This window comes from Triticum urartu, chromosome 5, assembly GCF_003073215.2.
Source record: "Triticum urartu cultivar G1812 chromosome 5, Tu2.1, whole genome shotgun sequence".
Taxonomy (NCBI): Eukaryota; Viridiplantae; Streptophyta; class Magnoliopsida; order Poales; family Poaceae; genus Triticum; species Triticum urartu.
Genome location: NC_053026.1, coordinates 380,548,884 through 380,620,972, shown reverse-complemented (window position 1 = coordinate 380,620,972; position 72,089 = coordinate 380,548,884). Strand labels below are relative to the sequence as shown.

The 72,089-nt window shown below is 49.9% G+C and overlaps 1 long non-coding RNA gene across 1 annotated transcript; it reads left to right on the top strand.

Moving 5' to 3' along the window:
- Positions 1-33,276: 33,276 nt before the first annotated feature.
- Positions 33,277-44,312, top strand: LOC125556043. Its single transcript, XR_007304984.1, has 3 exons — positions 33,277-33,374; positions 44,143-44,145; positions 44,301-44,312. It is a non-coding gene; the product is annotated as an uncharacterized LOC125556043 (long non-coding RNA).
- Positions 44,313-72,089: the final 27,777 nt, after the last annotated feature.

Genomic DNA, 72,089 nt, shown 5'->3' with positions numbered 1-72,089 from the left:
AGAGCCCCCGCGTGCCCGTGAGAGCTCGTTCGAGGGCTCCGCGGCGCGCCGGGACATCTCTGTTGCGGTTGCGGCTTCGCGGCGGGACCTCTCTAGTGCTTCCGCGGCCTTGGTCTTTGCTGCCTAGTTATATGTCCACCCTAAAATCCTCCTACCGGTCATGGCAGAATGACTTGACAGAAAAACAGTTTTGTGGGTGATGAGGAGAGGAACTGTGAAGTAATTTTCGAGTGGGTAGTTTTCATACCCCGGTGCTAAGTGTGAACACATATTAGTTTGATATGTGTGAACAGATTTGCAATTACTTATTGCATTGTAATCAGCAATGTGACGAGAAACAAGGTCAAACTTTATTGATGGCAGAAGGTTGGCCACATGGTTGCTCGCCATTGAGGCGGCCGCGGCGCGCTCCGCTCTGGCGTCCCTGTGCGCACTCTGCTCGCCATTGAGGCAAAGTTACGATGGCAACGGTTAATAATTCTTAATAATTGTCTTACATATTCAGGATAATTTAAAATGCCAAATGCGGCAAGGCCCAAAACACTCATGACCTACATATGCATACAATTATATTAAAATATAAGCTCTGAGTTGGCGGCCTAGCGACGATGGTCTTCTCGGACTCCAAGATCAGCATAGCACCCTTGCGTCCATTCACTCCGAGTGTCCTGACCCGCCTCCTCTTATGGAGCTGCTGGCACTGATGGGAGGCTCTTGGGGCTGCTGGGCCTCTTCTAGAAGAGCTTGACAGCGTGCAATCGTGCGCATGACAACTCCGCGGAACTGCTCCATTTCCATGGCTCTCGCCTGGTAGCAAATTCCCACCCGCATCCTCAAGATATCACATTGGCAATGTTCTACTTCGTCGGGGATGTCACCTCCTCCAAGGATGCGCTCGAGCCTGGCCACCACATCATCGGGATCGAGGTTGACACGGCTGCCGCGGGCAATGATGAAGTCGTAGGCTGCCTTTGTCTTGACTGAATCACAGAGGTCCTCTGCCCATTCCTTGCGGGGCATCAGACTCTCAATGAGCAGTGGTGACGACGGTTCTTTGGGTGGGTCGTATATCATGCCGCCGAGCTGCTCTGGATCTTTTGCACGATGGATGGCAAACTGCTCATCACACCTCCTCTGCAATATGTCGATTGTGCTCCCTAGGACTATGACGTCTATATCGCTGCCGATGGGCCATGGTGCCTGCACTGGCCGATGTAGCTCTTGCTCCCCGACCTGCTCGGGCTCGTTCTCCTCGCCGAAGATGTAACGCAGGTAGGCGTCGACGTAGAAGCTTTGGTCGTTGCCTGGCATGCTTGGAATAACTAATGGTAGATGGGTGCGGACTAGATCTTCGCAGAGTGTCGCGGCGGTGCGTTTCCACCTGGGTTATATGCAGTAAGCCGTTAGCTGGTGGTGGGAAACCGGTGAGGGAATAGGCGTGGATTGTATAATTCACCCATGTGGACCACGTGAAGCATTCGTTAGAGCATGGGAAGCATTCATTGGATCACGGGAAGACTAATTGGAGCACACACACAACCCGAATACCATATCCGGTGCCACGTGTTATTTATCACACAAGTGTTAACATAAGGAAATGCATGTGTAACTTACTAATCATCACACACGAGTACTCACAGACCCATCGTGTGCGATACTCCTAGCCACTGCACGCAACTAGTTTGCGTTTTTCAAAGTTTTTTGTACACACAGAATCACACATGAACTAACTGTATTAACCGTCTGTGTTGTAAATTCTCATCGCAAACAGCTCATCCGAGTCGGCTGTTTGCCACATATCACACGCATCTTGTTAAGTTGAACCGTTTCGGTTGTGTTCACTAATCGAAAACAGTTCGCCCGAGTGAACCGTATGCCCTATATCACACACACCTTGATCTGGCTAACCGTTTATGTTGCACTCCCTAATAGCAAACGGTTCATCAGAGCAAACTGTATGCCGTATATCACACACACATTGGTATGTCTGCCCGTTTCTGTTGTTCTGCCTCATCGCAAACAGTTCGAACGGGTTAGCCATGTGCCCTACATCGCACATGCAACTAAAATCTGAACCGTGTTTGATGCGTCCTCCATCGCAAACGTTTTGCACCTTTTTTACAGTTATTTTACACCAGCGTTTGTGATTATGGCATCGCACATAGTTTCGTCGAAGGGTCTCTGATCGTAGTGTCGCGTTAGCAGCATCCTACAGTAGTGTCACTTGTCATTGCACGAGAGTAAGGCAAAGGTATTAGGGATGCCCAGTCCCGAAATGCAAAAAAAGAAATGAATTTACTTTATGTTGTCAAATAATAAATTCCTTCGAAAGTGTTGGTATGGAGGGCACCCGTGGATACAGTTAGCCATGGAAAGTGAAAGTTAGGTGGAAAAAGGAATAAACTTTATTTTCTGTTTGGGAACCGCCTATGATATATCTATGCATGGAAATTATTGGGAACTCTAAGTCGTTTTTGTTGGTGGGATGGATACACCTCCCAAAATGTTTTTATCTAAAGTTTTTCTCTTTGAGCTCTAGCACCTCTAAAAACCCCTACTTCCCTCTACAAAGGGACTTTCTTTTACTTTATCCAATTTTTATTCTCAAATTTGAGTCTCCATCTTCTCTCATAAAAGCACCAACTAGAAGGCAATATGGTCGTGCTCAAGTATTGGGTGTAGTTAATATTCGAGTGTGTTTCATGAATGGATCAATGTTTGAGCATGATGGGCTAGGGATAACTTATTTTAGCATTGATATTTTGAAAGACATGGTTGCTTGTTGACATGCTTGAGTATCTGAATTATTATGTCAAAACTAGACTATTGCTTTGAATCACATAAAAGTCCAAATGTCCATGCTATAAAGAAAAGCATATGATATGACTTGATGAACAACACTCCACATCAAAAATTCTATTTTTATCACTTACTTACTCGAGGACGAGTAGGAGTTAAGATTGGGGATGCTGATACGTCTCCAACATATCTATAATTTTTGATTGTTCCATGCTGTTTTATTATCAATCTTGGATGTCTTATAATCACTTTATATCATTTTTGGTACTAACCTATTGACATAGTGCCAAGTGCCAGTTGCTCTTTTTTCCATGTTTTTTACATCACAGAAAATCAATATCAAATGGAGTCCAAATGCCACGAAACTTCACGGTGATTTTTTATGGGCTAGAAGGAAGGCAATTGGCCTTGGTTGCACCTAGGGGGTGCACCGAGGGGGGCACAACCCACCAGGGCGCGCCAGGAGGCCCAGGCGCGCCCTGGTGGGTTGTGCCCACCTCGGGTGTCCCCCGGACCGCCTCTTTGGTCTATAAATACCCCCAAAATACTAGAACCCTAGGGGAGTCGATGAAATATCCATCCAGCCGCCGCAGAGTCCAGAATCACCAGATCTAATCTAGACACCATCACGGAGGGGTTCACCACTTCCATTGGTGTCTCTCCGATGATGCATGAGTAGTTCTTTGTAGACCTTCGGGTCCGTAGTTAGTAGCTAGATGGCTTCATCTCTCTCTCTATCTCTTGATCCTCAATGCAATGGTCTCTTGGAGATCCATCTGATGTAACTCTTTTTGTGGGGTGTTTGTTGGGATCGATGAACTTCGAGTTTATGATCAGATCTATGTTTTTATCCATGAAAGAATTTTGATTTTCTTTGATCTCTTTTATGCATGATCTCTTATTGCCTCGTATTTATTCTCCGATATTTGGGTTTTGTCTGGCGAACTTGATCTATTTATCTTGCAATGTGCAGAGGTGCCCGGTAGTTGGTTCGATCTTAGGGAGCTTGATCCCAGTAACAAAAAGGGAACCGACACGTATGTATCGTTGCCACTAAGGATAAAAAGACGAGATATATATCTACCGCCATATAGATAAATGGATCTTGTCTACATCATGTCATCGTTCTTATTGCATTACTCCGTTTTTCCATGAACTTAATACACTAGATGCATGTTGTATAGCGGTCGATGTGTGGAGTAATAGTAGTAGATGCAGGCAGGAGTCAGTCTACTAATCTTGGACGTGATACCTATGTAATGATCATTGCCTAGATATCATCATAATTATTTGAAGTTCTATCAATTGCCCAACAGTAATTTGTTTACCCACCGTTTGCTATTTTTCTCGATAGAAGCCACTAGTGAAACCTATGGCCCCCGGGTCTTCTTTCTCATATATTTGCCTTACGATCTACTCTTCCTTTCCATTTTTATTCAGATCTATTAAAAAAATCCAGAAATACATTGTTGCAATTCATTTTATTTGGCATTCGATCTATCAATCTACTACAATTTACCTCACGTCTGTTTGCCTATCTTGAGGCGCCGTACCCCAGAAGGGATTGACAACCCCTTTAAGACGTCGGGTAGCGAGGTGTTGTTATTTGTGTGCAGGTGCTGCTTACGTTGTGTTGCTTGGTTCTCCTACTGGTTCGATACCTTGGTTTCATAACTGAGGGAAATACCTACCGTCGTTGTGATACATCATCCCTCCCTCTCTAAGGAAATACCAATGTAGTTCCAGCTACCGTCAGTATCCACTATGTTCTGAGATTGATGTTGCTATGACTTTGCTATGCTTAATGCTTGTCACTAGGGCCCGAGTGCCATGATTTTAGATCTAAACCTATTATGTTTACATGAATATATTTGTGTTCTTGATCCTATCTTGCAAGTTATAGTCACCTACTACGTGTTATGATCCGGCAACCCCGGAGTGACAATAGTCGGGACACTTCCCGGTGATGACCGTAGTTTGAGAAGTTCATGTATTCACTAAGTGCTAATGCTTTGGTCCATTTCTCTATTAAAAGGATGCCTTAATATCCCTTAGTTTCCATTAGGACCCTGCTGCCATGGGAGGGTAGGACAAAACATGTCACACATGTCCTTTTCCATAAGCACGTATGACTATATTCGGAATACATGCCTACATTATATTGATAAATTGCAGCTAGTTGATACGTCCATTTTGCATCATGTTTTCCTAGAGTTATTTATGTTGTTTTTATGCATAATAATGCTTTTTGTAGTAATTCTAATGCCTTTTCTCTCATAATTTGCAAGGTACACACAAAGAGGGAGAATTCCGGCAGTTGGAAATCTGGACCTGGAAAAGCTACGTCAGGCTACCTATTCTACACAACTCCAAACAGGCTAAAACTTCACAGAGAATTTTTATGGAATATATGATGAATGTTGGAGCAAATAATTACCAGAGGAGGCCCACCAGGTGGGCACAACCCACCTGGACGCGCCAGGGAGCCTAGGCGTGCCCTGGTGGGTCGTGCTCACCCAGGCCCACCTCCGGTGCCCATCTTCTGGTATATAGGTCATTTTGAGCTAGAAAAAATAAGGAGAGGACTTTCAGGACAGAGCACTGCCGTCTCGAGGCGGAAGTTGAGCAGGAGCACTTTTGCCCTTCGACAGAGCGATTCCGCCGGGGGAACTTCCCTCCTAGAGGGGGAAATCATCATCATCATCATCATCAACAATTCTCCCATCTTGGGGAGGGCAATTGTCAGTGTCAAAACCGGCGGATCTCGGGTAGGGGGTCCCGAACTGTGCATCTAAGGCGGATGGTAACAGGAGGCGAGGGACACGATGTTTACCCAGGTTCGGGCCCTCTCGATAGAGGTAATACCCTACGTCCTGCTTGATTGATATTGATGATATGAGTATTACAAGAGTTGATCTACCACGAGATCGTAGAGGCTAAACCCTAGAAGCTAGCCTATGGTATGATTGTTGTTGTCCTACGGACTAAACCCTCCGGTTTATATAGACAACGGAGGGGGCTAGGATTACACAGAGTCGGTTACAAGGGAGGAGATCTACATATCTGTATTGCCAAGCTTGCCTTCCACGCCAAGGAAAGTCCCATCCGGACACGAGACAAAGTCTTCAATCTTGTATCTTCATAATCCAACAGTCCGGCCAAAGGATATAGTTCGGCTGTCCGGAGACCCCCTAATCCAGGACTCCCTCATTAGCCCCCGAACCAGGCTTCAATGACTATGAGTCTGGCGCGCAGATTGTCTTCGGCATTGCAAGGCGGGTTCTTCTCCAAATTCTGAATATCTGCTGAGTAGTGTCCGGCTCCCCGTAAATGTTGCACTTCTTGGCTTCCGCGCCCAATAAGGGCTATCTTCCACGTGTCGAGCGAATGCGAGGAGGTAGGGCATTTTTACATTTGCCACCCTCGCCATGTAAGTAAAATGTCTATTAAAGAGACAGGGATTCTTAGATCCAGACCACACTATCCTCCCATGATGAGTATCCATCAGAGTGCGCTCGGAAAAATCCATTCCAACATGGCCGGCCATCGCAACTCCTCCTCTCGCTCCCATAGCCCTAAGCCCGGTGATTGGGAGAAGTGTTCCGTCCCGCACAGCCAATTAGTAGAGTTACAAACCCAGGGATTTCCCCCTCCAGCATATATGGTCCCCGTTCGAGCCGGGCTCGCCACCTATAATGGCGGGGAGCAAGCGGAGAGCTTCCCCAATCCCTCCAAGGGGGAGCGGGTATGCCTTGTCCCTTATTTACTAAGGGGACTTGGATTTACAATCCATCCGTTCCTCCGCGGGCTCCTGGAGTTTTATGGCCTCCAGCTGCATAATTTCACCCCCGCTTCCATATTACACATCGCTGGTTATGTTGCCCTTTGTGAGCTGTTTCTGGGCCACGAAGCTCATTTCAAGTTGTGGAAGAGGCTATTCTGCCTTGTGCCCCGTACGCAGAAGGGGTCAATATATCAAGTGGGCAGAGCCGAAATATGGCGCATCACCGGGACCGGATACATGTCCGGTACCCCGAAGAATACATCTGAAGACTGACCTTCGGAGTGGTTTTACATGGAGGACGTTCCCCTTCCAGATCCTGTTCGGATGGGTCTTCCCGAGTTCGACAATGCCCCTTTGAAGAAACGCCGAAGCTGGCGCCCACGGAGCCCTCAGGAGGAAGATAACGGGGAAGTCCTTTACCTGATGGGCCGAATAAAAGTGCTGGCTCAATCAGGGATGAAAATAATCGAGGTTATGTCAATATGTATAATGCGGGGGGTGCAGCCACTTCAACATCGAGGGCACCCCATGTGGCGCTTTAATGGGGAAGATGATGCCACCCGCTACGGGCGTAAGGGACCGGACTTTGTTGCTTCTCTAGCAAAAATTCTGTCCAATTTGTTTAAGGGAGAGGAAGAGGGGGCCATCCATATTAAGCCACGGGATGGATTCTCCATGTACAACCCTCCAAGCTGGGTGAGCTGTCACTTTTTACTCCCAACCTTCCCGCATTCTTCGTCATAAATACTCACCTTGCCGTTTCATGGCAGGAACTGCGAAAATCTATAAGGGAGGTTGATAGCCCATCTCCACAACCGGAGGACCCTGACCGGGCCCTTGATCCCGGACTCGAAGAGGATCCGGACATATTTGTGGAGTTGATCGACAGGACATTCTATCAATTGAGCTGCGATGATGCCATGGTGGCCATCATAGCCGACTATCTTGGGCTACTCCCTGCATCGCATGTAAGAAAAACTGGAGTCCCAACTTCCGAGAAGGATCCCCTTTTATGCACTTCACCTATCGCACACATATGGTGTCTTACAGGGAAGGCCCTCGGGACGCCATGCCGAACCCGCAGTGACTCGCCAACACGGGACACCGAAGCCGGGTAGGCTAAAAAGGAAGGCGGTCAGGAATAAGATGCCGGCGCAGAGGTATGATACAGAACCTCGCTCCGTGGTTGTCGTCTTTCTTAAAATATAATGACATCCATGTTTCCTAGTAGGAAAAACGCTCGCCGAACTATATCCGGAGAGGTTGCCGATCACGCCTCCACCAGTCGGGATACAGGGCCGGACATAGAGGCGGAAGCTAACACGGGGCGAACGCCGGATGCTCCTCGTACAGAGGATGCAGATAGACTATCCGCTACAAATTCCAAAGTGGAGAGTGCCATGAATTACAGGCGTCGCCAGGCCGTACTCCGTGACGCTTGTTTCTCCCAAGAGGCGTTCGACGCCTTCAACTCAAGAGACGCGTACATCCGTGCTGCTCAAAACGGTCTTGCCAGAGCCACGGACCAGTATGTAAAGGATATACGAGTAAGAAAACCTAACGATTATATATATCAGTAGCCCCTGAGGCTTGAAACAGTTGACACAACTGATTTAAGGATCATTATTTGTGCAGGTTCTTACAGAGAAGAATACCCAATTGTCTCAAGAGCTGGAAGAGTGCAAAGCCCAGCTACAGGTCGCGATTGCCGCGTTGAAGGAGTCAGAGAAGGCCCCCTCTGGTAACACTTGTTTCCATTGCAAAGAATGACAGGTATCAGATAGTATGCGGCATGCATGCAAATCTAACAATAGATGTTGCAGATGACTCGGAGTGAATCCGGAGGCCGTGCCAGAGAATGCGCAACGTGCTAGTCGACAACTAAATGCTGGCGAGTGCGTGCTTACGCGGGTCAGGCGGGAGAAAAATAATCTCTAGGACGTCAATATCCAGCTGGGCGTGGAACTTAAAGATGTCCGAGCCCAGCTTGCGGACTCCGTGAAGGAGAATAAGCGGCTTCGACGCGACATTTTCAGTAAGTGCTTGAACGAACTTTTGAAAGAGTTCGGCGAAGAAGCCGGCTAACAGAGTTATGTCTGCAGGTATGTTGACGGGTCGTCCCACGGAGGATATGCCCAGGTCTGCGGGTGATCTTCTACCAGAGCTCTCACAACTGCATGAACAAGTCCGGCAGGTGATGCAGGGTATTGCCCAAGCCTTGTGGTCATCCGCCTCCCCACCAGGAGGCATGGGGGAGCATGTAGAGAAGCTCAAGGGAGCGCGGTGGCGCTTCCGGTTATGGAAGATATCAGCCTGCCGACAAGGTGCAAGGGAAGCCTGGGCCATGGTGAAGACGCGATATACCAAAGCTGACCTAAACCACATGGCCGAGGTCGGACCTGTGGGGCCCGATGGGAATGAGATCCCCGTCAGTTTGGTATATGACCAAGTAGAATTAGCCGCAAAGTATTGCCAACAGGATTGTAGGCTAGACAGCCTGTTGGATGGTATAGAAGAAGAATTTAGTCAGTCTTAGTGACTTTGTACTTTAAGTGACATATATAATGTCCCTAGCCGGATTGTAAATCATTTGTCATGGCGGACCTTTTCGCTTCGACCTCTGGACCCGATAGTCCAGAGTGTATCCGAATACCCGCTCAGTTATGTAAAAACCGGGGTATGCATGGAAACCAAGCGTAGGGGTCATAAGTGCTTGAACAGACAAGTACGCAACTAGCTATGTTATATTACGTGCATAGTAAGAAACATCTTCCAGGGAGAATAGTTCCATTAAGGGTTCCTTTCCCTGGGTAAGCATGCCCTAATGTGCATGTCCAAACTGCGAAAAGAGACGCAGGCTATAAACATCTGGGGGCATGTATCAAAATAAATAAAAGTCATCTTTTGTTCACCAACCGAATATTCCCTTAAGAACGCTAGCTTTCGGCATCACCCAGTCTGAGGTACACATCCGGCTGACCCGGCAGTAACAATCGCAGAGGTGCTCCCCTTATGCCGTAGCCGAATTAACGGGAACGTAGGGCATAAATACAAGAGCCAGGCAATCCAGCTTGGCCAAAACTTAAGTCATATCGATGCATATAATGACGAAAAAGGTACATGCGGAAGAATAACACATGTGTGGGGCATAAAGCCCAGAAAAATAGTTATATTAAGCTTCTGTATAAGAAGCCCCCAGGTATAATGAGCGCCATTAGCGCGTCAAGATTGTGTAGTCAAGACACAAGTTAGCCTTTTAAGGCCTCGAGGAGAAGAAAAAAAGAAGAGAGAAAGAGAGAAAAGACAGATAATGGATATGCAAAAAATTGATGGGGGTAAGGAGACGAACATAGAGTCCGGCACTAGGCGTAGAATCTTCGGAGTCTGGCTGCGTTCCATGGGTTTGGCTTGAGTCGATTGTCTGATGCATCCCGCAGATGGTACGCTCCACTGGTCAAAACCTGGTCAATAATGAAGGGACCTTCCCATTTGGGCATGAGCTTGTTCTTTTCTTCTCCGGCAGGCGTAGAACTAGTTCGCCAACGTTATAGGTTTTGGCCCGTACTTCTCTGCTTTGATACCTTCGAGCCTGTTGCTGATAGAATGCGGAACGGGCTTTTGCCATGTCGCGCTCCTCCTCCAAGGCGTCCAAACTATCCTGCCGATCGAGCTCGGCCTCTTTTTCTTCGTACATGCACACTCGAGGTGAGTCATGAATTATGTCGCAAGGCAGAACTGCCTCTGCGCCGTACACCATAAAAAACGGTGAGTATCCGGTAGTGCGATTCGGCGTGGTCCGCAGCCCCCATAGTACGGAGTCGAGCTCCTCTACCCAGTGCGTGTTTGATTCCTTTAAGGACCGCACTAATCTGGGTTTGATGCCGCTCATGATAAGACCATTTGCTCGCTCGACTTGACCGTTAGTTTGCGGGTGATAGACAGAAGCATAATCGAGCTTGATGCCCATGTTGCTGCACCAAAGTTTTACCTCGTCGGCTGTAAAGTTCGTACCGTTGTCAGTGATGATGCTGTGGGGGATGCCATAACGGTGTACAACCCCAGATATGAATCCATCACCGGTCCGGATTCAGCCGTTTTAACGGGTTTGGCTTCTATCCATTTGGTGAATTTATCCACCATGACCAGTAAGTATTTTTTCTTATGGGTTCCCCCTTTGAGGGGTACGACCATATCAAGCCCCCAGACCGCAAAGGGCCAAGTAATGGGGATTGTTTGGAGAGCAGTAGGTAGCATATGGCTTTGGGTTGCAAAAAGCTGGCAACCGATGCAACGTTGGACCAGATCCTGTGCATCTGCTCGGGTCGTCGGCCAATAGAAACCTGTATGGAAGGCCTTGCTTACAAGGGCCCAGGCTGCGGCGTGGTGGCCGCCGAGTCCAGCATGGATTTCTGCCAAAAGCTTCCACCCTTCCTCTTCGGAGATGCACCTTTAAAGGACTCTGGTAGTGCTTTTCTTATAAAGCTCTCCCTCGTGGACCTTGTAGGCTTTAGATCGCCGCACTATGCAGCGTGCCTTGTTTTGGGCCTCGGGTAGTTCCTGCTTGGTTAGGTAGGCCAGGAATGATTCTGTCCACGGGGCGATGACGGCCATTATCACGTGGGCTGAAGGTGTTATTTCGATGGCAGAGCCTTCGATTGTGTCAGAGTGTTCGGTATCTGGTGTTGTGCCCGGGTCCGGACTATTGTTACCGGTGTCCCCATCCCATACCACGGATGGCTTAAACAACTTTTCCAAGAAGATGTTAGGTGGGACAGGGTCGCGCTTAGCGCCAATACGGGCGAGGATATCCGCCGCCTGATTGTTTTCTCGAGCCACATGGTGGAATTCAAGCCCCTCGAACTGAGCTGACATTTTGAGGACAGTGTTGCGATATGCCGCCATTTTCGGATCCTTGGCATCGAAGTCTCCATTTATTTGAGATATTGCACGGTTCGAGTCCCCACGCACCTCCAAGCATTGAATGCCCATGGAAACTGCCATCTGGAGACCATGTAATAGGGCCTGCTATTCGACCGCGTTGTTGGAGTCTGTGTATAGTATTTGGAGTACGTATTGGACTGTATCTCCGGTGGGGGACGTCAGGACGACGCCAGCCCCCAGACCAGCCAGCATTTTAGAGCCGTCAAAGTGCATGATCCAATTGGAGTACGGGCCGTACTCTTTAGGGAGTTCGGCTTCTGTCCACTCGGCGACGAAATCGACCAGTACTTGCGCCTTAATGGCTCACCGTGGTCTATATGTTATGTTGAATGGGGGGAGCTCGATACCCATTTGGCAATCCGGCCCGTGGCATCGCGGGTGTTTATTATGTCGTTGAGTGGTACTTCTGAGGCCACCATAATTGAACACTCTTGAAAGTAGTGTCGTAATTTCCGGGATGCCATGAATACCGCGTATGCTATCTTTTGATAATGTGGGTACCGTGATTTGCATGGAGTGAGGACAGTGGCTACATAATATACCGGCTTTTGAAGTGGGAATTTATGTCCGTCCGTCTCTCGTTCGACGACGAACACTGCGCTTACGACTTGGTGAGTTGCCGCTACATATAACAACATTGGTTCGCTGATATTTGGCGCGGCCAAGATTGGGTTAGTGGCCAGGATGGCTTTTATTTCTTCCAATCCGGCCGTGGCTGCGTTCGTCCACTCGAAGTATTCAGTGCGCCGAAGAAGGCGATAAAGGGGGAGTTCCTTTTCTCCTAATCGGGAGATAAAGCGGCTTAAGGCCGCCACACATCCAGTTAACTTCTGGATTTGCTTGAGGTCAGTTTGGATAGTCAACTGCGACAGAGCTCGGATTTTAGCCGGATTTGCTTCAATTCCTCTACTGGAGAAGATGAAGCCCAGGAGCTTTCCGGCGGGCACACCAAAAACGCATTTTTCTGGATTGAGCTTAATGTCGTATGTTTAGAGATTGTCGAACGTGAGCCTCAAGTCGTCTATTAAGGAGTCGACGTGTCTGGTTTTAACGACCACATCGTCTATGTATGCCTCCACTGTTTTGCTGATCTGCTTTTCCAGACATGTCTGAATCATGCGCTGATACGTTGTGCCGGTGTTTTTGAGCCCGAAGGGCATTGTGTTAAAACAGAAGGGACCGTATGGAGTGATAAATGTCGTTGCGGCTTGATCAGACTCCGCCATCTTAATTTGGTGGTAACCGGAGTATGCGTCGAGGAAGCACAATTTGTCATGTCCTGCGGTAGCGTCAATAATTTGATTGATGCGAGGGAGGGGGAAGGGATCCTTTGGGCAAGCCTTATTAAGGTCCTTGAAGTTGATGCATAGGCGCCAGGATTTGTCCTTCTTTGGTACCATCACCAGGTTTGCTAGCCAGTCCGGATGTTTTATTTCTCTAATGAATCCGGCCTCTAGTAACTTGGCTAGCTCCTCTCCCATGGCTTGTCGCTTAGGTTCAGAGAAACGCCGAAGAGTCTGCTTGACCGGCTTGAATCCTTTTAGAATTTTAAGGCTATGCTCGGCCAACCTGTGTGAGATTCCTGTCATGTCTGAAGGATGCCAGGCGAATATGTCCCAATTCTCGCACAGGAACTCCCATAGTGCGGCGTCTACAGCGGGGTTTAACTGTGCCCCGATGGATTCCGTTTTTGTGGGGTCCGTTGGATGGACTTGGAATTTGACTATTTCATCCGCTGGTTTAAAAGAGGTGGACTTGGATCTTTTTTCGAGTATCACATCGTCCCTGTCCACTGTGGAGCGCAACGCAGTTAATTCCTCCGCCACAAGGGCTTCGGATAATGCCTCGAGGGCTAGTGCGGCTGTTTTGCTTTCGGCGCGGAGTGCTATGTCCGGATCACTAGCTAGAGTGATGATTCCATTGGCCCCGGGCATTTTGAGCTTCATGTACCCGTAATGGGGTATGCTTTGGAAGATCGTGAATGCCTCCCTCCCTAGAAGGGCGTGGTAGCAGCTACTGAACGGGGCTACTTGGAATGTAATTTCTTCGGACCTGTAGTTCTCCGGAGTGCCGAATACCACATCTAGTGTGATTTTCCCAGCGCAACGTTCCTCCCGATGGGGATGATTCCTCCGAAGGTCGTGCTGCTTTGCTCAATACGGTTTCTGTCTATTTCCATTTTTTGAAGAGTCTCCTCATAAATGAGGTTTAGTCCGCTGTTATCGTCCATGAGCACTTTAGTAAGCCGAAAGCCGTCCACAATTGGATTGAGGACCAAGGCAGCTGGTGCTCGGGCTGTTGGAATTTAGGTTCGTCACTGGCATTGAACGTGATAGCCGTGTCGCTCCATGGATTTATTGCTGCCACATGGCAAACTTCGGCAAGGCTGCGGAGTGCTCGCTTATGCCTATTATTTGAGGTGAAGGTCTCGAAGACTATCAATATTGTATTGTTATCCATGGGATGGTGATCTGTGGTGTTTTGAATGAGGAGATCCTCACCGCTCTTGGCCACCTGCCGGAGTACCCAACATGCTCTAAGGCTGTGTGTTGGTATGGTATCTGTTGTACTATGAATTTTGCAGGGCCTGCTAAGCCATCCCTCCAATACGGTTCCACGCCCTGTAGTGGGCTTTTGCTTCCTCGCGACAGTCCTTGACCTTGTTCATTACAAGGAGGAATCTGGCCCAATAGTGATGTACCGTCTCTTGGGGCTCTTAACTAATGTGGGAAAGATCATTTATATCTGGGTGGGTGGGTGGATTTAAGTCCAGACCTTGACCCAATCTGAGACCCAGGATCGGGGGAGTTTCCAATCTTGGAAGTTCGGGTTCAGGGATGTTGCCCCGCAGGTTCGGCATGCTGCCTAATTCTAGGTTCAGGGTTAGGGCGATGTCCTCCCGTGGACGGGTATCCGGCTCGGAGAGCTCGGGAATCCAGACATAGTTCATCCTCAGGATAGAGGAAGAATCACCGCGTTGCTCCTCCACCACCGCTATCTGATGGGTGACCGGCGGAGAGTTCATCTCCCTTTGGTCGGGTATAAGACCAATCCGATCATAGTCCATAGTGACTCCCAGGGCGGCGATGCGATCCAAGAGCTCGTTCAAAGAGGAGAGCTCCATTGGATCCATCTGCTCAGTGAATTTCGAGCCGATGTGGAGGCTATTTTCGATGACCCGAGAAGTCATCGTCGGCGCTGCGGCCAAGCGGGCGGTCATGACGAAGCCGCCTAGTCGGAGAGTTTGGCCTACAGCCAGGGATCCCCCAGAGGTGATGTTGTTCTTGACAACAAGACGGGCCATCCCTCCTTATGATGACGACATAGTGGAACTCTCGATGAAAGCACCAATGTCGGTGTCAAAACCGGCGGATCTCGGGTAGGGGGTCCCGAACTGTGCGTCTAAGGCGGATGGTAACAGGCGGCGGGGGACACGATGTTTACCCAGGTTCGGGCCCTCTCGATAGAGGTAATACCCTACGTCCTGCTTGATTGATATTGATGATATGAGTATTACAAGAGTTGATCTACCACGAGATCGTAGAGGCTAAACCCTAGAAGCTAGCCTATGGTATGATTGTTGTTGTCCTACAGACTAAACCCTCCGGTTTATATAGATACCGGAGGGGGCTAGGGTTACACAGAGTCGGTTACAAGGGAGGAGATCTACATATGCCAAGCTTGCCTTCCATGCCAAGGAAAGTCCCATTTGGACATGAGACAAAGTCTTCAATCTTGTATCTTCATAATCCAATAGTCCGGCCAAAGGACGATATAGTCCAGCTGTCCGGAGACCCCCTAATCCAGGACTCCCTCAGCAATCTACATCAACATCTTCAACATCACCATCTCATCTCAAACCCTAGTTCATCTCTTGTGTTCAATCTTGTTACCGAAACTATATATTGGTGCTTGGGGGTGACTAGTAGTGCTGATTACATCTTGTAGTTGATTACTATATGGTTTATTTGGTGGAAGATTATATGTTCAGATCCAATATGCTATTTAATACCCCTCTGATCTTGAGCATGATTATCATTGATGAGTAGTTAGTTTTGTTCTTGAGGTCATGGGATAAATCATGTTGCAAGTAAGCATGTGAACTTGATATGTGTTTGATATTTTAAGAGTATGTATGTTGTGATTCCCTTCGTGGTGTCATGTGAACATCGACTACATGACACTTCACTATATTTGGGCCTAAGGGAATGCATTGTGGAGTAGCAATTAGATGATGGGTTGTGAGATTGAGAGAAGCTTAAACCCCAGTTTGTGCGCTATTCCGTAAGGGGCCGATTGGATCCAAAAGTTTAATGCTATGGTTAGAATTTATTCTTAATACTTTTCTCGTACTTGCAGATACTTGCGGGAGGGTTAATCATAAGTAGGAGGTTTGTTCAAGTAAGAACATCACCTAAGCACCGGTCCACCCACATACCAATTTATCAAAGTACCGAACACAAATCGAACCAACATGGTGAAAGTGACTAGATTAAATTCCCGTGTACTCCCAAGAACGCTTTGCTTATCATAAGAGACCGTTTGAGCCCGTCCTTTGCATCGAAAGGATTGGGCTACCTTGCTGCACTTTTGCTACTACTAGCGTTACTTGCTCGTTACAAATTATCTTGCTATCAAACTATTCTATTACTTACAATTTCATCACCTGCAGGCACTACCTTGCTAAAAACCACTTGTCATTTCCCTCTGCTCTTCGTTGGGTTCGACACTCTTTCTTATCGAAAAGAGCTGCAATTGGTCCCCTATACTTGTGGGTCATCACTAGTTCTATGTCACCTTATGTTATAGTTGTTGCATGGTGAATGCCATCCGACATAATTATCCATCATGGATCCATTCCCTTCGAGTTCGTGACATATTGATCTTTCTTCCGTTACTTTTCTGTTGCCACTGTTACAATTGCTACAAAACTGCTACTGTCACTTTTGCCACCGTTACTGTCGGCGTTCTGGGTTGTCTGCCTGCGGCCCATGGCGTGGCGCTGCAAGCGGGCCCGTATGGCCCATCTTCACCAACAAGCATTCAAGACCCTCGCGAGGGGCCAAGCCTCGCGAGGCGGACGACACAAGACCTCCTTAGGAGCGCCCTCACCAGGCTGGCTCGCGAGGGGCGGAGAGATCAAGGCAAGACAAACCTCGCGTGGTTCCAATGACGTGAGCCATGATGATCGGGACCAGGCGGGTGCCAGGCGGGCGCCAGCACGGATAGTGTCCTTGTTTCCTCTTTGGTGCTAAGGAGGCAAGCGCAGATGAAGAGTACCGAGGCGTCAAGCAAAGGTTTCCATATCGGTGCAACGAGACCAAGACCAGCAAGACGGCAAGACAGAGGTCACCGTGGAGCCCAAGACGGCGTCACCACCAGAGCCTTTGGCAGGCGAAGACTACTTTTGTCAGGATAAGCTGTACTAGCTGTCCACTTTCAAATTGGCCGTTGTTGGCTCCCTTCCCACTCAATATTTGGGGAGAGGACCAGGGCCTCTATAAATAGGACTAGCCATCACAGTAGGAGCGGAAACTAATCAGAGAGAGGGAGAGATCCATCCTCACAACCACAAGTTCACCAAGCACAAGAACACCTCCCCTCAGGAGGCTGTTCTTCCCCTTGTACTGTTCATCCTCAGCCCAAGAGGCAATCCACCACACCACACTAGAGTAGGGTATTACACCACAATGGTGGCCCGAACTAGTATAAATCTTGTGTCCCTTGTGTTGCAAGTTCGTCGAGTTAGCCTTAGAGATCGTGGCGAGGTTGTGGGCGTGAGTTTGTAGGGGGAGATCTTCGCGCACACCCCAGTGTTCGAACCTTAAGGGTTCTGCCGGAACCCGAAATCTGACATTTGGCGCGCCAGGTAGGGGTGCGCCGTAGCCTCTCCCCCGCCAGTCGATTCACAGATGCTCCACGGTTCCGATGTTCGGCGACTCAAGGACCAACGCCGACCAGTGGGCAGCCTGGCCAGCCCGGGCGGAGCCGCCTGCCCAGGAAGACCTCAACCTCGCGCTTCAGGCGGCACGAGCGCCACCTGACGCTGCTGGGTGCGGGGGGCGCGGCCAGGCGCCGTCCACCCACACCCCACGACAGGCGCGAGCTGATGCAAGGGTCGCAAGCCACGCCGCGGCAATGACGCCGCACACCCGGAGGGAGCAGGCAAACATGCGGGCAACACTCACGGTGGCACGGGAGCTGCTGCGGTGTCGGCTGATGGAGAGCGGCCGGGATGCACTGCTGGAACGCGTCGCCGAGCTACTGGACGCAGCAGCCACGGGAGCACCGCCCTTCTGCTAGCAGCTCGCGCCCGAGGTAGCGGCCGGATCCCACGGCGGGTCTCGCTGCACACGCGTGCCCCCGAGTGCGCCCGAGGGCCTCGCCGGCACCAGCACGATCCACGACGGACGGCGCCCCATCGCACCCACACCACCCTAGATGGGTGCGGGCACGAGCGCCACCGCGCACGGCCCCAGCGGGGTGCTACCCCACAATCCTCAGGACGGCGTCATGGGCCGGGCGACATGGAGCGTGGGGCACTTCGGCGAGGTCTTTGGGGCAACGGCCTCGGAGGCCTACGTGCCCCGCATGATGAACCATGAGTACACGCCGAAAGATGACCCCAGTTCGTTCCTCGAGCCAGGTTGGGAAGAGGAGGCGTTAGGAGTGGAGGCCTTCCAGGAGCCGCCCAAGAGACCCACAAACCACGCCATCGACAACAGCTACAGGGTACCACTAATCTCCCAGGGGCAGGCTTACGCTAACCATGAATGGCAAGTGAACCAGGTCACAGCACCAGGCAACGGTTCTGGTGCGGCGGTATCCGTCTCACGAGGAGAGGCTCACTGGGGGCTGCGTGGGAGGGGACAGGAGCAAGGCCCCTCCCCGCGTCGCACAAAGCAAGGCATCGCCCAGAGATAGGCCATCTATCGAGGAGGCGACGACGAGCCTTCCCCCGGCAAAGGACCCCTGGTCGCTGAGGGCGCCGCTGGCATCCCCTTTGCCCCTTGGTGTCGTCCTGGTCTCGGTCGCCCCCAACGGTGGTCGAGGGAGGCGCAAGGCGGGGCCATCGTCTGGCGATATGAAGTAAGGCTCACGCCTGTGAAGGTCTCCACTCGTGACACTCTCACATAATAACGAGTGGGGCTGTACACGCCCCGAAGTCTCAAGAGTGCCGCCCTTGGGCCTCGAGGGCTCCCTCTCATGTCCTAGTGGCATCACTTAGTTCCGCGCTGGTGAGAAGACAAGAAGACTATACTAGGCGCCGGACGCGGCCATTTGCTTTGGATCTCTTTTTTGTAACCCTGCCTTCTGGATTTGGATTTAAGTCGAAGTTGAATTTTCATTGATGCACGCGGGGGGTGCCTTTTCTCGTTCAAGCGATTTCTTGTTATCTAGTTCTTGCCTTATTTCAGAGTTCGCACTTGTTGCTTCCCCCACGCGGGCCCCTCGCAAGCAGGGCTGGGCATGGTGCACACGCGCCACACGCATGTCGAGCCACGGCTAGCGCTTGCTTTTCACGCGGCCCCCTCGGGCGTGTCGACGAGTTCCTCAGGAGCTTCCCAGAAACTCGCAACCTCACAAGCCAGTTTGGGGCTCGTCCAGGCTAAGGTAAACCGCAATAGCAACTTTGCCCCAGGATACATGAGTTTACGAAGACACATATTCAACTTGACCTAAAAAGATAGAGGCAATAGTATATTTACATGAGGGGCTTCCCCTCCAAAAATGCTCTTACAACCTCAAGGGCTGTGCCCGAGCTTCTGTGTGCAGGACAAACAACTGGGAAACATGGGATCAGTCAGACATGTCGCTCGCCGTGTCCCACGGATCGCCCTCAAACGCGTCGCTGGCATCACCATCACCTCCACCAGCACCGCCGTCACCATCGTCGACCACGTCGCCTGCGTCGGCCGCGACAACCACCCCATCGTCATCAGAAGTGAAGGCCCTGACCAGCGCGCCCACATTGTCTTCCACCCATCGCGACAGGTCACCCCGGATGGCCTCGGGTACGGGAGCGATGGCGGCGTCAAAATCAAAGTTGGGGTCGGTGTTTTGGAGATGGCTGAAGACGCGGGAGAACGCAAGCCCGAGCAGGCTGCGGCTCCTCTCTTCAACGGGTTGGTGAGCTCTCTCGGAACGATTCTCTAGGCACATCACCACGTTGGTGAAGAAGCGGAGGTGGCTGGCATAGTCGTTCACGTGGGGATGAGGAGCATTCTCATTGTAGATGTGGCCCAGGGCGATATTAGCCCTGTTCCTGAGGTCCTGGAGCATGGGGGCATGCACGCGCACCAGCGTCCGCCGCTGAAGCACTTCCTCCATGTTCTGCCGCACGACAGACTCGGCGTCAGCAACCCACTGCTGAAGAGGGAGCAGCTCGGCGCGGGCGGAGGCCAATTCGGCCTGCGCCGAGACCAGGGCGGCTGTGGCGGCCTCCTTGCACCGCTCCGCCTAGGCTAACCTGGACTTGAACGCAGTAGTCCGACCTACAGCTTCAGCCTCTACGAACTTCAACTTCAGGTCGAGCCTACCCTCAAGACCCGCGCGAGCCTCGGCCACCCGACGACCGACCTCCTCCTGGTCCCTGGCCTTGCTCTCATCAACGGCATCCTCCGCTTGGGCAACTTGACGATCCCTCGTCTCCAGTCGTTGGAGCTCAAGGCTACGCTCCACGGCTTCCAGCGCCAGCGCCTCCTCGCGCTTCCGGATCTCTTCCTCTTCGGCGGGCGTCCCCCTCAATGACACAAGGGCGGCTCTGCGCACCTCCACTTGCTGATCCAACGCGGCGCTCCAGGCTTGGAGCTCCCACGCACGCTTCTCCGCGGCCTCGCGACAGTGATCAGCTTCCCGAGCCTCTTCCAGAGCTCGGGAGCAGGCCTCACGGGAGGCTACGAGGGAAACCTCGGCCTTCGCATTATCGAGCTAGCGCTGGTGGTGCCCGAGGTTGATAGCCACCTTCAGCTTATGCCGCTCCTCCACTAGCCGAAGACCCTCGGCCACGAGGCGCGCGTCCACATCCACGAGCTCTTCACCAAGCCGGTTCATCATGCCCATCGCCTCCTGAATGAGCTCGTGGCGAACTACGCTCCTTGCGCCGACTCGACCATGCTGCTGACTATGTCCTCCGCCGCGGCGACCGCAGATAGGGCCCAAAGCGGTTCGCCCCCTTTCAGCGGGGGGCTGGGGGCTGGCGCCCACCCAGTTGCAGGCCAGGCCTCGCGAGGAGCCTAAACGAGTGGAGGCCAGCTGCTTGAAGGGGAGCCCAAGACCGAAGCCATCCAGCAACCGTCCATGACCAGGGGAGGAACCCTCGGCACGCTTGCTGTATTACACACAAGGCCACGAAGGAGAGACGGTGAAGGCACGAGCTCGAGAGGCCTTGCCGACGGGCTGTCTTCCCTGGTTGACTCCACGCCATGAGCAGCGAGCGGGCATGCAACGCTCGAGTCCAGCGGGAGAAATGTGGTGATAGGAGGTTGCTTCTCAGGAGATTACGTGGCCTTGGCAGAAGGGATCCTGAAGAGACATCGTCAGGAAGGGAAGCAGCACGCAGAGAATCACCAAGATAAGGTACTTACTCGTCAATGGCGATGTACTTTCTCCATTTTAACGACCCGAAGGTGCCGCTGCCGCGGCTTCGGGACTGATACGTGTCCAACGTATCTATAATTTTTTATTGTTCCATGCTATTATATTATCTATTCTGGATGTTAATGGGCTTTATTTTACACTTTTATATTATTTTTGGGACTAACCTATTAACCCAAGGCCCAGTGCAAATTGCTGTTTTTCCCCTATTTTAGTGTTTCATAGAAAAGGAATATCAAACGGAGTCCAAACGGAATGAAACCTTCGGGAGCGTGATTTTTGGAACAAACGTGATCCAGAGGACTTGGAGTGGACGTCAAGAAACGGACGACCAGTCCACAAGGCAGGGGGCGCGCCTACCCCCTGGGCGCGCCCTGCCCCTCGTGGGCCCCTCGTGGCTCAATCGACCTACTTCTTCCTCCTATATATGTTCACATACCCCGAAAACATCCAAGAGCACCATGAAACCCTATTTCCACCACCGCAACCTTCTGTACCCAAGAGGTCCCATCTTGGGGCCTTTTTCGGAGCTCCGCCGGAGGGGGCATTGATCATGGAGGGCCTCTACATCTACTCCATGGCCCCTCCGATGATGTGTGCGTAGTTTACTTCAGACCTTCGGGTCCATAGCTAGTAGCTAGATGGCTTCTTCTCTCTCTTTGTATCTCAATGCAAAGTTTTCCTCGATCTTCTTGGAGATCTATTCGATGTAACTCTTTTTGCGGTGTGTTTGTCGAGATCCGATGAATTGTGGGTTTATGATCAAGTCTATCTATGAACAATATTTGATTCTTCTCTGAAATCTTTTATGCATGATTGGTTATCTTTGCAAGTCTCTTCGAATTATCTGTTTGGTTTGGCCTACTAGATTGATCTTTCTTGCAATGGGAGAAGTGCTTAGGTTTGGGTTCAATCTTGCGGTGCTCGATCCCAGTGACAGAAAGGGAAACGACACGTATTGTATTGTTGCCATCGAGGATAAAAAATGGGGTTTATATCATATTGCTTGAGTTTATCCCTCTACATCATGTCATCTTACCTAAGGCGTTACTGTGTGCTTATGAACTTAATACTCTAGATGCATGCTGGATAGCGGTCGATGTGTGGAGTAATAGTAGTAGATGCAGGCAGCAGCCGGTCTACTTGTCACGGACGTGATGCCTATATACATGATCATGCCTAGATATTCTCATAATTATTCGCTTTTCTATCAATTGCTCGACAGTAATTCTTTCACCCGTCGTAATACTTATGCTATCTTGAGAGAAGCCACTAGTGAAACCTATCGCTCCCGGGTCTATTCTCCATCATATAAGTTTCCAATCTATTTTATTTTGCAATCTTTATTTCAATCTATATCATAAAAATACCAAAAATATTTATCTTATCATTAGTATCTCTACCAGATCTCACTCTTGTAAGTGACCATGAAGGGATTGACAACCCCTTTATCGCATTGGTTGCGAGGTTCTTATTTGTTTGTGTAGGTACGAGGGATTTGCGTGTGGCCTCCTACTGGATTGATACCTTGGTTCTCAAAAACTGAGGGAAATACTTACACTACTTTGCTGCATCACCCTTTCCTCTTCAAGGGAAAACCAACGCAGTTCTGAAGAGGTAGCAAGAAGGATTTTTGGCGCCATTGCCGGGGAGTCTACGCACAAGTCAAGACATACCAAGTACCATCACAAACTCTTATCCCTCGCATTACATTATTTGCCATTTGCCTCTCGGTTTCCTCTCCCCCACTTCACCCTTACCGTTTTATTTGCCCTCTTTTCCTTTCGCTTTCTTCCCGTATGTATCTTTGTTTGTGTTTCCATTTGCTTGCACCTTTGCTTGCTAAAAATCTATTGATATGGATCCACTTAAAGTATTCTACTTGGATCATCTTCGATCCTTATGCGCTCGTGCTGAAACCCCAACTAGCCTAATTGATTGGAAATCTTTAGATGAGCATGCTCATTTTGTGCATCGCTGTTTGTCTGAAAAAGGGAGACTCTTATGGGATCGAATAAACAAATTGCTAGGTTATGCTTGGAATCATTGTGAAATTTGTGATATTACTTGTTGCTCTAAGAACCCTAGAAAACACCTGCCCTACCTATGCGAGTTTAATGACAATGAAATCTTATCTTCTTATGCAAAGGGTGTTTATAGTTACTACGATATTGAACAAATTGAAGAATTTGTTGCTTTTAAGGGTGCTTATGAAGTTGCTTCTTTGATTGAAAAGTATGATGTTACTCTCTACGAATCTGAAAATTTTGACATACTTAAATATTGCTATGAAAACTATGCTCATAATGTCTATGTCAAAGAATTTATTGAAAGAATGACCGTTGCTTGGGAAGAAAATAATGATATGCATGAATCTATAGATAATTATGATTCCGATGATTTGATTGAAATATCCCTTGATGAACATGATGCTTGCTATTCTTGTGGCCATGATGCCAATATTTATGAAGATGAGTTTTCTATAGTTCCTTATGTTAAACATGAGATCGTGGCTATTGCACCCATACTTGATAGTTCCTTCGATGAAAAGCATGATTGCAACGATGTCATCATAAATTTTCTTAAGATATGCAAAACCTCAAGCTTGGGGATGCTAGTTTTGCTATGACTACTATTTGTTGCAACGATCATCATTGGGGTGATTCTTCTTATGATCTTGAAAATTTATTTAAGCCCCATGATGAATATAAGATCGATAATAATGTTTGCAATATTGAAAGTGGGTTTGGAAGAGTTTCAACTTTAGATCCCATGTATTTGGAGAATGTTCAATCTTATGCAATTTTTGATAAAAGTGGGTTTGGAGAGGTCATGACTTTAGTTAATGTTAATCCCACTATTTTGGAAGAGTGTCAACTTTGCATGCATGTGGATCGTGTTGAAAATATTTTATGTGATAGCTATTTTGTTGAATTTGCTTATGATCCCACATGTAATTATTATGAGAGAGGAAAATATGATTGTAGAAATTTTCATGTTACTAAATTACCTCTCGTTATGTTGAGATTGCTATTGTTTCTTTCCGCTTCCTTGCATATGCTAGTTTTTGCTTGCCTTGATAATTTGTTTGCCTATAAGATGCCTATGCGTAGGATGTGTTTGTCACGTGTTTTATGATGATCTGTTTGTGCTTCAATTCTTGTCTTTCATGTGAGCATCGTAGAAATCTTATGCCTAGCTAAAAGGCTTTAAACAAAAGCGCTTATTGGGAGACAACCCAATATTTTTCCCTTCTGTTATTACATAAATAATTAATATAGCCTCTGTTTAGATGTGGTTTTATGCTTTTAATTAGTGTTTGTGCCAAGTAGAACCTTTGGGAAGACTTGGGGAAAGTCTTCGCGATCTTGCTGTAAAAAACAGAAACTTTAGTGCTCACGAGATTTGCTGCCATTTTTACTGGATAGTGCTATTTAGTTAATTATTTTTGCAGATGATTAATAGATAAATTCCTCACGTCCAGCAATTTATTTTATAATTTTTTGGGTTCCATAAGTATTCTAAACCTACAGATTACTACAGACTGTTCTGTTTTTGACAGATTCTGTTTTTCGTGTGTTGTTTGCTTATTTTGATGAATCTATGGCTAGTAATAGAGTTTATGAACCATAGAAAAGTTGGAATACATTAGGTTTAACACAAATATAAATAAAGAATGAGTTCATTACAGTACCTTGAAGTAGTGGTTTGTTTTCTTTTACTAACGGAGCTCACGAGATTTTCTTTTATGTTTTGTGTTGTCAAGTTTTCAAGTTTTGGGTAAATATTTGATGGATTATGGAACAAGGAGTGGGAAGAGCCTAAGATTGGGGATTACCAAGGCACCCCAAGGTAAAATCCAAGGACAACCAAAAGCCTAAGCTTGGGGATGCCCCGGAAGGCATCCCCTCTTTCGTCTTCGTCCATCGGTAACTTTACTTGGAGCTATATTTTTATTGACCACATGATATGTGTTTTTCTTGGAGCGTCTTGTATGATTTGAGTCTTTGCGTTTTAGTTTACCACAATCATCCTTGCTCTACACACCTTTTGGGAGACACACATGAATTTTAATTTATTAGAATACTCTATGTGCTTCACTTATATCTTTTGAGTTGGATAATTTTTGCTCTAGTGCTTCACTTATATCTTTTAGAGCACGGCGGTGGTTTTATTTTATAGAAATAATTGATCTCTCATGCTTCACTTATATCATTTTGAGAGTCCTTTAGAACAGCATGGTAATTTACTTTTGTTATAAATTTTAAATGCTAAGAGAAGTTGGATGCTTGATATATTGTTTTGAGATATAAAAGTGGTAATATTAGAGGTGTGGTAGTTGAGTAATTGTGAAATTGATGAATACTTGTGTTGATGTTGGCAAGTCCCATAGCATGCACATATGGTAAACATTATGTGACAAATTTGAAGCATGGGGTGTTCTTTGATTGCTTTCCTTATGAGTGGCGGTCGGGGACGAGCGATGGTCTTTTCCTACCAATCTATCCCCCTAGGAGCATGCGCGTAGTGCTTGGTTTTGATGACTTGTAGATTTTTGCAATAACTATGTGAGTTATTTATGACTAATGTTGAGTCCATGGATTATACGCACTCTCACCCTTCCATCATTGCTATCCTCTTCGGTACCGTGCATTGCCCTTTCCCACCTTGAGAGTTGGTGCAAAGTTCGCCGGCGCATCGAAACCCCGTGATATGATACGCTCTATCACACATAAGCCTCCTTATATCTCCCTCAAAATAGCCACCACACCTACCTATTATGGCATTTCCGTAGCCATTCTGAGATATATTGCCATGCAACTTTCCACCGTTCCATTTATTATGACACGCATCATCATTGTCATATTGCTTTGCATGATCATGTAGTTGACATTGTATTTGTGGCAAAGCCACCATGCTTAATTTTTCATACATGTCACTCTTGATTCATCGCAATCCCGATACACCGCCGGAGGCATTCACATAGAGTCATATTTTGTTCTAAGTATCGAGTTGTAATTCTTGAGTTGTAAGTAAATAAAAGTGTGATGATCATCATTAGAGCATTGTCCCATGTGAGGAAAGGATGATGGAGACTATGATTCCCCCACAAGTCGGGATGGGACTCCAGACGAAAAATAAAATAAAAGAGGCCATAAAAAAAGAAGAAGGCCCAAGAAAACAAAATGAGAGAAAAATAGAGAAGGGACAATGTTACTATCCTTTTTCCACACTTGTGCTTCAAATTAGCACCATGATCTTCATGATAGAGAGGCTCTTATTTTTCCACTTTCATATACTAGTGGGAATTTTTCATTATAGAACTTGGCTTGTATATTCCAATGTTGGGCTTCCTCAAATGCCCTAGGTCTTCATGAGCAAGCAAGTTGGATGCACACCCACTTAGTTTCTTTGATGAGCTTTCATATATTTATAGCTCTAGTGCATCCGTTGCATGGCAATCCCTACTTGCATTGACATCAATCAGTGGGCATCTCCATAGCCCATTGATTAGCCACATCAATGTGAGACTTTCTTCCTTTTTGTCTTCTCACACAACCTAAATCATCGTTTTCTATTCCACCCATAGTGCCATGTCCATGGCTCGCGCTCATATATTGTGTAAAAGTTGAAAGAGTTTGAAAGGGCTAAGTATGAAACAATTGCTTGGCTTGTCATTGGGTTTGTGCATGATGGGAGCATTTTGTGTGACAAAAATGAAGCATGGCCAAACTATATGACTTTGTAGGGATAAGTTTTCTTTGGCTATAGTATTTTGATAAGACATAATTGTTTGATTAGCATACTTGGAGTATTACTATTTTTATGTCAACAATAAACTTTTATCTTGAATCTTTCGGATCTGAACATTCATGCCACAACAGAGAAAAATACATTGAAGAACATGCTAGAAAGCATTCCACATCAAAAATTCTGTTTTTATCATTTACCTACTCGAGGACGAACAGGAATTAAGCTTGGGGATGCTGATACGTCTCCAACGTATCTATAATTTTTGATTGTTCCATGCTATTATATTATCTATTTTGGATGTTAATGGGCTTTATTTTACACTTCTATATTATTTTTGGGACTAACCTATTAACCCAAGGCCCAATGCAAATTGCCGTTTTTTGCCTATTTCAGTGTTTCGCAAAAAAGGAATATCAAACGGAGTCCAAACGGAATGAAACCTTCAGAAGCGTGATTTTTGGAACTAACGTGATCTAGAGGACTAGGAGTGGACGTCAAGAAACGGACGAGGAGTCCATGAGGCAGGGGGCACGCCTACCCCCTAGGCACGCCCTCCCCCTCGTGGGCCCCTCGTGGCTCAACCGACCTACTTCTTCCTCCTATATATGTTCACATACCCCGAAAACATCCAGGAGCACCACGAAACCCTATTTCCACCGCCGCAACCTTCTGTACCGCCGCTGGAGGGGGCACTGATCACGGAGGGACTCTACATCAACTCCATGGCCCCTCCGTCGATGTGTGAGTAGTTTACTTTAGACCTTCGGGTCCATAGCTAGTAGCTAGATGGCTTCCTCTTTATCTTTGGATCTCAATACAAAGTTCTCCTCGATCTTCTTGGAGATCTATTCGATGTAACTCTTTTTGCAGTGTGTTTGTCGAGATCCGATGAATTGTGGGTTTATGATCAAGTCTATCTATGAACAATATTTGATTCTTCTCTGAAATCTTTTATGCATGATTGGTTATCTTTGCAAGTCTCTTCGAATTATCTGTTTGGTTTGGCCTACTAGATTGATCTTTCTTGAAATGGGAGAAGTGCTTAGGTTTGGGTTCAATCTTGCGGTGCTCGATCCCAGTGACAGAAAGGGAAACGACATGTATTGTATTGTTGCCATCGAGGATAAAAAATGGGGTTTATATCATATTGCTTGAGTTTATCCCTCTACATCATGTCATCTTACCTAAGGCGTTACTGTGTGCTTATGAACTTAATACTCTAGATGCATGCTAGATAGCGGTCGATGTGTGGAGTAATAGTAGTAGATGCAGGCAGCAGCCGGTCTACTTGTCACGGATGTGATGCCTATATACATGATCATGCCTAGATATTCTCATAATTATTCGCTTTTCTATCAATTGCTCGACAGTAATTCTTTCAACCGTCGTAATACTTATGCTATCTTGAGAGAAGCCACTAGTGAAACCTATGGCTCCCGGGTCTATTCTCCATCATATAAGTTTCCAATCTATTTTATTTTGCAATCTTTACTTTCAATCTATATCATAAAAATACCAAAAATATTTATCTTATCATTAGTATCTCTATCAGATCTCACTCTCGTAAGTGACCATGAAGGGATTGACAACCCCTTTATCGCATTGGTTGCGAGGTTCTTATTTGTTTGTGTAGGTACGAGGGATTTGCGTGTGGCCTCCTACTGGATTGATACCTTGGTTCTCAAAAACTGAGGGGAATACTTACGCTACTTTGTTGCATCACCCTTTCCTCTTTAAGGGAAAACCAACGCAGTGCTCAAGAGGTAGCAGGGACCCCTTCCTCTTGTGGAGCTCTTCGAAGTCCACGCAAAGCAGACCGAAGCGCTGGACATGGCGTTCAACACGAGGTGCAACTAGAGAAGCGCTCGAAGGGGCAGCCTCAGGAGTGCCAAGCTAATGGGAGCTATCGAGCTCTGCCTCGCAGCGACCTGCCGAGGCCCCAGGAGCCCCGGCCTCGGGAGACGCGGGCTGCATCGCCCTTCAACCGCCGCCCCAGGGCAAGAATCATGAGTTCCCGAGGATGACGCCTCAAGAGCCCTGGGCGGCATCAGCACCTCCGCACCTTTGCCATCGGCCCCCAGCGGTGCTCGCACCCCCTGCATCCACACTTGGCGCAATCTTAATGCCAGCGACAGGGAGAGGAACCACGACGATGGGGTTCTCGCGAGGCCCCACGAGGCCGACTGGACGCAGCCCCCACTCATTGAAGGAGGGCATCTGCTCCACGAATGTCGCCTTGTTCAAGCAGCGGTACATAAGGCAACTCTTCCTTGGCATGTCGTCTGGCAATGGGACACCCGTCAGGACCTCGAGCACCGTTCGCCACGCCTCAAGGGGGAGCCCAGACTCCTGAAGTCTCATGTGGTCCTTACTGTTGAGCAAGGCCCACATCGGTCGAGAGTGGCGCTGAAGCGGAGCGATTCGGTGCCGGACGAACTCCTTCACCACCATAGGCGCAATCACGTCAAGATCCTTGAGCCTTCTCAGCCTGAGCCAGATGGGGGCAAGGTGCGAATAAGCGAGCCTTTGGTGGCACCAGCCGGAGTTAGGAATGGCGGGCGCTGACGGAGAAGAGACCAGGGGGTTGAGCACCCCGACATCAACAAACACCCACTGTGTCCGAAACTCGCTCGTGGATGGTGGGAGCTCAAAGTCAATCCCCGCGCCGGCTGTCGCCGCCACGGCCTGGAAGCTTAGGCACCCCGAGCTCTACCGGGGATCAGTCAGGTGCAACGAGAAGAAGTGGCGGAGAAGGGCCACGGAAGGAGCAATGCCCACCATGGCCTCACAAACAAAGGCGAAGACGGCAAGAAGGGTCACGGATTGGGGATCTAGGTGCAGCATGTGGATCTGATAATGGGCAAGCACTGTGTTGAAGAAGGTGGAGAAAGGAGGAACCAGGCCAACCCAAAGGGCGTCGATGAAGAATGGGACCTCAGTGGCTGTCCGGTCGATACGAGCATGAGATGCAGGCCAGGCCATCGTCCTTCCCCACTCATTAAAGCTGGAGGCGAGCATGGGACGCAACTTGTCCATGGCTTCTTGGTTGAGCACCAGCGACCTGCGAACGGCAGGCTTAGCGGCCGGGTGTAGCCCGACAGAGGACAGAGGACTCTTCCCTTTCTCCGACTGATCCGGTGCCAGGATGAGCTACGAGGAAGCAGGAGAATTGGAGAGTGCGCGGCAACAATGGGAGGGAAACCATGTAGACTGCGGTAGCCGCCTAGCCAGGCGGGTATCAAGGCAGCATGGGGAAGCGGAGACGCCCATGTCCAATCAACCGCCACGCGTCGACCAAGGCCGCAGGCCATTGGGGCCCACGGCTCTCCGCACTTGCCCTTTGGCTTCACCTCGAAGCCAAGCCCGAGCGCGCCTTGGGCCTGGGGGCTACTGTCGGCGTTCTGGGAACAGGGGTCCCTAGACTTGCCTGCCTGCAGCCCATGGTGTGGCGCTACAAGCGGGCCCGTACGGCCCATCTTCACCAACAAGCATTCAAGACCCTCGTGAGGGGCCAAGCCTCGCGACGCGGAAAACACAAGACCTCCTCAGGAGCGGCCTCACCAGGCTGGTTCGTGAGGGGCGGAGAGATCAAGGCAAGACAAACCTCGCGAGGTTCCAATGACATGAGCCATGACGATCGAGACCAGGCGGGTGCCAGCACGCACAGTGTCCTTGTTTCCTCTTTGGTGCTAAGGAGGCAAGCACAGACGAAGAGTACCGAGGCGTCAAGCAAATGTTTTCATATCGGTGCAACGAGACCAAGACCAGCAGGACGGCAAGACAGAGGTCACCGTGGAGCCCAAGATGGCGTCACCACCAGAGCCTTTGGCAGGCGAAGACTATTTTTGTCAGGATAAGCTGTACTAGCTGTCCCCTTTCAAATTGGCCGTTGTTGGCTCCCTTCCCGCTCAATATTTGGGGAGAGGACCAGGGCCTCTATAAATAGGACTAGCCACCACAGTAGGAGGGCAACTAATCAGAGCGAGAGAGAGAGATCCATCCTCACAACCACAAGTTCACCAAGCACAAGAACACCTCTCCTCAGGAGGCTGTTGAGGGAGTCCTGGATTAGGGGGTGTTCGGATAGCCGGACTATACCTTCAGCCGGACTCCTGGACTATGAAGATACAAGATTGAAGACTCCGTTCCGTGTCCGGAAGGGACTTTCCTTGGCGTGGAAGGCAAGCTTGGCGATATGGATGTTCAAATCTCCTACCATTGTAACTGACTCTATGTAACCCTAACCCTCTCCGGTGTCTATATAAACCGGGGGGTTTTAGTCCGTAGGACAACATACACATCAACAATCATACCATAGGCTAGCTTCCAGGCTTTAGCCTCTCTGATCTCGTGGTAGATCTACTCTTGTACTACCCATATCATCAATATTAATTGAGCAGGACGTAGGGTTTTACCTCCATCGAGAGGGCCCGAACCTAGGTAAAACTCGTGTCCCTTGCCTCCTGTTACCATCCGGCCTAGACGCATAGTTCGGGACCCCCTACCCGAGATCCCCCGGTTTTGACACCGACATTGGTGCTTTCATTGAGAGTTCCTCTGTGCCGTCACCGTCAGGCCCGATGGCTCCTACGATCATCAATGGCGATGCAGTCCAGGGTGAGACCTTCCTCCCCGGACAGATCTTCGTCTTCGGTGGCTTCGCACTGCGGGCCAATTCGCTTGGCCATCTAGAGCAGATCAAAAGCTACGCCCCTGGCCGTCAGGTCAGATTCGGAAGTTTAAACTACACGGCTGACATCCGTAGGGACTTGATCTTCGACGGATTCGAACCACTACCGAGCGCGCCGCACTATCATGATGAGCATGATCTAGCTCTGTCGCCGAACAGTGCCCTGGAGGCCGCACCCGCATCGGCTCCGACCCTTAGTTCGGAGCCAACCGCACCGATCGAGGATGGGCGGTTGGACGCCACCTCGGGGGATGTGATCCCAACGGCGGTTGAGCCAAACACCAGTCCCGTACTCTGCAAGACTCGTGACTCCATGGGGCCGGATTCTTCGCCGGACTACGAACCCTCCGCGCCCCTGCCGATCGAATCCGATTGGGCGCCGATCATGGAGTTCACGGCCGCGGACTCACTTCTCTTTTATGGGATGACTTTTATTATCCAAGTTGTCTATTTACGTGGGTGTTCTGACAGGGGTAACTACTACCAAGAAGCGAACTCAGAGAGATGAAGAGAGAGAAGGTAGCTGCAACCGATCATCAGAGGAAGCAGGCTTACAAGAAACTGATGGGACGATCGGGAGAAGAGAGGGGGAGGGCCATTACACTGTTAGGTTTCCTAACATAGCTTTCATTCAGCTTTCGTTCTAGTGGAATGAAGTTGGTTCAGAGGTCTCAAGTAGATCTTCTCAGACAGTGAGTAATACCTCTACTACACTTTCCTTCCACTTTATGTTCAACCCTTTGAGCGAAATGTAGCAAAAGGAAGGAAAATCCATGGACCAACCCCATTGTCTCAATTTCACTATATTTCTTACCGGGAAAGCGGAAGGGCCACTCACTATAGAAGCTATAACTAGAAAAGCCCTAGCCAATAGTTTAGTAGTCGAGAATCTGGAGAAGAACAAAAAAAGAATGGTTCCGCTTACTCACAACTCAGAGGGGATGCCGCTTACTACTCAAAATTTTATTTGGATTTTGGCTGATAGTTTTCGATGAAGCCACATATACTACTCTTGTCTGAGACCTGTTGGCTTCATCCAGAGGGAGATGTGTTCTAGGGTGCCAAAGTACTCTTCAGCTGAAGAACTCTCTTTGGGACAAGGGCATCATCAAAGCAAAGAAATCAGCGCGCTGGTTGTAATAGATCGACTTGAATGCGTCTTCTTGCTCCAGCCTTCCCATGCTCGCTAATTGAACCGCCCGTCTTCATCTTAATCCATTCGTTTCCCGGTGGTCAACACACAATAGAATATGTTTGTTTTTGATTGGATTGAGACAAAAGTACCATTTTTTAGGATGTTCGCCTCTTCTAATGATTTTTTCATTAAAAGGTAGAAAAGAAGGTCCCGGGTTGCTTTGGCGCGCCCCACCCTGTCAGTCCTATGTTGTACTTGGCGGGTAAAGCAGCGTAGATAAGGCTGGAGTTTATGAACAAGTTGATGTCTACTAGGGCATTGACCGCACGCACAGAACCTAGTAGCAACAAAGAGTGTGCTAAACTATTGGCAGGGGTAGAAACTGCTGCGGTTAAGAAATTACAACCTTCCAAATAGGAAAAGAAAGCAAAAGCGATTCCCGTAGTAGCGGCGAGCGAAATGGGAGCAGCCTAAACTGTGAAAACAGGGTTGTGCGAGGCATTCTTTGTCCATCTAGATCGCGGTACATGTTCGGACTGCTCTGGATTGTAGAGGAACGAATTTCAGGCTACTTTAGATGAATTTCCGGTGGAGCGGTGAAATGCATTGAGATCGGAAAGAACACCAACGGCGAAAGCACTCTGCTGGGCCGACACTGACACTGAGAGATGAAAGTCCCAGTGTTGGGCAGAGCCCATTGTCAAAAGATCGTTTTGCTAGGATGCTTGCTTGAATCTAGCTACTTCCAAAAAAGGCATTTTTCACGCCCAAATCCGCTATATATTTGACATGGGTTTGCCGGCCAGCACGATTGCTGGAACGAACGGAATCTATGGGAACGAGATCTTTCTATTGGCACGATATCTTTCAGGAACTGCGGTAATCCAATCCTTGATCTAAGGACGAAATAGAGGAGCTATGAGTGGTGTCCACAACCTCTAATGTTCCAAAAGATATAGTCCGTCACTCGCTCCAGAGACCTCAGTACTGTGCTAACTCCAAGAATTTCCTTCTTTACTACATAAAGCATCCAACCTGGGAAGGGATCCCTCCATGTGCTCTCTATGACACTTGGATTGATTGTTACCACCGAGCAAAGGAAAAGAACTAGGCCTGTCGATACAAGATTTTACCATAGTTCTAGAGGTTTAGCAATAAAAAGGGGATATATGCGTTCTCTCAAGCAGTTAAGAACAAGACGATACTCGAAGCCTAGGTAGGAGGGAGGGAGCTTTCCCACTTTGCAGACGAGTAGTTCTGGTACGGGTTTTCGAATTCATTCCTCGCTGACCGCGCATCATCTTCAGTCAACTACTGCTCAAAAGGCAATAAGAAGCACGCACTCCTACTAGACATGGAAGGAGTAAACCATGCATGAATTGAGCTAAGCTACAAAAAAAAATTAGGTAGACCCGGTCTTGCGCTCGTCCGGTTAAGTGGCACATTGTGCTAAGTGCTCGAACCATTGGCTGATCTAAGCTGTATCGCCTCATACAAATTAGTTAAGCGAGAAAGCATTTTTATTACTCCTGTTGAAGGAGGCAATGGTCCAATTGGCTATTGAAGTCAGTGGATTCTTCCCAGAGTAATCTCTAAAATAGTGAAGCCAGTAGCACATTATGAGAGATGTTGAAGGGGGCTGGTTGCTCCGTTATATGCATGCTAATGGGGCAAGTATGTTTCTCATTGTGGTTCACCTTCATATTTTTCGTCCAATATCTTTCTTCGGAGCAGTTTATTTTCCCGTCCCCTCGCCCCGGCATAGCGCTTCGCTTCCGGTTCTTCGGAGGAATCAACTGACTTCTCCCTTCTTCATTGATCCGGGGGAAACGGAACCGTCTACCAGTTGGGAAGCTAGACATCAAGGTTGTGGCTTGATAAAAAATCAAAAAGTTTAGCCTACATTCTTCCTTAGATCCCTTCTTTTACTCCGATAGTATTGCAGATCACAATCGGCTAACCTAGCCTTTCCCATCTTTCTATTAAAACGAATGTAGCTAACGTGAACTAAAAGCAAGCTCTTGTTCGAGGAAGTAGAAATTGTTAGTTGTTGCTAGCTGTCGGTTTCGGGTACAGGTACCCTTTTGTTGAAGGTCGTTCGAGCTTTTCCTGGGAGTATGGCATCAGTTACATACTTCAGCGCCGTAGCGCCTGGTATGAGCCTCGTGGAGAAGCAATTTCTAGTCCACGGGGAACGCAGCATACAACTCCCCGTTGTACTGCGCTCTTCAAGTGTGCTTCTTCCCCCTTCTCCCTCTTACCCCAATTGAAACTTATGAAACAACAACCAAAATTTAAGAAACAACAACCGGAACTTAAGTTCCGATTGTTGATGTTTTATTCGAATTCGTGTGTTCAGTTAAGTAATTTCCCTCGCGGGAAACTATATTCAAGAACTAATCCATTCGACCCGACGATGGTTGAAGCCACTGATCGAGGGAAGGGTTGGGAAGAGGAGGAAGGGGTATTAAGGAAAAAAGGGAGGATCGAGAGAAAGGAAATCTGAATTCTATAGTTGTCTTGCTCACGAGCTGGAACAACTGCTTTATCTCCCAGAAAGCGCTCTTAGTTCAGTTCGATAGAGTGAAAAATGCCTTTTTTTGGAAGTAGCTAGATTCAAGCAAGCATCCTAGCAAAACGATCTTTTGACAATAGGCTCTGCCCAATACTGGGACTGACTACGGGTCACAACAACTTCTGAAAAAGTAACATCGGCCTTTTTCCAACTTCTGAAAAAGTGGCGTCAAAGAAAAAGGATTCTTATTTTGATACAAGAAGAATCGGCACAAGAAAAAGGCTTTTTCTTGTGCCGAATAGACGATTAAGAAGACCTGCAATCCCTCCGAAAAAGAAGAAATTTTAATTTTATTGTTCTCGCCTTTGCCTTGGATTCTAAAGGCTGCCCTCTCTCGGCTGGATTTTGGTCCAGCCTACTGCGAGGATCCCGTATCCCATACATCGTCTTTCTCCCTCCTAGGGCGAATGGAAATTGACAACAATAAAAAAACATAACTTAGAAAGAGAGGTTCTGAAAGGTAAAAGGACTGGAAATCCTAAAAAAGCGCCCTTTGACTTGAAATCAAATTTGTGCTAGTGGTTCGAATCCACAACAGAACAATGAATGAATGAAATGAATGAATGTGGGCGGTCCCTAGACGACAAGTGTGTGATCAGGTACGATCCCTCCGTCACCCCAGAATGAAAGGGGTGATCTCGTAGTTCTTGGTCTGTGAAGATGCGTTGTTAGGTGCTCCATTTTCCCATCCGGACACCATATAACTCCGGTATCGCGTCGCAGGTGAAAAGGGCCTGAATATTTCCTACCAGCAAGCACCCCCACTAACTCATTCATAATAATTTTGCAAAGCTTCCACATAATTTCCTTTAGATCCGTAGAAGTGAAAGTAGGACGACGGGAGAAAAGAGTAAGGAGTACCGGAAAAAGAATATTTTGATACCTCTAATGTTCCCACTAGATCTTAGACCTGCTAACCTCCACTCTTGCCCTCTTTAAGGCATATAAAATTAGTACTCTTCCTGAGCTAGCTTAAGCATATCTCGAGCGAGTGAGTTTCCCTCCATCAAGTTCTAAGCCGACCCGCATTGAAAGCGGGGCCATTCATTGAAGATAAGAGTATATCGAACCCATATGTCGTCTTGCCATGAGCAGATTGTATCCATTGGGCAAATATAGGTTCGCCGAGGGAAAGATCATTTCTACTGATAGTCATAAGATACTTTTATCAAGTAGTGGGAAGTTTCCGTAGGGGCTCGCAAAGGTATTATACTGCATGTGCGCAGAGAGCTAATGAAACTCCATTCCTTTTTCTCTATACTCAAGGATCTGCTATAGCTTGCTTTTCCAAGAGTATTGTATTGACGGAAATTCTTGCTTGAATGCCCGGGGCAAGCTCCAGCAGATACAACAGATCCATATCCATAAACTCGGCAACAGAGCAGACCGGAAGAAGTGTGTACCTCATGAAGCAAGGACTAGCCAGAGCTCTTAGTATGGCCACTTTTGCAGGATGAATCCGTTCACTGCATGCTTCTCTATCGCATTGGACCTAGAAAGAGTGCAAACAGGAAGCATAGATCCTTGAGTGCGAGAGTTAATTATTGGGGACAGACAGACTGGCAAAACAACAGTAGCCACAGCAACCATCCAGGCAACCATAGGCTTCGACCCGCATTGAACCCTTCCTTTTATTAAGATTCGAATTCCTATTCTTATTATTATCTAATTATTCTTTTTTTTCATGCATATGCGTCAGACACAATCTACTAACATTACCGCTCATACAGCTCCCAGCCAGCAAGCAGTTAGCTTTTCTCTAGAAGTCATGGAAGTGTGGACAAATCAATTCGTCCCATGCTATATAGTGAAGCAAATCTATCTATAAATCGGATATTCTTGGAAATGGGAAGATCTAGGATAGGCAGCCAACCTCCTGGAAAGAGCGATGTGCATAGACCGGGTGAGTAGGGATGCAGCTCCGTGGACCGCTCGTCGGGCCTGTCTTTGACCTCCCACTGTTCACGACATCCCTTGCTTCTCGCCTCGGCAAGGAGAAGGCTGAACCCTGGTGCTACACCGCCCGATCTTCCTCTTCCCGCCCGACTCATTTTGAAAACACTGGACCTCACCCAATACTTTTCTTACTATACTAAAAAACTCGACTCTCCTTTCACAGCCAACCCACCCACAGATTGAGTGGGTTTCAGCCGTGCTTTCCTAAAGAAGCAAAGGCTGAGAACCCCACGCCATCAGTCATGTTGCCCAGCCGGAAAGAATGCAAGAGGATTTTATTATTCGTCGCAGCACGAGCCCCTTCGCTTCTCCAGTGCTCTTGGTTCGAAGGTTGAATCAATAGTAAGAAGATACCACCCAGGCACAGAATCCGAAATAACAATCAGGAATAGGACTAGGCCTTTTCAAATCTCCAACCCACAACGGGTAAATCTATCGGACATACGCGCTGCAAAGCTGGATCTATGGTCCGGTTGCTTTGAATGTCTGTTCCGGACGTCTTTCAGCACTCGCCTTTCGACGATATCCTGAAGTCATTGAAGTCTCTCTCTTTATCAGGAGAGCCCTAGCCAGACTACGGCCAGCAAGGTTGGGGTACGAACGATGAAGAAATTCAAAACCCACCCACCACCCACTTTGTAGCCACTGTCGACGACTTAACCAACATGCTCGACTACGACTCCGAAGATATTGACGGTATGGACGCCGATGAAGGAGATGATGAAGAACCAGCGCCTACTAGGCCCAGGAAAGCCACCTCGTTATATGACATATACATGGTGGACACCCCAAAAGAGGGAGATGACGATGGAACATCGGAGTATGACCCCTCCAAGAAACAGCAATAGCGCCAGCGTCAGCGGCGCCGCTCAAAATCCCGCCAACACAAAAACGGTGATTCCAGCACGGGAGATAATAACACTCCGAAGAGTGCCTAAGAAAACCCCCTTCAGCAAGGTTTAGCACAGGAGGATGGAGAAACCAGCCCTCATGAGAGAGCGGCAGACAGAGAGGTTGAGGACGATAATTATATGCCTCCCTCCGAAGACGAGGCAAGCCTCGACGACAACGAATTCGTCATGCCAGAGGATCCCATTGAGCAAAAGCGTTTCCAATGCAGGCTTATCGCCACGGCAAGAAGCCTCAAGAAAAAACAGCAACAGCTCAGAGCTGATCAAGATTTGCTGGTTGACAGATGGACTGAAGTCCTTGCGGCCGAAGAGCATAAACTCGAACGCCCCTCCAAGATTTACCCAAAGCGCAGGTTGCTACCCCGATTAGAGGAGGAAGCACTTGATGCGGCCGAACGGCCACCTCGTGGCCGCGACAGAGAGGCCTCCCGGCCCTCCACTCAAGTCGCACCCCGTACCAAGGCACGGGAATATGCGCCGGACTTACGAGACATGTTGGAGGACAAGGCAAGGCAAACACGATCGATCTACGGATCGCGTGGGCACCCCACGGCTCGAGACGGTAACCGTCACGCCGGCCACACATTCGGCAGGGCCGAACACAGTAGGCAAAGCTCATTGGAGCTACGTCATGATATCGCCCAGTACAGAGGCGCCGCCCAGTAGAGATGAAATAATGGATCATCAAATCCCCGAGGGTTTCAAACCCATAAATATCGAATCATATGATGGCACAACAGACCCTGCGGTATGGATCGAGGATTATCTCTTTCATATCCACATGGCCCGCGGCGACGATTTTCACGCCATCAAATACCTCCCACTCAAGCTTAAAGGACCAGCTCGGCATTGGCTCAATAGCTTGCCAACAGGGTCAATCAGTTGTTGGGAGGACCTGGAAGCCGCATTCCTCGACAATTTCCAGGGCACTTATGTGCGACCCCCAGACGCCGATGAGCTAAGTCACGTAATCCAGCAGCCAGAGGAATCGGCCAGACAATTCTGGACACGGTTCCTAACAAAGAAAAATCAAATAGTCGACTGTCCGGACGCTGAGGCCCTAGCAGCCTTCAAGCACAATATTCGTGACAGTGGCTAGCACGGCACCTCGGACAGGAAAAGCCGAAATATATGGCAGCACTCACGACACTCATGACCCGCTTTTGCGCGGGAGAAGACAGCTGGCTCGCTCGTAGCAACAATATGACCAAGAACCCTGGTAGTTCGGACACGAGGGACATTAGTGGCAGGTCGCATCGCAACAAGCAGAAGTGCCGCATTAACGGTGACAATGCTGAGGATACGACAGTTAATGCCGGATTCAGAGGCTCTAAATCGTTAGCGGAAGAAGTCAATCAAAAGGAATCCTAGGGGCCCGTCCAGCTTGGACCGAATACTCGACTGCTTGTGCCAAATACATGGCACCCCCGAAAAGCCGGCCAATCACACCAACATGGATTGTTGGGTGTTCAAGCAGGCAGGCAAGTTAAGCGCCGACAATGAAGACAAGGGGCTGCATAGCAATGACGACGAGGAGCCCCGGCTGCCGAACAACAACGGACAGAAGGGTTTTCCCCCACAAGTGCGGACGGTGCACATGATATACGCCACCCACGTCCCCAAAAGGGAGCGGAAGCGTGCGTTAAGGGACGTATACGCGGTAGAGCCAGTCGCCCCAAAGTTCAACCCATGGTCCTCCTGCCCGATCACCTTTGATCGAAGAGACCATCCCACTAGCATCCGTCATGGCAGATTTGCCGCATTGGTTCTAGACCCAATTATTGACGGATTTCATCTCACTAGAGTCCTCATGGACGGCGGCAGCAGCCTGAACCTGCTTTACTAGGATAAAGTGCGAAAAATGGGCATCGATCCCTCGAGGATTAAGCCCACCAAAACGACCTTTAAAGGCGTAATACCAAGTGTAGAGGCCAACTGTACAGGCTCAGTCACACTTGAAGTGGTCTTCAGATCCCCGGATAATTTCCGAAGCGAGGAATTGATCTTCGACATAGTCCCATTCCGCAATGGCTATCATGCACTGCTCGGACGAACCGCATTCGCCAAATTCAATGCGGTACCGCACTACGCATACCTTAAGCTCAAGATGCCAGGCCCTCGTGGAGTAATTATGGTCAATGGAAACACCGAACGCTCCCTTCAAACGGAGGAGCACACGGCGGCCCTTGCAGCAGAAGTACAAAGCAGCCTCTCCAGGCAGTTCTCCAGTCCGGCCATTAAAACGTCCGGACACCGTCAAGCGCGCCCGGAGTAACCTACAACAAGACTGTCTGGCACGTTCCGAGCAGGCGTAGCAATGCGTCCCCAACCCCAACCCTCGCAAAAAGGCGACGCCAGTACTTCGCGTCCATAACTACGCTCTGGAAATACCATGGGCATAGGGGGAGGGGCACCATCACGGCACGCCCAAAACACGGCTTAAACCGCACCAGGGGCTGCCGATTTTTTTTACTTTTCTCTTACTTCCAGGACTCTACTCTCCGGAAGGCCTGTTCGGCAGTTCAATTGCCGCACAAACGACACAAGAACCAGGGAAGCAGACAAGCCATGCCGCATTACGGAAATCCCAGGTGGTCTCTATCACGAGTAGTATACCTGTTTCGCATACTATTCCGCAGCTTGCCCCTGGAGCAGACATGTTAAATAGTCCAACTTTTCATTTATCGCATTACTTGTATCGTTCTGCTTTGTTCGCAGCTATTTTTAATATACAATGCATAGCTTTTGTTTATTTTTTGCATTATCTTTTTATAAATAAATGTTCCTTAACGACATGTTGCACCCGTACAACTTGGTACAGCCAAAATACGCCAGGGGCTTTTAGCACCCCTCAATATGGTGTGAGAAATCCGAACACTTCCACAAGTGCGGCACCCCGAACTTATAGCACTATATGCATCGGCTCCGAATCATGTCTTGGGTCAATAGTTGGGTTTGCCCGGCTCCTATGTTTTTGTGCCTTACGTTCCGCTATATCGGCTAAGGTAGCACTAGGAGGACCACTGCGATTGTGCCCCAGTTGAGCTGGGCCGAGCACCTCAGTGGAGAAAGCTAAAACTGACTGTCATGATGAAGCGAGAGCTGGTCGCTGTTCGAGAGGTTTTTTCGAGTCCCTAAAGACTTATGCCGCTTAGGGCAAGGAGTCGGCTCTGTCCGGCCAAGGCGTGGATAGCGCCCCGAACTCGGTCTTCCGAATACTAGGGGCTTCGCCGAAATTTAAAATTATAGAATTCTATGGCTAAGTGAGAGTGTTCACGCATTATAGTCCGAATGCCTCGTTCGTTGGGCTGAGCGCCTCCCTCGAAGGACCCAAATATGGGAAAAAGAGCACCCAGGTTTATCCCCGAACACCCCAGCACTAGCGGCAAGGGGGCAGAAGCCAATGACTTGCCATCTCTCAGTACTGATAAACAGCCGCATAGAAGGTAATATTTTAAATTCAAGCAGCATTGCTCAGCGCATATGAACAAGTTTTCAGCGCACGGGACAAACACGAGCGAGTTTTACTCAAAAATTACATCCCTAGTACATTCATCTGCCACAAGGCGGGCACCCTTCAGAACATCCTTATAGTAATTTTCGGGCTTGCGATGCTCTTTCCCCGCTGGTGGCCCGTCCTTCACAAGCTTCTCCGCATCCAGCCTGCCCCAGTGCACCGTAGCACAGGCAAAGGCCCTACAGGCACCTTCAATACAGACGGAGCGCTTGATGACTTCGAGCCTTGGACAGGCCTCCACCAGCCGCTGCAACAGCCCGAAATAGCTCCCAGGCAGAGCCTCTCCAGGCCACAGCCGAACTAGGAGGCCCTTCATGGCCTGTTCGGCCGCCTTGTGGAGCTCGACCAGTTGCTTCAGCTGGTCGCTCAGGGGCACGGGGTGTCCGGCCTCAGCATACTAAGACCAGAACACCTTCTCCGTCGAGCTGCCCTCCTCGGCTCGATAGAATGCAGCCGCATCGGATACACTCCGGGGAAGATCTGCAAATGCCCCTGGAGAGCTCCGGATTCGGGTAAGTATCAAGTAACTCACGTTTATGTGTTTACTTTGCATAAAGAATGCCTTACCCGCCGCTATCTTCTTCACCTCATCCAACTCCTGGAGGGTCTTCTGGGATTCGGCCTTGGCAGACTTGGCAATTTCAATAGCCACCACAAGCTCGGACGCTTGCGTCTTCGAGTCATGCTCCAAACTCTCATGTTTTTCCATGAGAGCCTGGAGCTCTTGCCGCACCTTGCCAACCTCGGCCTCATACTTCTCCCGCTCGGTGCGCTCCGAGGCCGAATTCTTCTCGGCCTCGTCCAGCGCTTGCTTAAGGGTCGCCACCTCAGACGTGGCCCCTACAATAGCCACGATAATCCTGTCATTTTTTTGCAATTGCACCTTTTATATATATATATATTTTTAACAAGGTATTTCTTACCTTCATTGTCCTCGAGCTGCTTCTTGGCACGCTCGAGCTCTTGCTCGGACCTTTCGAGGTCCTGCTTTAGCGTGTCCACTTTCGCAGTCAGTGCGGCGGACGCAAGCAGGGTAGCCTGCACATGCATATTAACTCATTTTTGTTAGACTCCTGCGAATTCTATTTGATCCTCTATTCGGCTTTTCTTCCCGAACGCCAAATAGAGCATCAGGGGCTACTGTCTATGCGGTACTATTATTTACACTTTCTTTACTTACCTCGAAGCCTGTCAAAAGGCTAGTACAAGCTTCAGTCGGTCCGTTTTTTGCGGACTGAACCTTCTGGACCACCGCACTCATAATAGCGTGGTGCTCCTCGTCGATGGAGGCTCCTTGGAGTGCCTCCAGCATATTGTCCGGCGCCTCCGGTTGGACGGAGGCCGCCGGCACGGTGGACTTGCTCCTCTTGGAAGGAGGTCCCCCGCCGGACTCCGGAACCTTTGAAGGTTCCGGAGCGGTGTCCGGCCTAGAGCCGGACTTGGAGCCCTGGGGGGTTTCATCCCCTTTACTCCTGGAGTCCGGGAGGTCGCCTTGCGGCGCCTCCGGGACCACCTCCTCCCAGCTTGGAACCTGTTGGGACAACACCTCGGTGTCGTCCATAGGGTGGGGGGAGGAAGTCATCGGAAGCGAGTTCACATCCGACGAGTCCAGTGAGCCGCTCGACAACGCGTCGAGCCGGTCTTTGGGTGGGCTGCATAAGCATATTCGACATAAGGGAAAGCTGTGCAATAAACGAATACTATGAATTACTCCGGTATCCGGATACTTACGATTTTGCCAGGGGCTTGGCCCTCGGCTGCCGCTCATCTCCGCCGTCGTCGGCGTCTGTCGGCGTTCTGGGAACGGGGGTCCCCAGACTTGCCTGCCTGCGGCCTGCGGCGTGGGTCAAAAGGGGGCCCAGCACGGCCTGTCTTCATTGACGCAGACCCAAGACCCTCGCGAGGGGCCAAGCCTTGAGGGGCGGGCGACACGGAGCTTCCTCAGGCACGACCGCATCAGGCTGGCTCACGAGGAGCCGGAGAGATTAAGGCAGGGTACCTCACGAGGTGCCCGTGACGCAAGCCATGACGACCAAAGGCGCCAGGCGGGCGCCAGCCCGTGCAGCGTCCTCCTTTCCTCTTTGGTGCAAAGGGTGCAAGCATAGGCGAGAGCATCAAGCAAAGGCACCCGTTTCGGTGCAACGAGACCAAGACCAGTCCAACGGCAGGAAGGAAGTCATTGTGGAGCCCAAGCCAGCGTCACCACCAGAGCCTTTGGCAGGCGAGGACCAACTTTAGTCAGGATAAGTGTACCCGATGTTCCCCTTCAAAATGGCCAATTGTTGGCGCCCTTCCCGCTCAATATTTGGGAAGAGGCCCAGGGCCTTTGCCTGTAAATAGGACTAGCCACCCCCAGGGTAGGGGGGTCCAGAATCGGCCAACCCAGAAACTAGCTAGGGTCGCAATCGAGAAGAGAGAGAGAGAAGGGTGACCGAACTCCCCCTAGCAGTTCATCCTCCCAACCAAGAACAGACCCTCGCGAGGCTGTTCTTCCTTGTATTGCTCATCATCATCAACCGAAGGGGCAATCCACCACACCTCACACTGGAGTAGGGTATTACACCACAACGGTGGCCCGAACCAGTATAAACCCTGTGTCTCTTGTGCTGTTATTTCCATAGCTTAGATCTTAGCAAGGCAGAGGGGTGCAGGTAGGTAGAAGGCGAAATCTCCGCGCGCACCCCAGTGTTCGAACCTCAAGGGTCTGCCGGAGCCCGAAATCCGACATTTGGCATGCCAGGTAGGGGGTGCACCAGAGTTTTCCCTTCCGCCACCACCACGACCTGCCTCACGATGAGAAGCGCGTCGCCTGCTCCGGCCGCCGTCGCTAGCACGGGGGCCAGGGGGCTCCGAGCCCTGGCCCCAGCCCTGCAACGGGTACGGTGGCCGGACCAGTTCAAGCCAACGACGCCGCCGCGCTACGGCGGCGCGACTGATCCGCTGGCCTTCTTGCTGGCGTACAAGTAGGCCATCCTCGAAGCTGGAGGTGACGATAGGGTCATGGCCAACTGGCTCCCCATGGCCCTCACCGGCGCTCCACGCGCATGGCTACTCCACCTGTCGGCAGCCTCCGTGGCCTCTTGGGAAGAGCTTCGCGGCCTCTCCCCCGCCCACCAAGCTACACCAGCACCCCCGGTCGTCGCGGCCCTCCTAGGCGGCTCGCAGGCGCCGCCTACAAGTCACCACGTCAAGCCGTTCATCCGCTGGGTCAGCGCCGCTTCCACGCGGCAGGGGGCTCTCCCGGACCGGGCAGCGCCCAAGGCCGGCCTGACCTTCAACTTGGAGGACCACCCCTTCAACTCGGCCTGCTCGGGTGCGCTCCCCATGCTGTGCGCACCCACCATCTGCCAGGTGGCCGTCACCAGAACTCTCATCGATGGCGGTGCGGGCCTTAGCGTGCTCTCGGTTGAGGCCTTCAACCTCCTCTGCATACCCCAGGAACGGCTGCAACCCAGCCGCCCTTCTCAGGCGTTGGGGGCGGATCGTCCAGCTCCTTGGGACAGATCCGGCTCCCAATAACCTTCGGCACCTACAACAACTTCCGCACGGAGCTGGTCGACTTCGACATCGCCCCCATCGGCCTCCCCTACAATGCCATCCTCGGCTACCCAGCGCTGGCCCAGTTCATGGCCGCGACGCACCCGGCGTACAACCTCATGAAGATGCCCGGGAGCAACGGTGTCCTCACCGTGCACGGGGACACCAGAGACGCGCTGCGAGTGCTCAAGCTCGCCTTCAAGATGGCGGCGTCGGCACAGCCCGCCGACTCGGAGACCACCGAGCCCAAGGGGGCTGCACCCGCCAAGAAGAAACAGTTGTTCACCCAAGACAAGGTAGAAACCAAGCAGTTACCCGTCGATGAGGACGGGTCCACCAACGCCACTTTCACCATAGGCGCCAACCTCGAACCTGAGCAGGAGGAGGCCCTGGTCGGGTTCCTGTGTGCAAACAAGAAGGTATTTGCTTGGGAGCCTGACCAGTTGGCGGGGATTCCTAGGAGCGTAATCGAGCATCACCTCAACGTGTGCCCCAACGTGCGCCCTGTGAAGCAGAAGGCAAGGCGGCAGTCCACAGAAAAGCAGGCCTTCATCGTCCAAGAGACCCGCAAACTAGAAGCCGCTGGGGTCATTCGCGAGGTCCGATACCCGGATTGGTTGGCCAAGCCGGTCATTGTGCCAACGAAGGGAGGGAAGGAGCGCATGTGTGTCGACTTCACCAACCTCAACAAGGCATGCTCGCAAGATCCGTTCCCGCTCCCCCGCATTGACCAGATCATCGATTCCACCGTGGAATGCGACCTGCTATGCTTCTTGGATGCCTTCTCTGGGTATCACCAGATCAAGATGGCGGTAGAAGACGTTGAAAAGACAGCCTTCCTAACCCCGTGTGGTGTGTACTGCTACACATGCATGCCCTTCGGGCTGCGTAACGCAGGGGCGACCTTTCAGCGGCTGATGCACATCACCTTAGACCCGCAGCTCGGGAAGAATGTTGAGGCTTACGTTGATGACATTGTGGTGAAGTTTCGGGAGGCCTGGACCCTGATACAAGACCTGGAGGAAACCTTCGCGAGCCTCAACGCAGTGAACCTGCGGCTCAACCCAGAGAAGTGTGTGTTCGGAGTCCCCTCGGGCAAGCTCTTGGGTTTCCTCGTGTCTCACCGGGGCATCGAGGCTAACCCGGAAAAGGTCAAGGCGGTCGAGGACATGAGCCTGCCAAAGGCCCTCAGAGAAATGCAGAAGCTCACTGGGCGCGTGACTGCGCTAGGGCGCTTCATCTCCAAGTTGGGGGAGTGAGCGCTGCCATTCTTCCAGCAAATGAAGAAAAAGGGGCCCTTTGAGTGGACCGAAGAGGCCGACAAGGCGTTCTAGGATCTCAAGAGATACCTGACCAGCCCTCCGGTCATGGTGGCTTCGCGCCCTCAAGAGCCCCTGGTGCTTTACCTCACCGCCACTCCCTACTCCTCCAGCGCAGCCCTGGTGGCGGTTAGAGAGGAGCATCGAATCAAAACCACAGCAGCAGCCCGGGACAAGGCAAAACAGGAACAAGGAAGGACCACAGAAACCGCCACCGCGGCAGAGGAGGATCAACCGCCGCAGAGGAGTGCACCGGAGGCAGAAGAGGCCCCTCTCCCGGATGGCCAGCCTCAGGAGGCTTCATCGCCTCAGGAGGCGCCATGGTCTCCGAAGGGCGCCACCAGCACTGACGCACCCAACCACGTTGAGCACCCAGTGTACTTCATCAGCACGGTGTTGCGGGATGCGAGGGCACGGTACCCCATGCCTCAGAAGCTCCTCCTCGCGCTACTGGTGGCCTCGCGCAAGCTGCGACACTATTTTTAGGGTCACCCCATCAAGGTCGTCTCGTCATACCCCCTGGAGAGAGTGCTCAGGAGCCCTAACTCAGCTGGAAGGGTCGCTGAGTGGAACATAGAACTACACGCGTTTCAGCTCGAATTCAGCACGATCAGAGTCATCAAGGGAGCAGCATTGGCGGATTTTGTGGCAGAATGGACGGAGGCACCAGGACTCAAGGCCGACGAGGATCGGTCCCTCTCCCCGGGAAGCGAGGCGCCAGAAGGCTGGGTCATGTACTTCGATGGGGCGTTCTCCAGGCATGGCGCTAGGGCTGGGGCGGTGCTTATATCGCCCACTCAGGACAAGCTCTACTACGCTGTACAGCTCTGTTTCTAGCAAGGTGAAAAGGTCTCCAACAATATAGCGGAGTATGAAGGTTTAATAGCGGGCTTGAAGGCCGCAGCCGCTCTGGGGGTGAAACGCCTCACCATCAAGGGCGATTCGCAGCTCCTTGTCAATTTCTCCAACAAGGTGTACGACCCGAAAGATGAGCACATGGAAGCCTACCTTGCGGAGGTCCGCAGGATGGAGAAGCAGTTCTGGGGGTTGGAGTTGCAGCATGTGCCCCGTGGCACCAATCAGGAGGCCGACGACATCGCCAAACGGGCGTCCAGGCAGTTACCTCAGGAGCCTGGCGTTTTCGAGGAGCGGCTCTTCAAGCCCTCAGCCTTGCCGTCATTATCAAACACGGCTCAGCCTCGAGAGGAGCTCCCCCAGCCACCTGCCTCAGGAGCCCTGGTCTGTGGCCCGGCCTCAGGAGCACGCCTGCTCCTGACGATGGAACCTCAGGAGGGGTGCTGGATCACGGAGCTCCGGAGTTACTTAACATGAGGGACCCTGCCGGAGAAGGAGGAGGAAGCGGAGCGTGTGGCACGGCAGGCCACGACATACTGCATCAAGGATGGAGAGCTCTACCGGAAGCGACCAAACGATGTGTCCCTGCGCTGCATCTCCAGGGAGCAAGGAAAGGAACTGCTGGAAGATATACACGGCGGAGACTGTGGACATCACTCATCATCACGGACGCTCGTCGGCAAGGCGTTCCGCAGTGGGTTTTATTGGCCCACCGCACTCAATGACGCCGTCGAACTAGTGAAAGCTTGTGAGGCCTGCTAGTTCCACGCCAAGCAGATCCATCAGCCGGCAGGAGGCCTGCAGACTATACCCCTTTCATGGCCATTCGCAGTCTGGGGGCTGGACATCCTGGGCCCGTTTCCTCGGGTGCCAGGGGGCTTCCGCTACCTCTACGTCGCCGTGGACAAGTTCACCAATTGGGATGAAGTAGAGGCCGTCCGCACCATCCCCGCGGGTTCCGCGGTCAAGTTCATCAGGGGCATCATGAGCCGGTTCGGGGTGCCGAACCGCATCATCACGGACAACGATATGCTACGCTTCGGTGGCGCACCCCCGAAGCAACGGCCAGGCCGAGCAAGCCAACGCAGAGGTCCTAAGGGGCCTCAAGACCACGACGTTCAAGAAGAAGCTGGAGGCCTGCGGCAGATGATGGTACGACGAGCTTCAGTCCGTGTTGTGGTCCATCCACACAACCGCGACCAAGCCAACTGGAGAGACCCCGTTCTTCCTGGTCTACGGAGCCGAAGCGGTCCTCCCTCACGAGGTCAGACATCGCTCCGCGCGGGTCCTGGCATTCGACGAGGCGCAGCAGGATGCCATGCGGGGGATGGACCTCGTGCTGGGGGAGGAACATCGCCGAGAAGCCGCGCTGCGAGCGGCGAGGTACCAACAAGCACTGCGACGATATCACTGGCGCAACATCCGCCCCAGAACTCTCGAGGTAGGAGACCTCGTGCTCAGGCAGGTTCTCTCCAGGGAGGGACTGCACAAGCTCTCTCCCATGTGGGAGGGCCCGTTCAAGGTTGTTCATGTTTCCAGGCCTGGCTCCGCGCGCTTGGAGACTCAGGAGGGGGTGTCGGTCCAGAACGCATGGAACATCCAGCACCTCCGGAGGTTCTACCCCTAAAAAGGCTCGGAGCCTGTGAAGAAGGCGAATGCCTGTGAAGCTGTCGCGTTTTGGAAAAGGCCCGGAGCCTGTGAAGAAGGCGAATGCCTGTGAGGCTATCGCATTTTGGAAAAGGCCCGGAGCCTGTGAAGAAGGCGAATGCATGTGAAGCTGTCGCGTTTTGGAAAAGGCCCGGAGCCTGTGAAGAAGGCGAATGCCTGTGAAGCTGTCTCGTTTTGGAAAAGGCCCGGAGCCTGTGAAGAAGGCGAATGCCTGTGAAGCTGTCGCGTTTTGGAAAAGGCCCGGAGCCTATGAAGAATACCAACGCCTATGAAGCTCGCCGCCCGTGACACTCTCACGTAATAATGAGTTGGGGCTGTACACGCCCCGGAGTCTCAGGAGCGCCAGCCTCAGGCCCTGGGGCTCCCTCCCACGCCGAGTGGCAGCACTTAGCTCCGCGCTGGTGAGAAGACGTCGAAGACTAGATTAGGTGCCAGACGCGGCTTTTTCATTTGCTTTTCGCAGTTGGCTTTTTCGTTCTCATTCGAAGTTTTATTGAAGTTGTTGTCGTCTTTGGCTTGTGGTTCTTCGAATTTTCACTCTCCTGCCTCGATTTCTCTTATGCAAGGCCTCGTGAGGGGGGCAGCCGAGCGCCCTCGCGAGAGTTCCTGTCCTAGTCGTTCAAAGGTTTCGCGACCTGGGTCCATTACAGGAGCACCCCTCCAGTCCGTGCCCCACGGGCACCGCCACACAAACACAGGGCCTGGGTCGGTCGCCCCCCCATGGCTGGGGCCGGGAACTACCCATGCGCGGGCACATAGCCGGAAGGCACGATAACGGAAGCAAAGCAACGATTAACAGCAATAACCCAAACACGCCCCCATGGGGCTCCACACTACTGTCTTTTTACGCAGGAAAAAGGAAAAGGAAGAACAAATCAGGCGCAGCTCGCCTCACACCGGCCTGCAGGGAAGACCCGAGCTGCCTCCGGCGCTCAGGAAGACTCCCTCTCACGCTTCACCGATGCGCGACGGCGGGCAGACATGCTGCCACCTCCCAAGCAGATACGACGGCGTGGAGGCTAACCGCGGCCACCGCTAGAAGAGTCACCGCCTGAAGAAGAACTGGTGAAGCTTGGGGAACCCTGAGCGCCGCCAATCACGCGAGCGCTGTCCTCTCCATCATCGCCGGGGCTGGATTCCCGGCCGCGGTCGTCGTCCTCAGGGCAGCACCCTGCGCGGCGACCATCTTCCCCAAACACCCTCACGTAGAGGGTGGCGTCGCCGTCAAACTTGAAGTGCAGGGTGCACCGACGGCTCAGGCCACGCGCGCGGGCGAACGTCTGCCAACCGCGGGCCAAGGCCAGGCTCCCGGCTGCGGAGACCTCCAGTGAAGCCCATGAGGCCCGGCTGTAGCAGCCGTCTGCCTGGAGCCAGAGGCCGCCCTGGGCGCCGGCCGGGAGCTCGCCCAGGAGGAAGCGAAGAAGCGGAAGCCGGGTGCTAGTCAGCTCCGCCGACCACACAACGAACTCCGGCAGCACCTCTGCCGCGCGAAAGCGCGGCCTAGGGGGACGCGCGACCGAAATGCGTCCCCCGGCCGCAGCAGTTCGCCCATCACCATGCAGGAAATCGTCTCCGCGGCCGCGGGGAGCTGTCGTGGTGGCCACAGGATGTTTGTGAGGGCACCCTCGGCCGCGCTTGGGCGGGGGAGAGGCAGGCTCAACCTGGCGAGCCTTCCCCTTCTCTGCGGCCGAGAACCTCCTCGACGGGGCCATGAAGAAGAAGGAGAAGCAAGGGGGGATGAACTGGAAGGGCGCGTGCCGATTCATACTTATAGCCGGCGAGGGCCAACCGTCGCCCCCCCCCCCCCACGATCGTAGGTAATTATGACCCGATTTTGCATGCAGGGACTTGTCCAATCCGCGCAGTTGCCGAGGCGCCGTGGGGAAGTGGAGACGCCCACATCCAATCAACTGCCACGCGGCGCCCAAGGCCGCAGGCTGTTAGGGCCCGCGGCACTTCGCCCTTGCCCTTTCCCCTCCCTGCACGGCCAAGTCCGGGCGCGCCTAAGGCCCGGGGGATACTGTCGGTGTTCTGGGAACGGGGGTCCCCAGACTTGCCTGCCTGCGGCGTGGCTCAAAAGGGGGCCCAGCACGGCCCGTCTTCATCGACGCAGACCCAAGACCCTCGCGAGGGGCCAAGCCTTGCGGGGAGGGCGACACGGAGCTTCCTCAGGCACGGCTGCATCCGGCTGGCTCGCGAGGAGGCGGAGAGATTAAGGCGGGGTACCTCACGAGGTGCCCGTGACGCAAGCCATGATGACCAAAGGCGCCAGGCGGGCGCCAGCCCGTGCAGCGTCCTCCTTTCCTCTTTTGTGCAAAGGGAGCAAGCGCAGGCGAGAGCGTCAAGCAAAGGCACCCGTTTCGGTGCAACAAGACCAAGACCAGTCCAACAGCAGGAAGGAAGTCATTGTGGAGCCCAAGCCAGCGTCACCACCAGAGCCTTTGGCAGGCGAGGACCAACTTTAGTCAGGATAAGTGTACCCGATGTTCCCCTTCAAAATGGCCAATTGTTGGCGCCCTTCCCGCTCAATATTTGGGAAGAGGCCCAGGGCCTTTGCCTATAAATAGGACTAGCCACCCCCAGGGTAGGGGGGATCCAGAATCGGCCAACCCAGAAACTAGCTAGGGTCGCAATCGAGAAGAGAGAGAGAGAAGGGTGACTGAACTCCCCCTAGCAGTTCATCCTCCCAACCAAGAACAGACCCTCGCGAGGCTGTTCTTCCTTGTATTGCTCATCATCATCAGCCCAAGAGGCAATCCACCACACCTCACACTGGAGTAGGGTATTACACCACAACGGTGGCCCGAACCAGTATAAACCCTGTGTCTCTTGTGCTGTTATTTCCATAGCTTAGATCTTAGCAAGGCGGAGGGGTGCAGGTAGGTAGAAGGCGAAATCTCCGCGCGCACCCCAGTGTTCGAACCTCAAGGGTCTGCCGGAGCCCGAAATCCGACAGCGTCGGCGGAGTAGTCCGGAGGAAGGGTTTTCCCCTTCTTGGACCCTCCGGCCTCCTCAGAGAGGGCGGCCTTCCTTTTCTTCTCTCCTCCCGCTGGAGGGGGAGAGGTTTCTTCTTCTTCCTCCTCGTCTTCGCGAGAGGAAGGTGCTTCGGGACCGTCGGATGATGAATCCAACACCTCCTGGCGCCGGGCGCTCTTTCGAGTCCCCGTGGCCCTTTTCGTGGCCTTCTTCTCCGGCACCACATAGGGCGCCGGAACCAGTAGCCTCGCCAAGCGAGCGTCCGCTGGGCCTTCGGGCAAAGGGCCGGACAGTTGATCTATCCGGACGTCACCTGCCATTCCTGTCAGAGGAAAGGGAGCTTAGATCCCGCATAGAGTCAAACTATGGAAAACTGATGCCCTGTAAAAGGAAAAAAAAACAGCTTACTGTGAGCGCGTGACGCTGCGCACTGAATCCGCGATCCTCAGTAGCGGATGCGGGAGCCTCGACGCCCTTGAAAAGCACCTTCCAGGCATCTTCGTACATCGTGTCGAAGAGCCTACTCAGAGTTTGGTGCCGCGCCAGGTCGAACTCGCACAGGTTGAAAGCCCGTCGTTGGCACGGGAGGATCAAGCGGATGAGCATAACCTGGACTACGTTGACAAGTTTGAGCTTCTTGTCCGCCGGGGTTTTGACGCATGTTTGGAGTCCGGTCAGCTCTCCTTTTTTACCCCACGACAGGCCCGTCTCTTTCCAGGATGTGAGCCGCGTTGGGGGTCTGGACCAGAACTCGGGGGGTGCGACCCATTCGGCGTCGCGCGGCTCGGTGATGTAAAACCACCATGATTGCCACCCCTTCAGGGTCTCCACAAAGGAGCCCTCGAGCCACAGGACGTTGGCCATCTTGCCAACCATGGCACCGCCGCACTCCGCCTGGCTGCCGCACACCACCTTCGGCTTGACGTTGAAAGTCTTAAGCCATAGGCTGAAATGGGGGCGGATGCGGAGGAAAGCCTCGCACACGACGATAAACGCCAAGATGTTGAGGACAAAGTTCGGGGCCAGATCGTGGAAATCCAGGCCATAGTAGAACATGAGCCCTCGGATAAATGGATGCAGAGGGCAGCCTAGTCCGTGGAGGAAATGGGGGAGGAATACCACCCTCTCATGGGGCCTAGGAGTGGGGATGAGCTGCCCCTTTTCGGGAAGCCGGTGCGCGATGTCGCTAGCCAGATATCCGGCCTTCCTCAACTTTTTGATGTGTCCCTCCGTGACGGAGGAGACCATCCACTTGCCTCCCGCTCCAGACATGACTGGAGAAGGTTGAGGTGGTAGTGCGGACTTGGGCGCTGGAGCTCGAGTGCGCAAGAATGGATAGGCAAAGGAGGAAGAAGGCATGGGTGAAAAGGTGGATCCTTATCCCCTTATGTGGGTGGACGCGACTACATGTCCCCACCAGCCTGGTAAAACTTTCTTATCTCCAAGCGCCGTAATCAAAGGCGCGGTTGGGTTACCCACGCCCGTATCGATGAGAATCCCGGAATAAGGGGGCACGATCTCTGCTTTGACAATATGTGCCAAGGAAACCGCCTCGCATGACGCGCTGAGGTGGGATAATGAAACGACTTGGATAAAGGCTTGGCCGTGGTGTGTTGCACTATGGAATACGTCAGCATATTAGATTTGTGTAAATATTATTCTCTCTATGGCAATATGTGGAAAACTTATTTTGCAGAGCCGGACACCATCTTTGTGTTTAAAATCTTCTATGAAGTATTTGGAGGAGGAACCCGCCTTGCAATGCCGAAGACAATTTGCGCGCCGGACTCGTCGTCATTGAAGCCTGGTTCAGGGGCTACTGAGGGAGTCCTGGATTAGGGGGTGTTCGGATAGCCGGACTATACCTTTAGCCGGACTCCTGGACTATGAAGATACAAGATTGAAGACACCGTCCCGTGTTCGGAAGGGACTTTCCTTGGCGTGGAAGGCAAGCTTGGCGATACGGATGTTCAGATCTCCTACCATTGTAACCGACTCTATGTAACCCTAACCCTCTCCGGTGTCTATATAAACTGGGGGGTTTTAGTCCATAGGACAACATACACATCAACAATCATACCATAGTCTAGCTTCTAGGGTTTAGCCTCTCTGATCTCGTGGTAGATCTACTCTTGTACTACCCATATCATCAATATTAATCGAGCAGGACGTAGGGTTTTACCTCCATCGAGAGGGCCCGAACCTGGGTAAAACTTCGTGTCGCTTGCCTCCTGTTACCATCCGGCCTAGACGCATAGTTCGGGACCCCCTACCCAAGATCCGCCGGTTTTGACACCGACAGCTGTTCTTCCCCTTGTACTGTTCATCCCCAGCCCAAGAGGCAATCCACCACACCACATTGGAGTAGGGTATTACACCACAACGGTGGCCCGAACCAGTATAAATCTTGTGTCCCTTGTGTTGCGAGTTCGTCGAGTTAGCCTTAGAGATCGTGGCGAGGTTGTGGGCATGAGTTTTTAGGGGGAGATCTCCGTGTGCACTCCAGTGTTCGAACCTTAAGGGTTTTGCCGGAACCCGAAATCCGACAGTTACCGTTACTTCCATTCTACTTTGCTGCAGATATTAAGTCTTTCAGGTGTGGTTGAATTGACAACTCAGCTGCTAATACTTGAGAATATTCTTTGCCTCCCCTTGTGTCGAATCAATAAATTTGGGTTGAGTACTCTATCCTCGAAAACTGTTGCGATCCCTATACTTGTGGGCTATCAGCGCGCTCTAGTGGGCTGTGCCCACCTAGGTGGCCTCCCGCACCGCCTCTTCACCCTATAAATTGTCAAATATTCCAAAAACCCCGGGAGAGTCGCTAGATCCAAAGTTCCGGGAGCAGTCAAGGTGCGCTAGCTAGCTAACACACGCGGGGTCATTGGCTGATAACACGTGTTCTATCCCGATATTTCCGCTCATCAGTTTTCTTCCGTGAGTTCCCAACCCCGGTCCACCAAGCGAAGCTAACTTAGCTATTCCCCACCATGCCCCGGATGTGCCTCTGCTGCCGCCTGCATGCGACGGATCCCCCGCTCCCCAGAAGCTCCACCCACGGCTCCCCACTCGTCGGCGGTTCCTCTACCCAAAGCTCGACCACCACCAGGATCCCATGCACCGTCGGGATTCTCTCCGCTCCCCTGCTCCAATACCACCAGTGGCCACGACGGGCATCGGCATCCCACGACGGCCAAGAACCAGCACCGATCCTGATCCCATTATTTCATGCATCTCTCTCCTCTTTGATCGGTTGTGACCTTCCTCCCAGGATATTTTTGATTGGTCATGTATGGCATCTTTCTTGGGTTCTCTCAGATAAACACGACTCATTGATACGTGTCCAACGTATCTATAATTTTTGCTTGTTCCATGTTGTTATATTATCATTCTTGGATGTTTTATAATTATTTTATAGCAACTTTATATCTTTTTTGGGACTAACCTATTGACATAGTGCCCAGTGCAAGTTCATGCTTTTTTGCTTGTTTTTTACTACACAGCAAATCAATATCAAATGGAGTCCAAACACCGTGAAACTTTTTGGAGAATTTTTATAGACCAGAACACCTAGGATGGGCCAGAGAAGTACCAGAGGGGTGCCCCGAGGGGGGCACAACTCAACTGGGCGTGCCTGGGGGCCCAGACGCGCCCTGGTGGGTTGTGCCCACCTCGGTGGCCTCCCGCACCGCCTCTTTTCCCTATAAACTGTCAAATATTCCAAAAACCCTGGGGTAACCCTAGATCAGAAGTTTCGCTGCCACAAGCCTCTGTAGCCACGAAAACCCAATCTAGACCCTGTTCCGGCACTCCGCCGGAGGGGGAAATCATCACCGGTGGCCATCTTCATCATCCCGGCGGCCACCATGATGAGGAGGGAGTAGTACACCCCCGGGGCTGAGGGTTTGTACCAGTAGCTATCTCTCTCTCTCTCTCTCTCGTGTTCTTGAGATCTCACGATCTTGATGTATCGCGGGCTTTGTTAATATAGTCGGATCATATGGTGTTTTCCCCTCTCTATCTTGTTGTGAATTGAGTTTTCCCTTTGAGATTTCATTTTATCGAATTGAATACTTTTATGGATTTGAGAGCACTTGATATATGTCTTGCATTGGATACTCGTGGTGACAATGGGGTATCATATTGATTCACTTGAGATATGTTTTGGCACTCAACTCGCGGATTCCTGAGGTGACATTGGGGTAATCTTTGCATAGGGGTTGATGCACATTTTCGTCCTATTTTCTCCAGTTGAAATCTTGGGGCACTCTTTGAGGTTCTTTGTGTTGTATCGAGTATTATGAATATGAAATTGTTTGATGTGTATCGTATAATTAACTCATGGATACTTGTGGTGCCATTGGAGTATCTAGGTGACATTAGAGTTGGTTGTTGCGTATCATATGGTGTTATTTTAGTACAAACTCTTGGATAGATTGAACGGAAAGTATAACTTTGTGTTATTTTAGTATGAACTCTTGGAGTAGATCGAACGGAAAGAATAACTTTAAGGTGGTTACATACCCTACAAACAATTTCTTCTTATGTTCTCCGCTGGATAAGAACTTTGGAGTGATTCTTCATCACATGTTGAGGGATGGTTATATGATCCAATTAGATTAGCATTGTTGAGAGATTGCACTAGAGGAAGTACGGACCCTAGGCCTCATTTTCAAGCATTGCAATACCATTTGTGCTCTGTTTTATCAATTGCTACCTTGTTATTTTTATTGCTCCTATTACAAAAAAACAATATCTACTATCATTACTACACTTGTATCACCATCTCTTCGCTGAACTAATGCACCTATAAAATTTTCCATTGTATTTGGTGTGTTGGGGACACAAGAGACTCTTTGTTATTTGGTTGCAGGGTTGTTTGAGAGAGACCATCTTCATCCTACGCCCCCACAGATTGATAAACCTTAAGTCATCCACTTGAGGGAAGATTGCTACTGCCCTACAAAACTCTGCGCTTGGAGGCCCAACCCGAGTCTGGAAGAATAAAGTTGCGTAGTATACATCAGCCATGCCACGCTGATATGTCTCCAACGTATCTATAATTTATGAAGTATTCATGTTGTTTTATTATCATTCTTGGATGTTTTACAATCATTTTATAGCAACTTTATATCATTTTTTGGGATGACCCAGTGCCCAGTGCCAGTTGCTTTTTTTTGCTTGCTTTTTACATCACAGGAAATCAATATCAAACAGAGTCCAAACACCATGAAATTTTTTGAGGATTTTTTATGGACCATAAGACTCCCGATGGGCCAGAGCAGCACCTGGGGGTGCCCCGAGGGGGTCACAACCCACCAGGGCGCGCCTGGAGGCCCAGGCACGCCCAGGTGGGTTGTGCCCACATCGGTGGCCTCCTGCACCCCCTCTTTACCCTATAAATTCCCAAATATTCCAAAAACTCTCGGGGTTAACCTAGATCAGAAGTTCCACCGCCGCAAGGCTCTGTAGCCACCGAAAACCAATCTAGACCCATTCCAGCACCCTGTCGGAGGGGGGAATCATCACCGGTGGCCATCTTCATCATCCCGGTGGCCACCATGATGAGGAGGGAGTAGTTCACCCTCGGGGCTGAGGGTTTGTACCAGTAGCTATGTGTTTAATCTCTCTCTATCTCTCTCTCGTGTTCTTGAGATGTCACGATCTTCATGTATCACGGGCTTTGTTAATATAGTTGGATCATATGGTGTTTTCCCCTCTCTATCTTGTTGATGAATTGAGTTTTTCCCGCTGAGATTTCGTTGTTATCGGATTGAATACTTTATGGATTTGAGAACACTTGATATATGTCTTGCAATCGAATACTCGTGGTGGCAATGGGGTACCGTATTGATTGACTTGATATGTTTTGGCACTCAACTTGCGGATTCCCGAGGTGGCAATGGGGTAATCTAAGCATAGGGGTTGATGCATGTTCTTGTCTTTGTTTCTCCAGTAGAAATCTTGGGGCACTCTTCGAAATCTTTGTGTTGGATTGAATATTATGAATCTGAATTTGCTTTGGTGTTATTTTAGTACGAACTCTTGGTTAGATCGATCGGAAAGAATAGCTTCGTGTTATTTTAGTACGAACTCTAGGATAGATTTATTGAAAATAATAGCTTTGAGGTGGTTTCATACCCTACACTACAAAAAAAGACACATACGTGACATTTTGGGCAGAACGAATTTTTTCTGTCATGCTTATGACACTTCTATGACGATAATTGTGACAAAACCCGGTATCATCATAGATGTGGTGGGCTCCTACTTCTATGACAAAAAATCATGACAAAAAATGGCTTTTCGTCCTGGGCGGGCCGGAGATGCAGCTGCATGACATTCTTTGGGACGTCCATGACGAAAAAAACCATGGTAGAAGTGAGGGCGAGGAAAATATCGGGGGAGTTCTCGGTTACGGTGGGTGGTCGGGGCCGAGCGATGCGCGTTTCTCTCGTACGAATGTGCGTGTGTGCGATGTGTTGCGCTCTAACTGAACCCGAGCGAGGCGTTGGGCTCTAACTGAACCCGAGCGATTGCACTAGCTACGTTACTGAACCCGAGCGATCGATCCCTTGCTGTTAACTGAACTCGGGTGATTCCTTCGCTACTACTGCTAACTGAAGCCGATCGAACACTGCTGCCTCCTTCCCTTGATGAACAGTGAGTGTTGTTGGAGGGGTTTGGATGAACAGTTCCCGCTGGGGGTTGGATGAACAGGACCCCATGGTAGTAGAGGCCATTGCCGCTGGATGAACATGACCCTGATCGAGCTGGTTGGGGGTGGATGAACAAGACCCCGTGGAGGGCTAGATGAACAGGACCCCGTGGAGGGCTGGTTGAACAGTAGCCGGTGGAGGGCTGGATGAACAGTAGCCCGTGGAGGAGCGGTGGAGGGCTGGATGAACAGTAGCCCATGGAGGAGCGGTGGAGGCTGGATGAACGGTTCAACACTGCAGCCAACACACAGACTGATCGACCAATATGTACGTACACGTTCACGACCAGAATGACAACGCTATGTACGCTTCGACCAGGTGGGTCCCGACTGTCAGGCACTTCCTTGCGTGCGAAGATGTAGCTGGTGGGTCCCAGCAGCCACAGGGCGAATCATTTTTTCCCCGTAATATGGACGCACTTCCTTGCATGCGAAGATGTAGCTGGTGGGTCCCAGCAGTCAGGGGGAACGTTTTTTTCATGAAATACGGTGGCCCGTCCGGTGGGTCCTCCTATTAGGTGGAGGAATCATTATTTTCCGCGTAATAAGGAGGCACTTCCTTGCTGCGGCCGTGGATCTAGCTGTCAGCCTCTCCACATACAGTACTCTTCCGATGGAAGTCGTTCCTTGACCAAATTAACCACGCCGTACCAAAAGCACGAGGGCAATGGAAGACGGCGAGGCCTAGGAAGGGGACGACGTGGAGCCAGGGAAGACGTGGCTATGGATGCCCACATGGAGAGGAGTACGAGGGTTCACTGGTTCGGCTGCGGTGTGAGGTTGCCATCGCCGCAGGGACTGGCCAGCGGTGAGAGTAGTAGGGGCCAGTGAGGCCTCCGCGGCAGCACAGCTGGGCACAGGAGGCAGGAGCAGGCGACACGACCGGTGCTTGGGTGGCTGGAGCAAGAAGACCAGAGGTTGAAGAAGCACTACGGTCGTTGGATGGACATCGTACGGTCACTGCAGCTAGAATTATTCATATTGACTAAGTTGACAAAGCCCTCAGTCCACGTCAACTTAGTAGGCCCACAAGTCAGCCTCCCATATGCTGGGTCCCAGCTAGCAGGGGGAGTATTCATTTTTTGTGTGTAATAAGGAAGCACTTCCGTGCGTGCGAAGATATAGCTGGTGGGTCCGAGCTGTCAGCGGCGAGAATGTTTTTTTCAAGAAATATAGAGGCCCTTCCAGTGGGTCCCAGATGTCAAGTGGAGGAATCATTATTTTGCACGTAATAAGGAGGCATTTCCTTGTGTGCGTCCGTGGACCCAGCTGTCAGCCTCTCCACGTACAGTCCACTTCCGACGGATGTCGTTCGTTGACCATGTTGACCACACCGCGCCGAGAGCACCAGGGCGGTGGATGACGGTGAGGCCTACGAAGGGAACGACACGGAGCCGGGGAAGACACGACAGTGGCTGCCCATGCGGTGGGGAGTACGAGGGTTGACTGGTTCGGCTGCCATCGCCGAAAAATAACAGGAGGTGTGGGTGAGTAGAGGGATAGCCAGGCCAGGGATGCGAGTATATATGGTGGGGCCACGAGGCCTGCCCGAATGCAGAGCTGGCCACGGGAGGCGGGAGCAGGCGGTTCCACCGGCGCTAGTTTGGGCGTATGGAGCAGGAAGATCAGAGACTGAAGAATTACGATTGCCGTTAGATTGACATCTAACGGTCTGACGCTGGTAGAGTCGATTGTTGACTAAGTTTCTTTTTTTGAGAAACCTTGTGTACGCGTGAACTTAGTAGGCCCACAAGTCATCCTCCAAATCTGTGGCAGACAACATAGAGCCCATTTGCTATTTTTTAATAATTTACAGCCCATTTGCTAATTCTTAAGTAATTTATTACAGCCCATTTTCTGCCTAGGACCATGGTCAAAAAATTCAACCTTATTTTGCATATTTCGGTGGGGTCCGAACTGTTGTAATCTCGAAATGATGAACATTTTTTAAGAACTTATTGAATTCCCAAAAAATCGTTTTGTTTTTGTAAGCAAACAAGGCGTGGGACAATTGAGTTGGTTTAAGGGAAAACCAGTGGTAAAAAAATCAGCGCTGGGAGGGAAAACAACTACAAAAATAAGGATGTAAATATGAATAGGGAACTTTATTTATTTTCAATATAATGATACATGTATATGAACTAGTAAAACTATAGATAGAGATTAGAAAACGGAAGTAGGACATGGCATTTCAAGAGGAAAATAGAACTGGGCTGTGTGTTTGATTCAGTAAAAAAAACTGCCCGCAGATGTTGTAAGACAAAATATAACTAACGCTGGCGGGCCAGAGGCCAATAGATACCTACTGGATCTTTGTGCCCCATTGTCATCGTGGGCTGGGCCTGTTAAAAACAAAACCAAGCCTGGGTAGTCTACAGCCCAGTTGAAACTTGCTCGACCTGAAAAAAACAATATACCTGCTCAATAAACGATAGAATTTGGCAAGTACAGACTGATAACTAGGATGCAACAGGTATATTGTTTTTTCATCGTGATAATAAGTGCATGCCATTGTTTTGAAAAATTTGGAGAACTGGGAATTCGAATAGCAGGTGCTTATGATACCCATCAAATAAAAATCAGGTGCCTGAAAATTTGTTTTGAAACAAATGATTCAACTTTATATCCATGTTGACCCTCGGCATGATGGTTGGAAGCAAATGCCAAGTTCATACCGAAAGATCGTTGACAACAATACCAACTTGCGGTCGACAAGCTAGTACAAGTTCCAATACCAAACTAACTTATAATCTTTTTACTCCTCGCCCTAGTATTCGTGTGGTAGAAAAACTTGCAGAGGACTAGCTCCCGCTCCTTCTCTTGCTCCAGGTCCCCGAGGTGGTACCGGCGCATCACCCAGTTGGTCCTCTGCTGGTCGAAGTTCTTGTTGGTCTGCAGCACCAGAACCTTTTTGCTGCCCGTCTGCCGGCCGTTGACCGTCACCGGCAAGGTATTGCCGGTCTTGTGCCACATCGCGTGCATGCCGCACTCCGACTGTATCTTGCGAGGCGTCCATGTGCCCCTTTTGAACGCCATGGAATTGCGCTGGAAGAAATGCTTGCTTAGGCCACTCAGTGTGATACCTACAGTATTGTCGAATACAAGTTTTAGTGTACGTAGTTGGCCTTTTCATAACATCTTTGGCATGTTGCAGTCACTTTTTTACTTTTTATTAACTGTCAAATTGTAATTGCTTCACTAGGTTTGCGTCTAAAAAGGAAAATAGAGCTATAAACAAACAATATGTTTGTGCAAGTAGACGGCCGACCGGTGTCTTACCTGGACGTTTCTCAGGATGGGTGTAGCATATGTCGTGCTTGCTGTTGATGGTTGGTATGAACAAATCGATGAGATGGTGAGATCTCGCGCTGTCAGCACTCACTTTGGCCTCAAGGTGCTCGATCAGCTCCTGATCCGTGGGATCGAACTTGATGCCAGCGGGCAGCACCGGCCAATCCTTCTTGGAGTTGCATCGGTTAATTCCAGTTATATGGTACTCAATGTATGATCAATCGACTGTTTTAAGTGAATGATGAAAGATTTCAACAGATAAGTGTTAGTACTCCAAATCTGAAGTCCAAAATACCCGAACACGCCGCCGGGATTCTTGTGTCACCTCACGTGCAGCGTGTTGTCACGTCAATTCAATGTGAGGACATGATGAATAATTTGACTGACATACAACGAGTAGTAATGAGTACTTACAAATCGTATTTAGTGTCACATTTTAACCATAGGTTTAACTAACAAAATGTCAATGCATGTCACCGAAAATTATTCCATTGGAAACTATGTTCAAATACGAATAAAACGATATAATTCTTTGTGACATGCATTAACATTTAGTTAGTGAAATATATGGTCAAAATTTGACACAAATTACGAAGGGGACCAATAAACTAGGAGGGAGGTAGTAGTACGAGTAGCGCAATATATGGTATAGAAGACTAGTACTAATTTAGAAATGGAGAAAGAAGTTACAAGGTTGTGCGACAGACTTTGTAGGCTACATGAGTAATACAAAATATAATTCCCATTGGACAACACTTTCTCCAACAAGTACGCACTTGAAGCCTAATTGATATATATATATGGCTTCTGCACAACATCTCCATCATCATTATCAGTACATCCTACGCAGGTGAGTTAGGATGCACTTGATCCCAGAAAGGTATCTATCCTTCAAACCAGAGGAGTGATTCAAACTAACAACAGTACATAATATCCAACAAAAGAGGGTCATGCTACAACAGCAGGATACATGGCTCAGTCTAGATATCAGTACGAATCAAGTTGTGCATATTTGCTGTTGGCATGAGCCACATTGCCGCATGTCGGGTTTGCAAAAGCCATCCATTGCATGGAAGCTTGATGCCTTTCACACACTAAAGATTATCTGGTAACAAGCTGTGCCAACGAATCTCTGGATATGGTGATTCATGAAACCCCCATGGTATGATGTGTAAACACAGTCCCCCCTGGCGAATGGAAGTTGCATAGCACGGTAATCATAACCGGTGATATGTTCGATGATTGGTTGGATGATTGGATAATTGAGCCCGAGGAACATGGAGTGGTTGCCGAGGCTGCAAACCCACCTCTAGTTGAATATGCCTGGCCCAACAAAGCTGGGATCTTTCTCGAACACGGAGCAGCCATAGCCATCAACGTCACGAACGCCCCAGGCATTGTATTGCATGTGATTTGATGAAATGGTTTGGTCAATTTGATACATGCAAATGAGCATCAAATGACCGTCGTTAGCTGAATGAGCGATAAACCACCACCCATCGGCTGTTATGATTCCAGGTCCTGGAATCATGAAGGCCAGTGCATTTGTGTCTGCTGCAACAATTCAAATTGGAGACCAAAATCACAAAAAATAAACAGTCATGTTCAGAGTATGTGTGGAATTAAGATTATTATAACAATGACACATATCATAGACAGAGAATTGCAATGCCGTGGTCATAATCATACCCCAAGTTAAAAAATAAGCAAATGGCTTTCATATTCTAGCAATAGATCATGGTTCAAACATCATGTAACAATGAGAGGAAAACAACTATGACAGGTCCTACTCATATTCTACCATAGCACTTACTACTGTTCTCATATTAACTCTAAGCAATAACATGCATTGTTATAAAAATCATGGAAATGAGAGTAACATATAGAAATCATGAGGTTATACTCATAATATCTATTCTAACAATCATTAGATGCCAATTGTTCCCATATCAACTCTAACAATAACATGTGTGGTCATTAAAATCTAGGAAATGAGAGGAAAATATAGCAATGATGTGGTTACAGACATACTATCAATTCTAAATTTGTAACATCGAACAGGCAGTCGTATTCATAAGGTAAAGATGAGATGAGATAGAACAATTACACGACAATAGATTTCACCAGTATAGGCAGCCAATCTGTGCGTCGATCGCATGAACGATGCCATCGTGCACTATAGCATCAGACAGAAATGTTGGCTGAATAGGATTGACGATGAGCCATAACCATGTATGGAGACCGGATTCTAGATAGACTAATCCCATGTTGAACAAGGCAATGAGCTTGTAATCCATGTAGTCTTCTGATGGTGTGAGCACTGCTCAGATTACAACCTTCAGCAAACAGAGGTCGAGGCAAAAGCTCGACGCGTCTCGTGTGTAGTAGGCAGGAGTGTCCCGCGGGCCGTGAGGCTCGATGGCGATGGTATCCAATGATGGAAGGGCGATCTCTCGCTGGGAGTATATATCCGCGAGACGCCACAGACTACCGGATTGGTGGATGAGGACAATCTAGTTGGCCTTCATGCCCGCCCAGTAGTGGACGCGGATGAATGACATGTGGATGGGTAGTGGTAGCATGTCGAGGGGCACCACGACAATCTCCGTAGGATCGTCAAGTCGGTGTCTGGGCCACCTGCGAGGATCGGGCATCAGCAAGCAGGGTGTCTTGAAAAGAGCCGGCCTGTTGTAGACGAGTAGACGGTACAAAGACACCGAGCATGCGGCCAGACGGACAGTGCTGAGCAGGTCCATACGATTACAGATCTTCTCCAAGAGAACATCAGGGAAGGAATTCCAATCACGGCTCTGTGTGTCAGTCAGTTCTGCCATAGGGTTTTTTAGGGCGCTGAGTGATTGGGGGTTTTGGTGCCTGTGAGCCAGCGGGGAAGTGCATTCGGGTGGGAGAGCAAAGAAGATGGCGTGTGTGGCCGAGCAGTGAGCGGGGGGATATAGTACGCGCGAGCTACCAAGGAAGATGGCGCGAGCGGGCGAGCAGTGAGCGGGGGGAAATGGTGTGCGGCCAATGATGGGAAAGAGAGAGGAAGAATAAGAGAGGAGGAAGAAGAGTGAAAGACGGGGAAGAAAGTGCATTAAACCTCAATTCTACTAGTACTACTACCAGGATATACCATCCTTCAGAGTGTAAATAGTTATGCCGATGACATGTGGGTCTACCTCAAGAGGGCCCATATGTCAGTTAATGGAGGAGAGAGGTGCGTAGGCGTATTTGCGGAAGCGTGCTCCACTGGCAAACATGATGGCAGTACTGGGTAAGGCTGATTTAGTAACACCAACACATTGGTTCAGCTTATTAATTAAGTGTCCCATCTGCTGCAGCATGTATTGTCACTTCACTGTGAAGACTAGTTGAATAGTTCTCTCTGACCGAGATGGGGAATAATTGGATCGCGAAGACTTCCTATCTACAGTATCCCTATGCCTGTATGCAAGATGAAACATTGGCCAAGGCACCCGACGCCAATAATGTAGGAGTACTAGTACTACCTCCTTTCCAGTTTATAGGGCTCAATTCAAAAATATCATCAACCAAGGTAGATGATGAGTGGTGGAATAAATTTTGTAGTTTGCAAAAACACTCAATTAATGCACTTGTTTTCCTCACAAAATTATGTTTACCAATGCATTAATTTTGTATCAAACTTTGACCATCTACTCCCTCCATCCAGGTGAATAAGTCATCTTTGGTTGTGCACCGTGACCATGGAGGGAAAAACAAGAGAACTTAACGTTTATTTGCTACTCCCTCCATTCCTAAATATAGTCTTTTTAGACGTTCAAATGGAATACAACATACGGATGTATGTAGACATATTTTAGAGTGTAGATTCACTCATTTTGCTCCATACGTAGTCACTTGTTGAAATCTCTAGAAAGACAAATACTCCATATTTGGGAACAGAGGGAGGCTTTTACTCCGTATTTGGGAACAGTGAGAGTATCACCATATGGAGGGAATAGAGGAAGCTTGAAATATGAACATGTCAATGGGAGGGAGTAAAAGCCTCATGCATGCATGCATGCATGCAACATGCAACACTCACACGTACACATGGACGCACACAACACTCACGCACCCATGCGGCACACAGCACACGACGCAACACACACGCTCACGCTCAAGTGTTCAACCTACTCCCTACATCCGTGAAAGACTGTACATTTAGAGATTTACACATTGACCAGGGCATAATTAACGCCCAAAATTAGCAGACTTATGTGTGCATGCGACCATTCAGAGAAGAAGATTAAATGAAGGTTGTTGCATGCTGTAATTAAGGATAGACATGTGGTAGCCTACAGCTAGAGCACAAGTTGGTGCATTAGTCAATCAATATCGATTAAGATTAAAGGCTAAATGCATTGGAAGTGTAGATGTACACTCTTTGTTTTTTAGCCAATGCACACTCTTTGCTGGAAGACCGAGGGAGTACACGTGCATGAACTCACATACACAGCCAGGGTGGTTCGCGCGCAAGGGTTGGACTCCTGTCGCGCCTGTGTAAAGTTTTGTTTAACTGATTTCTTTGCTCTGCCAACTGACAGGTGGGACCTAGAAACCAGGTGACAATTTAACTAGTCAACAAAGTGCCACGTCGACTATGTGGCCGGTCAGTAGGGTGCAATACGGTGCTCTACGAAGAGCCAGGGATCGTATAATCACCGCAAAACTATATATAGTGACTGTAAAGAGCGTACTGTTACATACGTTGACCGCCAGTGTATTTTCTCATCTCAAATTAAGCCATATTAACCGAAAAGGACGCAGTATGGACTAGTACTAACATTGCTTTGATGTGTCCCGCCAATTCGCCGAACGAGGAGAATCTTCCTTACTACGCCTCTCCCTTGCCAACGCGCATGGTGGCTCACAGGACGAGGAGAGGGTTTTGACTATAGCACCCTCTTCCTCTCCCTCTCGCCCGCCCTTGCCCTCGCGGTGGACGTGCAACAGTTCAATCGGTGTCAGATTGCTAGAAGCATATTGTACTGTAGTATCATCATTGTTGGACCTTCCGAAGAGGCAAAGAGCCAAGTGCAAGGTTCACACGAGTACGAACTATTGAACCTCCCGAAGAGGCAAAGAGCCAAGCACAAGGTTTTATATGAGTTCTCATCCTAGTAGGAGTATACTACAACTATAGTAAACGATGCTACTGTATGATGCCGCCACGTCACCTATATCCAAAGCTGTGCCACCTTTTTTCTCAAAGAGCATGTTGGAGCCCGTGCAACAACCACACAAGTCGCACGTACACATAACACATTTACTAGTAATAAATTCTAAAGGAAAAATGCCAGTATGCCACACAAGTTGATCTCCAATTCATGTGATTAATTTGTGCACGACTAGTCTACATATATTCATAGCGCTACCGTTCACAATTTACCATACTCCACTTACACGTTATAGATAGGCTACATGTCCTCCTACAGGTTCCAGTCCCAGGTGTTCTTCATGGATGGCATGATCCATAGCGGTGGGAAACGGGAATCATTGCCGCAGCATTCTAGTCCAGTTCCACACGATGGAGACTCATCCAAGCTGAAGCGGCATAAATCTGGGATGGCGTGTCCCAGCATGTCGTTCATCCAGCGGTGCACACTGAAGACACAACCATGCTTCATGAACGGCAGGCCTTCGGTGTCGTGCACGGAAGGTGGCATCCGCTTCACAATGGGGTAGCTATCCCCAATGAAAAGAAAGTACTCTCCAAGAGTGTTCCTCGGCACCCACGTAGCATCACAGGGGTCGAACTCGGCGTCGTTCATTTGGTACACACGGCATCTAAGATCTGGACACATGGTGACTTATATAGTCAAGGTCCATGCATAATAATGTTGTGCTCAAATATGGCGGTCAGTAATACTGTGCAGCAAATAGTACTACTCCAGTATAGAGGAAGTACAATAACCGGCTTATTATATATATCCACTCTTGGCTACATGGATGAGATAGTAAGACATGGAAAAACAAAAATGGTGGCAGCTAGTGGGTTCAACTCTTTAAGGGCCTAGCTAGCTATACACATCATCCAAGGTAAAAAAGTACTCCTACTAGTACTAGTAAGTAGTACAACAATGAAAGAGAAGGCGAGAGGGTTAAAAAATATAATACTAAATAAAATACCTAGTTAGATGGTGACGGTCCGATCGTGGTAGATTGTGTGACCATGTTGCACATTGGTGGTACCATGGGTAACGACTGCTAAGATAGTTGATCCCAATATGCCAAACTCAGCTACAAGGTTCCAGGTTAGACCGAATCGTGGATGCAAAAGCACTTCCAGGATTGGGCATCTTATTTTGATCAGGGGATGACTGGTCCCTGCAAAATAATGGAGTACCGTTAGGGATGCAAATGATGGTTTGTACATTCCGTTTGTAATCTCCCGTACTGTAGGATGGCAACCAGATGAAACAAGTCCCCTGGCTTGTCACCGCGAAGAAGCGCCTAGATGGCGCACAGCGTCTTCAAACATGTAGGGATACAAATCTGCCGTGGACAACATGCGCCAGCCTCTGCCATTACTGCCTCTTGCATTGATGGCAATCCTTACGTCGAACACCATGATGATATAGTAATCGTCATAGCCGCGTCGCCTTGTCGGCGGGTCTGCCATTGCTATCTTCTTCAATCTCATGTAGGCATCATCATACGTATTCAAGCCCAGCCAGTCCGGAAGGCCGATCCCAATGGCGAAGAAGGGGTCTACGGGAACGGCCACACTGTTGTGGATGTTGTGCAAAATGATGGTCGAATCCGGCTGGAGGTATGCAAGCCAATCTTTGTTGGCACCGACCCAGACCTATATATAAGACGGTGGGCAGCGGAGAAATTACGGGATGGAAATGGAATAACTAAGTACTACATGATCAAACTCCATGACTGACCTGCTCATCGGACAAAATTTGACTACCTCTTAACATCGGCAATTCTAGTGAAGTCAACGCGCAACCATGGCCAGGCAGCGATGGACTGTTTGAAGGATTGTCCCATAGAAGAACCTTCTCCTCGAGGACGCATGGAAGACCAACAAGCATGATCTTTTCCCATGCCTGTTTATGCACCGTCTTGAAAAAGTTGGTGTAGGAAGCACTGAGTCTTGCACTAGTGAGGACGTCGAAGCGGCGTGCGATTTCTCCCACAGGATCATTGTCCAAGGTCTCCCAGCCCCGACGAGGAGGAGAACTGCCTGGTGAATCCATGGGAGCAGCGACAAACTGCCTTCTCTTCGGGGGGAGGGGAACTGGCGAGGAGGAGATGAGAGCGTAGTAACCACAGGGCCTCATCCATTCCACTTTAGCTCCTTGATCGTTCCTTAGCGAAGGGGTGAGGCTATTATTTACTATGTACTCATACTGTAGTAGTACTAGTACTACTTTCTCAACTAGTAGTGCGATGTACTGTACTACTAGTATAGTGCACCAATTTTGAACTCTTGAATCTCAGGGCCAAGGAACTACAGTTGGAAGTGGAGGGTAGTACTGTTCTCTAGAACCATCGTTGTACTATCAATGTAGGGAAAGTACACCCACGTAGTGGGTACTCTCAGTGCTTTATTCAAGCGCGTAGCTGGCCTACTCAGCCGCTCCTCTCACGCACACACTAGCAGCCTGTTTATCAGCGACGGTTACTGCGGGGGCAGAACATTTGAGCTATTTGATACAGCGAGACTAGGCTTTTCGCTTCCATGTGTGGAGGTGTAATGGATCTCGTCGAACTTTGTTAGTAGCTCATTCTTTATGAAAGAGATGAGGCAAAGCTTTTGCCTCCGTTTCAAAACAAAAAAATCACGTCAAGAGGAATTTCTTTTATAGAGCCGATAATGGAGTGAAGTCCATGCGTGCAACGCCACAAGCTACAAAGTAGTAGAGTACTAGCACTTTATGTACAGGGCCATATTATATAGTTCCCAATGTTGCGCAAGGCTTTTCCGGCTCCTCGGGCTTAATTGGGAGCCGCTAGTTTAAATATGCTACTAGCTGATGAGGAAGCTGCAAGCGAGGTGCGGCCAGGGCGAGCACGCGAGCCAGGAGATGATAGGAAGGAAAAACCCGTTCATCTGGCTGGGCTATCCAGTGCACCCAAATTGTGGTGCGACACATCCGTTCGCCTCCAAAACTCAAACTACCCGTGTACAACTCGCAGCGAAGTTACTATTTAAAAAAAAGTCCGCCGTGCATTCGGCCGGGATCGAACCCACAAAACGAGGTATACACTCCCGCAACCACTAGTAGTACTCGTTGGAGTACATCGCAACCTAGAATCGCCTTTTGTCACTAGTTTTACATTGTTCCTTACAAGAAACCACTAATAATGCCAAGAAACTACTACCACTTGCATACGTGGCAGACTTTAGATAAGACTACATTATCAACCATTGTACATGCCCTTACCAGCCAGCCCTACGAAGAAACGACTACTCTACAGAGTGTCATTATAGGAACGTTTCAACCCATGTTGCCCCTTAAGTCAATGCCATCTATTCGGCCGACAAGTTAGGCATTATGAGTTGTGGGACCTACATGTCAGTCTGCACAAAAATCCCCGAGTGACCTCCTACCTCTGGCCCATCCACCTAGTCATCCTCGGCCATGGGACGCAGCTACCGCCGCCGACAGAAGGCGAGGTCAGAGCCGTCGGCGGTGCGGGGCCCATCTTGTGGCTGCCCAGATGCTAGCTCCATTCGGTGCTCGCGGCCGCTAGCTAGCCAAGATAGCTCCGTACAGCTCCTTGTTTGCAAGGTTTGCTAGCTAGACTGGCACGGTGGCGTGGCGGCTTGCTCGCGCACGCCGCGCTATGGCCAGCCATCTGGCTGAAGCGAAGGCCAACGCGGTGGCTTGCTCACACGTGAGTCATGCTCGGGCCAGCCTGCCTACCCATGCGGAGGCCAGCGCGGCGTTCGGCCCGTCCAGCGGAGCGGCGGCCAACGCGCTCATCACTGGCGCCACCGACGAACACGCATCAGTACTGTTTGAAGTAATGTTCAGGAAAAATATTGATTTGAGGGGGAATAACAGGATAGAAGGTCAGATATGGGTCCGTCGGGCCAACAGTCAAACAAAATGTGTTGGTTTAAGCTGCCTCGCCAGCATGGACGTGTGGGCCAACCCTGTCATAAACGGGTTTAAACGAGCCTAATCGGCACTAGGTAGTAGTTTTTGGTGCGGATTAAGAAATTTTGGGTATGTTTTTGCTATTTTTTGTACAATAGTTTCTTCCTAGGGCTGGTTCAAAGTGGTAGTTTTTTGTTAAATACTCTATATATTGTAAATAGGAGTGAAAGTTAAGCTTTGGAAGCCAATAAGCAAGGCTAGTTACATAGTGCCTATGTGTACGTGATGAAAGTAAATATCAACCATGAGTGACTAATATCTTGATGGAAAACTCAAAACTATGGAAATACTACATTTTATTTTTGCATGGTTGGAAATACTAGCAATGTTCACTTGCGTTGCAACGGATCATAATTAGAATAATACTTATTCACAAACTTGATACAAAACACTCTAATTTTGATATACAAATATCACTAGAGATATATTATGTTTCAATCAAAATATATTCCTTGGGCTATTTTGGTGAGGTGAGGGAGGGATGTGGTTGGTTTTAAGATACTAATTATGGGTTTTTCTGCAAATTGGTAGATAAGTGGGATGTTGGTGAGAAAAGGCAACAACTTACCTCACAGTCGTTAGATGTAGATCTAATGGTCAGAAATGAAGGATGGCAGACCCACCATCATCACCAACTTAGTCTTCTATAGGAGTACTAGCAAGATGCCCGTGCATTGCATGGAACATCAAGATGCATTTTTTATAAAACACTTGTTGTGATTGACTAATGATATCTCGAGAAAGAGGAGATAAGGTGAAGAGGAGTGGGGCGTGGTGGTGATTGGTGGTCGGACTGAGCGGAGGCATGGGGATGGACGACGCCGGCAGCGGCCACCAGGCCAGTTTGTTCCAGAGGCTTCCTTTTTAACTGCTCAACAATGAGGTTGTTGGAGATAAGGATGAACGAGGGAAAGGCCTTGTCT